At 36.4% G+C, this 72,089-nt stretch overlaps 2 pseudogenes; both read left to right on the forward strand.

The window, feature by feature from the left end:
• The first annotated feature begins 3,225 nt into the window (after positions 1–3,225).
• LOC100348503 (large ribosomal subunit protein uL4-like) lies at positions 3,226–34,741 on the forward strand (annotated as a pseudogene).
• Positions 34,742–35,005: 264 nt separating this feature from the next.
• LOC138843308 (large ribosomal subunit protein uL4 pseudogene) lies at positions 35,006–35,616 on the forward strand (annotated as a pseudogene).
• Positions 35,617–72,089: the final 36,473 nt, after the last annotated feature.

The raw sequence follows: 72,089 nt of genomic DNA on the forward strand, positions 1-72,089 counted from the left end.
TTGGTACCTTTCCAATTTCTTGATATAGGCACCTATTGCTATAAACTTGCCTCTCAATACTGCTTTTGTCATATCCCATAAGTTTTGATAGGTTGTGTTGTTATCCTCATTTACTTCCAGAAAGTTTTTGATTTCTTCTATGACCCAGTGTTCATTCAGGAGCATGTTCTTCAGTCTCCGTGTGTTTGCATATGCTCTAGGGATTACTGAGTTGCTAATTTCCAGGTTCATCCCGCTGTGGTCTGAGAAGCTGCATGGCATGATTCTAATTCTTTTAAATTTGCTGAGACTTGCTTTATGGCTTAGTATGTGAATAATCCTAGAGAAGGTTCCACGTACTGCTGCTAAGAATGTAAAGTCTTTAGATGTAGGATTGAAAGTTCTGTAAATATCTGTTAGATCCATTTGGGCAATAGTGTCAATTAAATCTGCTGTTTCCTTGTTGATCTTCTGTCTGGATGATCTGTCTATTTTTGAGAGTGGAGTATTGAAGTCCCCCAGTACTATTGTATTGGAATCTAAGTCTCCTTTTAAGTCCCTTAACATATCTTTTAAATAGACCAGTGCCCTGTAATTAGGTGCATACACATTTATAATAGTTACATCTTCCTGTTGAATTGAACCCTTAATCATTATATAGTGCCCCTCTTTTTCTCTCTTAACAGTTTTTGTGTCAAAGTTTATTTTCATGATATTAATATGGCTACACCTGCTTTTTTTGGTTTCTGTTGGCATGGAATATCTTTTTCCAACCTTTCACTTTCAGTCTGCATGGATTTTTGTTAGAGAGATGTGTTTCTTGTAAGCAGCAAATAGTTGGGTTTTGTTCCTTAAGCCAATCAGCCAATCAGTGTCTTTTAACCAAAGAGTTAAGTCCATTAACGTTTAATATGACTATTGATATGTAGTGACTTTGCCCTGCCATTTTCCCGGGGATAGTTTCTAGTATATGCTTTGAGATTCCTATGCTCTTTTACTAGTAGGTTTCCTTCCTTTACCTTCTTTCATATTGATGGCGGTGTTTCTGAGTGTAGCACATCTTTAAGTATCTTTTGCAGGGCCGGACGAGTGGCCACAAAGTCTTTCAATTTCTGTTTGCAAGAAGGGTCTTTATTTCACCTTAATTCACAAATGAGAGCTTAGCAGGATATAATATTCTGGGCTGGCAATTTTTCTCTCTTAGCACCTGTGCTATGTATTGCCATTCCCTCTTAGCCTGTAGTGTTTCTGATGAGAAGTCTGCTGTGAGTCTAATTGGAGATCCTCTGAGAGTAATCTGACGTTTCTCTCTTGCACATTTTAGGATCTTTTCTTTATGTTTCCCTGTGGTGAGTTTAATTACAATGTGTCGTGGTGAGGATCTCTTTTGGTCATGTTTACTAGGGGTTCTATGAGCTTCCTGTACTAGGATGTCTCTGTCCTTCTCCAAACCCAGAAAGTTCTCTGCTAGTATCTCACTAAAAAGGCCTTCTAATCCTTTTTCTCTCTCCATGCCTTCAGTAACTCCTAGAACTCGAATGTTGGTTTTTTTAATAGTATCCTGTAGATTCCCAACAATAATTTTTAGATTTCTAATTTCCTCTTCTTTTCTTTGGTTTGACTGTATGTTTTCCTGTGCTCTGTATTCTAAGTCCGATATTCTCTCTTCTGTTTCATTGACTCTGTTTTTTAGACTTTCTAATGTGTTTGTCATTTGATCTATTGAGCTCTTCATTTCATTTTTATTTCTCTTCACTATCACACTTTCCTGTTCTACTAGTTTCTGCATTTCATTTTGATTCTTCCTTAAAATTTCATTTTCAGAAGAGAGATTTTCAATCCTGTCCAATAAGGATTTCTGTAGTTCAAGGATTTGCTTTTGAAAACTTCTAAATGTTCTTATCATAAATTTTTTGAAATCTGCATTTTACATTTCTTCTATCTCATCATCTTCATAATCTTGGCTTGGGGTGTTTTTATTTGGAGGCATCATAGTGTCATCGTTTATCTTGTTCCCTTGATTTTTGTGTTTGTTGCTTGGCTTAATTAATTCTTCTTCCCTCACTGTGAGTTTTTTTTTTTTTTTTTTTTTTTTTTTTATACTATGTCTGTGTTAAGTGGACTGCCTGCTGTTGGAGGAGCCTTGGATGCTTGAGATGGGTGTGGCCTCTGAGCTCTGCTTGGTTCTTCTGTGTTACGGGTGTGCAAAGGTGACACACTCAGATTATGCATGGTAAATTGTCGCTCCCCCATTCGCGGAGGAACAACACTAGACCCTGCGCTGTTCTTTTGTCTGCTCGGCCCTTCCCGGGTTTGCTGCTGGTTCTTCCCGGGTTGCCTGCCGACCCCTCCACCTCCGTGGAAGGGCGGCTCCCCCTGCCACTTTCCCCGCTTCCGCGGGGGAGTGGCACACCGCCAGCCGGCTCTCTCAGGGGCTGCTCAGGTGTTCCTTCAGATGTTCCCGGTGCATGTTGTCTCTCTCCTCCTTTATAGTCCTCTTCAACCAATCCCAACTCTGCTACCCACACGCCGAGCACGCTGCTCTCCTCCAATCAGGAGCAGGATCAGCTCCTGCAGCTTATCAGTCAAATTGGTGAGAGGCAGCTGCGTAGAAGTTTTACTCCTCCCCAGCACCATATTGTGGGAGAGCAGATGCATAGAATAAGTCTTAATTCCAGTAACTTAGTCTAGTCTCAGTTGCTCCCCACAGTAAATCTCTCTCTTTTTATTTATTTATTTATTTATTTTATTTTTTTATTCAGGAGGTAAGTAATACCACATGGCTGAGCAGAATTGATGGTATTTAGCTTCCGATCTCTGGCTTCTACCCAAAGAGTCTGTGCCAGTTCAGTTTCTCCTGCAGACTCCCACTGGGTTGCCTGGGCTACTGAATTGTAGCACCTCAGTTCCTTAGCTCTCCCCTTTTGTTATGCATATCCAGAGTGGGGCCTGCTCTTTGTCTCTTGCTAGCCTTTGCAAGGTTGGTGGAGAGAGAAACTCCTCTGTACCAGTACCTCCCCACCTTTTTTTTTTTTTCTTCTCTCCTGTAGTCAGCCTTGTAAACTTTCCCGCCTCAAGCCCGCTCCCCTCTAGATTCTGACCGCCGTTTCCCCACCAACATCCAGGTTACTGAGCTCACCTCCCCTTCCAGCGCCAATGTTTGGACTTGGAGCCCTGGGCATCCCTGCTCTCCCCGCTGGTCCTCTGTGACACATCTACTCCCCTTCCCGCACTGGCGTGCAGACCATGCGGCTCCTGCTGCTCAGCTTCTGCGTGGTGGGCAACCTTGCTCTCCCCGTAGGTCCTCTGAGTCACAGCCACTAGATCCGGAAGAGTTTCCTCTGGAATTTTTTCCTGATCCTTTTTCTGAGGCTACCGTAACTCCACTTTTATTAAACTAAATTTTCCCAGACTATCGGTGCACGCCCTCACTATTCTGCCATCTTGGCTCCGCCTGTTGTCTCAATAAAAATATTACTTAATGAATGAAAATTGATTTCAGCTTATGCACATGTTTTTACAGAATTTTTTTCTTTATGCCAGAACATGCCTATACATTATTTTCCCTCAATTTTTATTATGGTATTTAGAATTGCATTTGATGGGCTTTGATTTATGGAAAATTACCAATTGTAATTTATCAGAGGTGATAACTTCACTTTTGTTATTGGAATATATTTTGATAGATATCAAATTCTGTAATTTTAACAGATTATACCTATTCCATTTTACAGCACTTTATTTTTTCTGTTGTTAAATATTTGTCAACCTAATTGTAGCTTTAGAGATAGTATGTCTTAAATGTTGCTTTTAAGATTTTTTCTCTTGTGGATGATGAATAATCCACAAGGTTAAACCAATGTTTAGGATACCCTATCTTACAGCTGAGTGCTGGTCCAGGTCCTGGTTACAGTGATCCTGATTCAGATCCCTACTAATATGCCAGGGAAGCATTCGATGATATCTCGAACCCTTGAGTGTCTGCCACCCACATGGGAGACCCAAAAGCAGTTTCTTGCTTATGGCTTCAGCCTTACCCAAGCTGGCTAATGTCATTAGGGGAGTGAATCACTGTATGGAAGATCTCTGTCTTTAGCATCTCTATCTCTATCATCTCTATCTCTATCTCTATCTCTGTCTCTGTCTCTGTCTCTATCTCCATCTCTATCTATCTCTATCATCTCTATCTCTATCTCTGTCTCTGTCTCTGTCTCTATCTATCTCTATCATCTCTATCTCTATCTCCATCTCTATATCTCTCCATCACCTTCATTTCAATGTCCATTTCTGTCTTGTCTATTTCCATCTTTATCACCTCTATCTATCCATCAGTCTCTTTTTTTCCCCGGAAACCTTTTATTTCATACATTTTGCAATTACAACTTTAGGAGCATGGTGATTCTTCTTACTATACCTACTCTCCCACCCAATCTTCCACTCTATCATTATCATTTCTATCTCTATATCTACTCTCCATCTCTTTATTTTCTATATCCTTGTCACTCTGTCTTTCAAATAAATAAACGTATTTATTTTTATTTTTATTTTTATTTTTTTATTTTTTGACAGGCAGAGTGGAGAGTGAGAGAGAGAGACAGAGAGGAAGGTCTTCCTTTTGCCATTGGTTCACCCTCCAATGGCCCCCGTGGCTGGCATGCTGCGGACGGCACCACACTGATCCGATGGCAGGAGCCAGGTACTTATCCTGTCTCCCATGGGGCGCAGGGCCCAAGTACTTGGGCCATCCTCCACTGCACTCCCTGGCCACAGCAGAGAGCTAGCCTGGAAGAAGGGCAACCAGGACAGAATCTGATGCCCCAACCGGGACTAGAACCCGGTGTGCTGGTGCCACAAGGCGGAGGATTAGCCTAGCGAGCTGCGGCACCGGCCCTAAATAAACATATTTTAAAAGTATTTTTCTTTGTCTTTTTTTCTTTATTCCACTTTTCATACTCTTCTTGCATTTATGAATCTACTTGAATTTGCATGTATTTGTCTTTCATCAGTACTGAAAAAGAACTATCCACTAGCTTTCTCATTTCTGCCTGTGTCCTTTTAGCTCTCTCTTCTCATGGGAATGTTAGGCATACATTAGAGAGATCAACTCTGCTTTTTATCTTTTAACTTTTATTCAATATTTTATTTTTCCTTATTGACTTCTTCTATTGTTTCCTTTTTATTTTTAAAATATATTTGAAAGGCAGAAAGGGAGAGAGAGAGAGAGATCCACTTCTCAAGTGCCAGAGCCTGGAGACAGAAGTCAAGTCAGCACAGGGCAGTGACCCCACTACAGAAGCCATTAACTGTTCCCTCCCAGGTTGAACATTAGCAGGAAGCTAGAGTCGGAAGCCAGACACACGAGGTACTCTCATGTGGATGTAGGCATCTTGTCTCCTATGCTGAATACCCATACTTATCGAGGAGGTGCTTCATTTTACAAATCTGTCATTTGCATATTTGTGCTTCCCTACTTGCATCCTTAGGCTCGCATTTTGCTCCATAAAACACTATAAGCATAATTATTCTTTAAAGTTTTGAACATTCTATGGTTTCATATCAGTGGGCAAATATGCTTATGTGTTTTTTCATGATTATTTAATGCTTCACTGAACTGTCTTAGCTTTATTATTTTAGCTTAGTATCGGGTCAGTCTCTGGCCAGAGTCCCTATAGTTTTTCAGCCATAGACTTTAATTTTTCTTTCATCTGAGTACTCTATCAGAAAAAAAATAGCATGTCTTAGAAGGAAAAATGCTCCCAGTTATGTGATAGTCATCTTTCTTGAGATCATATCTACTCTAGCTCTTATCATGTGTTTCCTGTGACTTTATCCTTCTTCCTTTGACTTCCAATGAAATTGCTTAAATATGTCCATTTTCTGTCTTTTCTACTACATTTATTGTTTAAAGCGGATCAATATCAATGTATTCAGCATAACACACAGATACCTTATACAGCATAAATATTGATTGACCTGTCCTAAATATTCATTTTACTTTATTTTTGTTTCAATATTGCAAATGTTTCTTTAAACTTACCCACGTGTACATATATATTAACATTTGTCCTCCATTAATCATATATTCTATTTACTATTTTGTGTTAAATTTGGCAAAGTGATTCTCTAAAAAGCACTTTGCTCTTCAGCTCATCAGCTTCCTTCTCCTCTTAGTGCTTCTATCTACTGCTTCCACAGTTCTCTGATACTGTAAAAAAAAAAAAAGTAAGATTAAAAAAGTTAACGAACATGTCTTTTTCATCTGAATGTGTGTCTATGGGTCTTATGCAACTATTCATTCATCCCAGAGTAGTTACAAACCATTTCTTGTTTCCCTCCTCTCTTCCTGGAACTCCTCTTAAATGTCGCTTGAGCCCTTCGCCTCTGCCGTCCATGGCTTTCATCTGCTCATGTGTTCTATCTTCCCGTTCATATTCTGTCTTCTGAATAATTTCATGTCTACCCTTTCTGTTTTGTGGATTGTCCTTTTAGCTTGATATGGCTGCTCTTTACAATGACAAACAAGATCTGAAAGGGTTTTTATCTAATTCTTCATGGAAAAGGTATTTCAGATCATGCTCTAGAATGGTTGTTTCTTTTCTTTTCTTTTTCTTTTTTTCTTTTTTTTTTTTTTTTTTTTTGACAGGCAGAGTGGACAGTGAGAGAGAGAGAGAGAGAGACAGAGAGAAAGGTCTTCCTTTTGCCATTGGTTCACCCTCCAATGGCCGCCGTGGCCAGCGCGCTGCAGCTGGCGTACCACGCTGATCCGATGGCAGGAGCCAGGTACTTTTCCTGGTCTCCCATGGGGTGCAGGGCCCAAGTACTTGGGCCATCCTCCACTGCACTCCCTGGCCACAGCAGAGAGCTGGCCTGGAAGAGGGGCAACCGGGACAGAATCCAGCGCCCCAACCGGGACTAGAACCTGGTGTGCCGGCGCCGCAAAGCTAAGGATTAGCCTAGTGAGCAGTGGCACTGGCTTCTAGAATGGTTTTGTATGTTCTCTACACCAACCCTCACAGTATCAATGGTCAAAAAATATTTATAGGTTAATTTGTATATTTGATGGTTCATGGTTTAAGGTTATGTGATATATAAATTTGAAGCTAATAAAACACATGATGCAGAGTCCTGATGTTTATAACTTCTCAGGGAAAATACACTTTTTCCCATCCCAATTTCTCCAGTACTCCCAGACAAATTTCTGCATTATATTCTGTTGATTTCATGAGTATTTTCCTGGTCTGAATTTTTACTATGGACGCAACTATTCAACATCTTTTCATTGATGAGATTTGATAAAACTCAAATATTTAAGTCACTGTCCCTATCTCCATTTTCATGTAGAAAACTCAGCTCATGCTTGTTTTAAGTGTGGATGTAGCATAGGCCATTTTCTTTGACTTTCTATACTTTTAGGAGTACATATATAATTAAATTTCTAAAATTTTAAGGCAAATTTGTTAGTATAGTAAGATTTTCCAGGTTAACCTGCTTAACAAAAATGATTATAAAGTCCAAGTTGCATTTTATTTTTTAAAAAACTACTTTTCCACAAGAGTATTACATAATTAAGAACAGTGTTTTGGTAAATACAGTTATACAATATTCACTTATTCACCATCAACTTGAGTTTCTTTTGAATATATGTCATGAGAAGAAGGACAAGAATGCTCATTTACAATAAGATATAACAGAAATAGTATATCGCACAAATAACCTAATGCAAGAACAAGTCACTCCAATTAGTAACATTCAACAATAGGAAATAGGATTTTGCTTTACAGGTGGTCAAATAATTTTAGAAAATATTCGTTAGGGCCAGTGGTGTGGCACAGTGAGTTAGGTTACCACATGTAACACTGGCATCCTATATGGCCAGCACTTCATGTCCTGGTTGCTCCACTTCTTATCTAGCTTCCCTCCAATGCACCTGTAAAAACAGCAGAAGATGACTCAAATTCCTGGGCCCTGCACTCACCTGAGAGACTTGGAAGAAGTTCCTGATGCCTGGCTTTGTGCTGTCCAACCTTAGCTGTTGAAGTCATCTGGGGAGTGAACTGGCACATGGGAGATCTTTCTCCTTCTGTCTATTTTTCTCTTGCTTTTTGTAACTTTGCCTTTCAGATAAATAAATAAACATTTTTAAAGAAAATTCCTTGTGCCTTTTGATTTTTAGTGATTTCTTTTAAAACCGTGAAAAAAGGAAACAATATTTTTTGAAAAAGTTAGAAAATATATGGTGTGTGTATATATATATATATATATATATATATAGTGATATACAGATATATGAAGTCCAGTGTACAAGGACTTAATTTGATTGGTTTTTGAAATAGTAATTACCCAACACAGTCTCTCAGCATGTTTCATTTACACAAGAGAAAACTCTTTAATTATAAGATTCTTAATTTACCCTGGTAATTTCATAAAAAATGATTAATTACTTTGAGCAATCAGTTTTACAGATAATCACAGTTCTTTATTTAAATCATTTTTAAAGAGAATGAAGGAAACCAGATAAGCTTATGCATAAAACATAAAGGAAAACTCAGTCACTTAGTAAAAATAAATCAGTGTTAAAATATTTCTTTCGACACAGTTGGTTAAAATCCTTCTGTTTTTGCTGAATAACTAATAATTATATTTTTTAAGTTCAATTGACTCTTGACAGAGCAATAGGATTTTAAGCAAACATTATTTTTAAAAATAAATGGTATTTTAGAGTGTTGACATTTAGAAAATGCAAGTTTTGTGAAATCTGTAATGCGTCTTAGAATCCTAAATGCTGAAGAAAATGAATAAAAAATTATATTTAATGGAATAAAAACAGAAGAACATTTTAAGTACATGAAGGCCCAAAGCAGGGTTCTATTATAAGCAGTCCCCTTTCGATCAAGATTACTGCTATCCAATTTTAAAACCACTTCAACTAATAATGTGTATTTATCTTAAAGATCTAACCCATGGCTCTAAACGTTGGCGTTATAGTAGAATTACATGGTGAGATTTTAAATAATACTCATTTCTTGGTCTCACTTTGGTCCAATTAAATCAGAACAGTTTGAGGAAGGGAGTAAGTAGTTTGAAACGTTCCACATTATTTTAAGATGTGGGTGAGATTAAGAGATAATGAACCTGTGTGTAATAAAAGCCAATGTACATACTTAACTATTGTAAAATGCCTGAAATAGAAAAAAGGAAAATCATGCAGGAGAATGAAGTATCTGCAAAAATTCAGACAGAGTGGATTTTTTTTTTTAATTTTGTCATTTGTTTAGAAATAAATTTAGAATATGAATTGATTTATAGGATCAAAGGAAATAAAAGCTATCAGATTAAGTTTATATAAATTATTAATTTTGTTAATTTACACTTTTATATTTAACTTTAGTAAAAAGCAAAAACTTTTGGTATCTGTTTTAGTATCTATATTTATAATGCTTGAAAAATGGCCAAAATATGGATTGTTTAATTTTATACTTACATGAAAGGAAATAGTTTTTGAATAAAAGGTAAGAAACATTAGAATTTCATTGATGCATCACTGCACAACCCCCACTTTTTGGTTTCATTTGCAAACAGTGGTTGAATAGCCTTAATTCTTTACCAATAGTGTCTTACCTTAAGTGAAATGATTTGCCTTTCATTATCCTTTTTACCTGTTTTAATTTTAAAAGATTTATTTATTTATTCGTAAAGGAGAGAGAGATTGATTCACCATCCACCAGTTACCTCACCAAATATCTACAACAGCTTAGGGTGGAGCCAGAAACCCCATCAGTATCTTCTGAATGCCTAGTAGAAATTCCAGTAATTTCAGCCAACTTCAGCTGTGTTTCCAGGTATATTAGGAAGGAGTTGCATCATAGGTGGAGGAGCTAAACCTCGCACAAGGTACTCTAAACCCTCTACACAACAACCTCTCACAAAGTACATTCTAAGCCCTCTGCACAACACCTGCCTTAACCTCTTTAATGTATTATTTGTCTAGATATTCAAAACACCATTCTCTACCCTTCACTTTTATTTTTATATTTCCATGTGAAACAGACTAATGATGATATACCTGATTTTTAAGTGTGTCTTATTATTGCAGTGCTATTTTGGAAATATAAACAAGAAGTAATATTGTGTTAAAAGCAAAGTTCAAAAAAAAAAAAAAAAGCAAAGTTCCACTCTAATAATTCATCTGAAAATAGCAGTAAGGATAAACAAAATGGACTGTGTCAACTCTTGAAAATAATGAAGGAGGACATCAGCAGACCAGAAAATTGATGAATTTTGGAATAGATGAAGCATATTGTATCCAGTTGCCAGAGAAACCAATCATTTTCTGTTACCAAACTTAGGTTGTGAGGTCTACTGCTGGCTAATCGACAAGAGAACATGTTTCTCTAAGAGCAACCAGAAGCTTTGCAGTATCAGAGGAGGAACAGTTGGCAGTAAGAGCTTTTCTGGTTAGCAAGAAAAAATAAAAGTAAAAAATACCAGTCTAGGAGTTTCAACATTATTCTCTTTAAGAGGCAACAATCTTGGTGGTGGAAATTCAGGTTTAACAGACAGATTTTATTGTGATGAGTAAATTGAAAAAGATGCTACTATAGAATTAAATGGGAGGTCAATAAAATGTACATCTAAAGATAAAAAAAAGGATACCTGTAGAAAATAAATTCCCTAACAATTTTTTAAGGTTGTTAACTACCACTTTTTAAATATTCCTTATTCATTTTTTATATAATTGCCTTAGGCAGCTTTGCTAGAGTTAAAATACCAGGCCTGAAACAACAGAAGGCTGCTTCTGATGCCAGCTTCTTCCTAATGTCCACCTTGGAAGGCAGCTGACGATGGCTTAAGTGCTTGGGTCCTGGCCACCCATGTGAGATATCATGTGATATACCTGGATTGAATAAATAAATAAATAAATAAAATGAATAAAATAAATGAATACAAATTTAAAGTTTTAACAAGTAACTACTGAAGGAACAATATGTGATATGTAAGGGTATAATGACATATGCCGGCATTAAAACACTTCATTTAGAAGAATTCTATAAATTTCTTCAAGAATGTTAGCTTTAGAATCCTCTAGAGTCCCCTTCTTGCTCCATTAAACATAGCAAGATATAAAGTAAGTTACCTATTATACCACATATTAAGTAGTTGAGAAGTTGTCAAAACTTCAACTTTACAGTCAGATCATAGTGATGTTAGTTTCATGGAAGGCTCCTTAATGCTTAGATTCCAGTATACGAATCTTTTTGAAAATAAGTCTTTATCATTCATCTTAAAAGAGCTGATGAATGTCATTTGGTAAATTTTCTCATCAAACATAATACAGGAATATATTGAAAGAAAAATATATATCAGAAACTTCTGTACAAAGTGAGTTACAAAAGAACAGATACAACAGATTATATTTTACTTTTTATCAGTTGATTAGGGTGCTATTTATGAAGTCAGTGCCCTGGATATTTACATCAAGACATACTTGGAAACTGGATTATTCATTTCCTAAATATTTTGGAACAGCAACCTGCAGCCATACTGAGAGATGTAGTGATAATCCATTTACCTATGCATTGAACAGAAATAAGATGTTTTTAAAAATTCTCATTGCTATCCCGGTACTGTTTAAGATGATAATTAGTGGTGGGCGGCTCCAAGATGGCTAAATAGAGAGGGCAAGCACTGATAGTCCGAGAAAAGATATTTTAATAAAAGTGGAGATACTGTAGTTTCAGGGAAGAGTTAGGGGAAAAATGCAGAGAAAACCTTTCAGAACTAGTGGGACATGGTGGAACTACGTGGAGGGCACAGGTGCCCATGGCTCGGGACCCCAGCTGCTGAGTCTACACAACATCGTTGGAAAGGGAGGTGAGGTGAAACTGTAGTAGCCAGAGACACTGGCGGAAAAGCAGCAGGAAGAGCCTAGAGGGAACGAGGCTTGAAGCCCCGTGGAGGAAAGTTCACTAGGATAATTAGAAGAAAGAAAATAAATAAATAAATAAAAGGGACCAGTACGGACACGATTCTCTCTCTCCACTCATCTAACAAAGGCAAACAAGACAAAGAGCAGGTGCCATTTTGGACATACCTAACAGCTGCGCCAGCTCAGGGCTGCGCCCACCCTCAGCCAAGCAGAAAAACCTGACTCCGGTGGGGAGAAATAACAGGAGGTTAAGACATAGTGAATGTGTGGAGCTTATGAACTGGAACTGTGAAAAAAAATGGAGGGTGTGTGGGAGAACTCATGGAGTGCCTGAGACGCACTCTCTCAGTTGAAGACACCACAAACTCAGTAACCTTGGCAATCCAGTGGGAGACATTGCAGGGGAATCTGATCTTACACTGAGGACTGCACATATCCTTTGTGTGGTCCTTGGGACAGAGCAGACAAATATTATTCCCACTGGGGCTAGTGTTTGGGCACTGATTGCCATCAAGGAGAAGAGCTCAGCTGAGCAGAATTACTCCCCATCTGGATTAAGAAAAAAGAGGGAGAGATTTACCATGCCAAAAATGTGTGTTTCACCTTTGGCACACCCTTAACACTGAAGAACTGAATAGAGCTCTCTGGCCACACCCATCACAAGCCTCTAGAGATTCACCAAAGCAGACAGTCCTCTTAATCTAGAGTCATAGTATATAACAAGAAAAGCCACCACAGTTAGAAAAAAAGAAACCAAAGAATATCTCCACAATGCCAAACAACAAATGCAAAAACCGAGGAAACAAGAACAAGGAAGACATCATGATGCTCCCAAATTAACATAACACTCAAATTTACAAGATATGGAGATGATGAGATAGAAGAAATGAAAGATATGGAATTCAAAAAATTTATGATAAAAACATTTAGAAGTTATCAAAAACAAATGCGGCCGTTGCCACGGCTCAATAGGCTAATCCTCCACCTAGCAGCACCAGCAACTGGGTTCTAGTCCCGGTTGAGGCGCCGGATTCTTTCTCGGTTGCCCCTCTTCCAGGCCAGCTCTCTGCTGTGCCCCGGGAAGGCAGTGGAGGATGGCCCAAGTGCTTGGGCCCTGCACCCCATGGGAGACCAGGAGAAGCACCTGGCTCCTGCCATCGGATCAGCACGGTGCACCGGCTGCATCATGCCGGCTGCGGCAGCCATTGGAGGGTGAACCAACAGCAAAAGGAAGACCTTTGTCTCTCTCACTATCCACTCTGCCTGTCAAAAAAAAGTGCACAAACTACAGAAATCCATACAGGACAAGACAGAAAATCTCTCTTGTGAAAACGAAATCTTAAGAAGGAATCAAAATGAAATGAGGAATTTATTAGAACTTGAAATTAAGATATTGAGGAGAAACCAAAATGAAATGAAGAATTCAATAGAACAAATGAAAAACACATTTGAGAGTCTTAAAAACAGAATCAGTGAGGTAGAAGAGAGAACATCAGACTTAGAAGACAGAGCACAGAAAATTATACAGTCAAACCAAAGAAAAGAAGAGGAAATTAGAAATATAAAAAAATATTGATGGGCATCTATAGGATACTATTAAAAAAACCAACATTTGGGTTCTAGGAGTTCCTGAAGGTATGGAGAGAGAGAAAGGATTACAAGGCCTTTTTAGTGAGAAACTGGCAGAAAACTTCCTGGGTTTAGAGGACAGAGACATCCAAGTACAGGAAGCTCATAAAAGCCCAGTAAACATGACCAAAAGAAATCCTCACCATGACAAGTTGTAATCAAACTCAGCACAGTAAAATATAAAGAAAAGATTCTAAAATGTGTAAGAGAGAAACATCAGATTACTCTCAGAAGATCTCCAATCAGACTCACAGCAGACTTCTCATCAGAAACCCTACAGGCTAGGAGGGAATGGCAAGATATAGACCAAGTATTGAGAGAAAAAAAACTGCCAGCCCAGAATATTATACCCTTCACAGCTCTTATTTGTAAATGAAGGTGAAATAAAGACCGTTCATAGCAAACAGAAATAGAAAGAATTTGTCACCACTCATCCACCCCTGCAAAAGATGCTTAAAGATGTGTTATACACAGAACACAGACACATGGCCATTAATATAAAAGAAGGTAAAGGAAGAAAACCTCCCAGTAAAAGATCACAGGAAGTTCAAAGCATATATTAGAAAATATCTTGGGGAAAATGGCAGGGCAAAGTTGCTACTTAGCAATAGTCACATTGAATGTAAATGGCCTCAACTCCCCAGTTAAAAGATACAGACTGGCTGAATGGATTAAGGAACAAAACCCATCTATTTGCTGCTTACAAAAATTACATATTTATAACAAAGATGCATGCAGATTGAAAGTGAAAGGTTGGAAAAAGATATTCCATGCCAACAGAAACCAAAAAAAGCAGGTGTAGCCATATTAATATCATAAAAATAAACTTTGACACAAAAACTGTTAAGAGAGAAAGAGGGGCACTATATAATGATTAAGGGATCATTTTAACAGGAAGATATAATTATTATAAATGTATATGCACCTAGTTACAGTGCTCAAGTTTATTTAAAAGATATGTTAAGGGACTTAATGGGAGACTTAGACTACAATACAATAGTACTGGGGGAATTCAATACGTCACTTTCAGATATAGACAGATCAACTGGAGAGAAGATCAACAAGGAAACAGCAGATTTAATTGAAACTATAGCCCAAATGGATCTAACAGATATATACAGAACTTTTCAGCCTACACTTAAAGAATTTACATTCTTCTCAGCAGTACGTGGAACCTACTCTAGGACTGACCACATACTAGGCCATAAAGCAAGTCTCAGCAAATTCAAAAGAATTAGAATCATACCATGCAGCTTCTCAGACCACAGTGGAATGAAGCTGGAAATTAACAACTCAGGAATCCCTAGAGCATATGCAAACCCACAGAGACTTAACAACATGATCCTGAATGAACACTGGGTCATAGAAGAAATCAAAAGAGAAATCAAAAACTTTCTGGAAGTAAATATGGATAACAGCACAACATATCAAAACTTATGGGATCCAGCAAAAGTAGTGTTAAGAGGAAAGTTTATAGCAATCGGTGCCTACATCAAAAAATTGGAAAGGCACCAAATAGATGAGCTATCAATACATCTCAAGCATCTAGAAAAACTGAAGCAAACCCGACCCAAATCTAGTAGGAAAAGAGAAATAATTAAAATCAAAGAAGAAATCAACAGGATTGAATCCAAAAAAACATTACAAAAGATCAGACAAAGAGCTGGTTTTTTTGAAAAAAATAAACAAAATTGACACCCCATTGGTCCAACTAACTAAAAAAAGAAGAGAAAAGACTCAAATCAATAAAATCAGAGAAGAAAGAGGGAATGTAACAGACACCACAGAAATAAAAAGAATCATCAGAGATTACTACAACAAGTTGTATGTCAGCAAACAGGGAAATCTATCAGAAATGGATAGACTGCTGGACACATGCAACCAACCTAAATTGAACCAGGAACATAGAAAACCCAAACAGACCAATAACTGAGACAGAAATTGAAACAGTAATAAAGGCCCTCCCAACAAAAAAATGCCCAGGACCAGATGGATTCACTGTTGAATTCCACCAGACATTTAAAGAAGAACTAACTCCAATTCTTCTCAAACTGTTCAGAACAATCAAAAAAGAGGGAATCCTCCCAAATTCACAATTGATCATAATGATAGGTCTAAGAGTCAAAGGGATCACATAAACAAGATGAGTATCTGCTATTACTAACTGATAGAATTTAGAAGGAGTGAACAATCCAACATGGGAAGCAGGATACATAGCAGACTCATAGAATGGCAGAAGTCCTAAACAGCACTCTGGCCTCAGAATCATCCCATAAGACATTTGGATCTGGCTGACGCCATAAACAAGAGTGTCAATTGTTAAGTCACCAACAGGAGTCACTGCACACATACTCCCCATGTAGGATCTCTGTCCTTAATGTGTTTTCCAATGTGAATTAAAGCTATAGCTAGAATTCAAACTGTGCTTTGCACTTTGTGTTTCTGTGTGGGTGCAAACTGTTGAAATCTTTACTTAAGATATACTAAATTGATCTCTGTATATGAAGATAAGTGAAAATGAATCTTGATGTGACTGGAATGGGAGAAGGAGTGGGAGATGGGAGGGTTGCAGGTGGGAGGGAAGTTATGGGGGGAAAAATCCATGTATTCCAAAAGCTGTACTTTGGAAATTTGTATTTATTAAATAAAATTTAAAAGAAATAGATGATACTTAGCAAAATGTGATATCTTATTTCCACAAAGATCCTAAAATTTCTGGTATTCTAAGCATTAATATGCATAATTCAAGTTTAAATATGTATAGATAAGTTAATTGAAAAATCACTCTGGATGTTTATTATACAATTTAAAAATGCATTTATATGTACTACATTTCTAAAAGTTCAAAAGTGAAAATACAAAATGACTACTATGTTATTTTCCAATGTACATAGGTTTTTATGAAAAAATAAAATAGCACCATGCATTTTGAATGTAGCTAAACTCATTATATCTAACAAAATTGAATTTAATACCACTATTTTAGCTAAATGTTTTGAAAATTAGTAAACCTATTATCCATTTTAGTGCTACATAAATAATTAATTTTTTTCTTGATTTCTAACTTTATGATTACTAGTTTTATGATATCTTTTATGACTATAAAGTTAATGAGATTTTATTATTCAAAAAGCTATAAGTGGGCAGTTTGGTACATTATATTGAGGTGTCACTTGAGATGCCTGCATTCCATAGCGTACATGCTGGATTGAGTCCTGTGCTTCTGATCCGGGTCCTGCTAATATGTCTGGCAAGACCATAAGTAGATGATGGCTCAAGTTCTTAGGACCCTGCAACTCACATGAATGCCCTCAATAGAGTTCCTGTCTCCTGGTTTTCACCTTGCTTGACTCTGATTACTGCTGGCATTTAGAATGTGAATGATTGGATAGAAGATTTCTCTCTCCTTCATCTCTCTTTCCATTTCTCTCCATTATTCTTTCATTCTGCCTTCAGATAAATTAAAATAGAGAAACACTTTTTTTCGTTTTTCAAAATGAGTTATATCGGCCAGCGCCACGGCTCACTAGGCTAATCCTCTGCCTGCGGCACCCACACCCCAGGTTCTAGTCCCAGTTGGGGTGCTGGATTCTGTCCTAGTTGCTCCTCTTCCAGTCCAGCTCTCTGCTGTGGCCTGGGAAGGCAGTGGAGGATGGCCCAAGTGCTTGGGCCCTGCACCTGCATGGGAGAACAGGAGGAAGCATCTGGCTCCTGGCTTCGTCAGATCGGCAAAACACACTGGCTGGGGTGGCCATTTGGGGAGTGAACCAATGGAAGGAAGACCTTTCTCTCTGTCTCACTCTCTCTCAATGTCTAACTCTGACTGTCAAAAAATAAAAAAAGTACTACATCAATAGGATCACAAGTGGCTATATTGCCTAACCTCAACAACTCTTATGGTATTGATATAATTTCTTATCATTATTTTTAAATCTGGATGAAGATTAAAAAGTATGATATTCTCTTTATAACTATTAATCTATTTTTAAAAGGCATACAATTACTAGAGGAAAATATAGGTGAAATGCTGCAAGATATTGGCATGGGCAAAGACTTCTTAGATAAGACCCTAGATGCACAGAAAATAAAGGCAAAAATATACCAATGGGATTACATCAAGCTAAGAAAATTCTGCACAGCAAAGGAAAAGACTCAATAAATTAAAGGGACAACAGCTAAAATGGGAGAAAATATTTGGAAACTGCACATCTGATAAAGTATTAACATACAGAATATATAAAGAGTTCAACAAACTCTAAAACTACAAAATAAGCACTCAAGTTTAAAAATGTGCTAACAATTAAAACAGGTATTTCTCAAAGGATGAAATTTCCAATAGACTCATGAGAAAATGCTCAGGATCACTAGCCCACAAGGCAATACAAATGACACAAAAATTTAAAAAATAGCAAATACTGGTGAGGATGTGGGGGAAAATGCACCCTAACCTACTATTTGTGGGAATGTAAACTAGTACAACCATTATGGAAGACAATATGGAGGTTCCTAAAAAAACTGAACATCACAATACCATATAAATCAGCAATCTCACTTTTGGGAAATTAAATCAGCATATGAGTTATTTGAACCCCAATGTTTATAGAATCTCAAGTCACTATAGCTAAGTTACAGAATCAACAAAGATGTCCATCAACTGATGACTGGACAAAGAAATCGTCAGGTATCTATCTATCTATCTATTGATAGATATAGATATACAGATATACACATATTGATATCTGTATATCTATATCTATGATGGAATACTACCCAGCTATAGAAAGAATGAAATCCTCTCTTTCATATCAAAGTAGATGTAACTGAAGACCATTATTCCTCAAGAAATAACCCAGTCACAAGAAGAAAAATTCATATATTTTCTCTGAATTGTGGTTAATAATATAAAGAGTACAAAAATATAAGGTATATGAGCTAAATTGACACTTTGAGATTTTATTATTGTTAATAGCCCTTGACTATATTTTTCAGGAGCAATGGTTTTTATACTCACTACTTGCTAAATTCTTTAGTGGAAGGTTAGACTTGTGACTAAAAAGTAAATTAAAGTATGTCATGGTGAAATTGAAGGAAAAATAAGAAAAGGAGGAGGAAGGAGGATAGGAATGAAGTAGGGAAGGAAGTATCATTTTTTTCTTAAAACTACATATATGAAATATGTGCAATTTATTTCCCTTATATAGATAAAATATTTTAAAAAAATGTACAATTAAATACTGATTTTGAACTAAGCATGCTAGGAGTAAAATATTGGTATTATCTACCCTCTAATCTCCAAAATTCTCCAAATCCATACCCAGTAAGTCATTCCGACTCTCTGTTTCCAATTGTTCAAGAAAAACATTGGCAATTCCAAGGAATTTCATATCTGTTGAAGAGAGTTAAAATGCATCTACCTTGCATAGAACAGCTCCAGTTTACATTTTATAGGTAGAGCAGCTCTAGGAAGAGTTTGCACAATAGTTTCCTCACTAATCTCCCTGCTTTCTTTTTTGCTTCCTTGTAATCTATTTTCACAAAGCTATCATAAGTGACATGGCAAATTGTTAAAGATGTTACTGTTTTTCAATTTCCAACCATTCGTCAGCTGCCTGTCAAAGAAAAAAGCAAAATCCTTACCACTTACTTTAAGCCCCCTGCAATCATATCCCCTATTAGGTCTCTATTCTCCATCACACTGGCATCCTTACTGGAAAATTACAGGTACGTAGCTATCCCATGGCCTAATCTGGAGCTTCTACTTCCTGAAAATGTTATTCTCTGTAATGCTTTCAGCTCACTGTCTCATAACCATTCATACAGAAACATTCAATGAAACCTTCAGCAACTACCCCGTTCAGAATCTAATAACTATTACTAGCCAGTCTCTCAGTTGCTACATTTTTCTTGCTTGCTTTCATTTTTAGCCATAGAACTTAACAACAGCCAGCAAACTGCCAATTATAATGTGTAATATAATTCATTGGCTTAATTGTAATACTAGAATTGTGTCTCCATCAAGCCGAGACATTCCTGTTATCTATTATTGGCTTTTACCAAAGCCCCTAGACATTTGAACAGCATAGAGTAAGTTGCTCTATAAAACTAGCTACAAAGAATGAAAAACCATTCTTAACAATATTTTACAATGAGTATATGTTCATCTTATGGGCAAACTATAATTTATTTAAAAAATCCCCAAATTTTCAATTTTAAAGACCATCATTTCTACAAAAACACCTGTATGTGTATAAATGTATATGAGGGGACTTTAGAAAATTTATAGAAAAATTGTATTAAAAGATGAGGAGTTTAGGATTGGGTGTTTGACTTAGCTATTAAGATGTTAATTAAGATATCTACATCTCATGTTATAGTGTGTGGGTTCAATATCCACCCAGAGTTCCTGATTTTGGCTTCCTTCCAAAACAATCTAGGAGGAAGCAGTGATGCTCAAAGTAATTGGGCTACCGCCATCTACATGGGAGACCTCAACTGATTTCCAGTTTTGGATATGGGCTCAGCCAAGCCTAGAATCTCTGTATTTATATATATATATATATATATATATATATATAAAATATATGCATATATATCAAATTATATGCATTTAGATTAAACATTTCATGAATCTTCTGAGGACCTATCACATGTAAAGGTATATATGACCATGCCATTCATGTATACATACAAGCTCTTATCTAAAATTTATAAGTGATGTTGTTTCTTTATGTACCAAGTATGATTTTATTTTTATTTTTTTAAATTTTTTTTTGATGGGCAGAGTGGACAGTGAGAGAGAGAGACAGAGAGAAAGGTCTTCCTTTTGCCGTTGGTTCACCATCCAATGGCTACCGCAGGAGCCAGGTGCTTATCCTGGTCTCCCATGGGGTACTGGGCCCATTTACCTGGGCCACCCTCCACTGCACTCCCAGGCCACAGCAGAGATCTGGCCTGGAAGAGGGGCAACCGGGACAGAATCCGGCGCCCCGACCGGGACTAGAACCTGGTGTGCCAGCGCCGCAGGCGGAGGATTAGCCTATTGAGCCGCATTGCCGGCCTCCGAGTATGATTTTAAAGCTGGTATTCTGGGTGTTCACAAAATTTCAATACAAAGAATTGGTAATCCTATTATTAAATTGAATAGCTCAGTATAATTATAGCAAAATACCTCTTTCCCATTTCACATTTTAATGAACTGTCCAAATCTGTAGGGTAGTAGTGGTAGCGGTTGTAATACTGATTTTTATTTTCGCTTAAATGTTTTCAGATGATTTCTAATCCTCAAAATTTAAGGCTAACATATATGTATTGATCCACTGTAACATGTATATGTCAACCTGGAACTAGTATATACAGAACATCACTGCACTTCTATTTATGTGTCATTGTTTTTACTTTGCATTAGTAGCCTAGAACTAGAAATGATTTTGTCACATGTCTTGCTATAATAAACCTTTTCCATTTCAGACTTAAGCATGCCATCCTTCTTTTTTCTTTTTTCTTTCTTTTTTTTTTTTTTTTTAATTTGACAGGTAGAGCTAGACTGTGAGAGAGAGGGAGAGAGAGAGAGAGAGAGAGAGAGAGAGAGAGAGAGAGAGGTCTTCCTTCTGTTGGTTCACCCCCAGTGGCCACTCTAGCCGACACACTGTGCAGATCCGAAGCCAGGAGCCAGGTGCTTCCTCCTGGTCTCCCATGCAGGTGCAGGGCCCAAGCACTTGGGCCATCCTCCACTGCCTTCCCCAGGCCACAGCAGAGAGCTGGACTGGAAGAGGAACAACCGGGACTAGAACCCGACGCCCACATGGGATGCCGGCACCACAGGCTGAGGATTAATCAAGTGAGCAACGGCGCTGGCCCCTGCCATTCTTCTTATGAATCACCAAAGTTAGGGAGGCCTGGAGAACTATGCATTTATATCAGAAGTGGGGTTTAGCAATGATGCATTTTATTGCAAGATTAGTAAAATTAAATGTAAAAAATTGCTGTTTATATCACTAATATATTTTAATACTATTTATAAGTAAATTTGGATGGTTAAAATATTGTTATGAATCAATGCTTTTTTATTTTTACTTACAAAGGCTAATCAACTTTATTATGGAGTTGTAGCAGAATTCCATGTGACAAGAATATATTTTTCCAAATTTACATATCCATTATTAAACTTTGAAACAATCTGAGAAGTTTATGATTTTTCCTTCCCACTGTAAATTATCCTTGCCACTAATAAAATGTGTATTAATAAAATATTTGGAAGACAAATTAAAATTGTGAAATATTGAATTAAATTAAACCTTCCCCAAAAACTCATACTGTAAAATTATATTTAAATATTTAATAGATACTTATAAATATATTCACAAATAAATAAATTTTAATAATATATGCATCTTATCATACAGATATTCTATGTGGTTTTTAAAGTTGTTTGACCCTTATAAGATTGTCAAACCTTTTTCCACATGCATAAATGAAATAATAGGAATATTTAATCTCTAAGGGTCCTTTTTATTCTAAAATTATATGTTCCTATTTAACTGTGTTTCATACCTTGAGTATAGAAATTAAACTGAAACTACAGCTGAAGTTACTTTGCTATTGATTTATTATTTAAGGACAATGTAAAGTGGAAATAAGGCAGTCAAAACAGTCTTTTTGTTACAGATTATAAGTTCTCTAGTTTAAGATCATTAGAAGTTTTATTTTTTTAAAGTCCTTTTCACTTTAACTTATAAATGGTTACAGATAAATTTTTACATTGCTTTACTCAGGCATGATATATTAAATCATTTCTCTACTCCAGATAGAATTTCAACTATTATAAACATTTATGTTTTAGGAAAATATGGTACCTATTGTCTAGCTCTGATTGAGAAAGAAATAATTTTCAAAAGATTGACCAAAATAAGTGAAAATTTATTGATCTTTGGTAAACCTGAATTATTTTATCTTTGAAAAGTCTTCAGCAGCTTATAAAATTTTAAGTCAATGTAACTGATAGCAATCAAATGTGACTTTTCTCTAAGTCATTTATTTTCTAAGAGCATTATAGTAACATAATGATTAGATTTTAACTATAGTTACAATTTATGTCTCTTTTGTAGTATATCTCATTATTACCATTATTGATACTCTTACTCTTATTGAACTGCATATACCTTTCCAATTTGATAGAACAATTGCAAATAACCTTTTTTTATAATGAAAGTTGAAAATGACCTAGTAACTTCTTTGTAATAGAGAATACTAATTGCCCTTATTATGCATTCTCCTTTATTCTCTTCAGTAATTGAATCCTAAGGACATATGACCAGAGGTAGAAAATTGCATCTTACAGCTTCCCATCCAGGGAGTCATTTCAATTCAGTGTAGTATGAATATCATGGGCATCAATTTCGGTTTCTCTCCATCATGACAAACATGATTTTTTTCTTAAACTTCTGCCCAAACTGTAGGGCAGATGTATTGCTGAGGTCCCTTCAACTTAGGATGAAACCTTATGATGGGGTTTTGAGAGAAAGAAGTTGAAAGTCACATGGGATCTAGAATGAACTCATGAAAAAGTCCATCAACATCATCTCTCTTGATTGTTGCAATGATACACAACATAATAATCATTCTTGAGTAAGAATTATTGACAATTATATCAAACATGGGCAGATATTTTGTTACTCCAAGGGAGACAGCAAAAATTGCTGGAATATCTAGTTTCCTGTCTGAGAAAGCTAGCAAAATGTTGTTTCTAAAGATGTAAATTCATGCCTCTTTTCCCTTAATTTGTTGTGATATTTTAAATTTATTTTATGTACTAAGACCACCAGAACTTTTAATGACTCAGTTAGTGAAGAGTATCTATTGTTTATAAACATGTATGTCCCCAAAGAGAGAAAGAAATGTCACACAACCAAATTCCAAGAACAATTATGCAAGATTATTCTAAAATCTGTGGCTGTCCACCCCTCTAATTTATAATACATTAGAAAAATTCATTTTGGTCATGCTAATTGCTTAAGCATGGTTTTCATTCAAGGTATCATTGATGATAAAGACATCCACGAAACAATACAATTATTTTGAAAAGTAAATGTAAGTTTAAAATTATGCTTGGTTTATTTTATGTTATTTTCTTTTCTATATCAAAAATGGGTAGATAGTTTTAAGGGACTTTACATATATCTTGTTTACCCAAAAGTTACAGACATCTGGGAAGAAATGTAAAGGTATTCTTTCAATTAATTGGGATATTAATCAACCTTAGAATAATACGTAACTTTTCCAAAGAGTGTGTGGCCAAAGATGCAGTTTTAAAACAGTTTACTTTATTTCATTTAGATTTATTTACTTGAAATTCAGAGTAACAGAGACACAGGGAAACAAGAAAGAGAGAGAGAGAGAGAGAGAGAGAGAGAGAGAGAGAGAATGTTTTCCATCCATTGGTTCACTCACTTCCCAAGTAGCTGAAAGGGCCAGGTATGAGCCAGGCCAAAGCCAGGAGCCAGGAGTTTCACCTAGATCTCTCACATGGGTAGCAGCAGAACAAGCACTTGGGTCATCCTCTCCCAGACTCTTAGCAGGAAGCTGTATATGAAGTAGAGCAGCTGGGACATGAGCTATTGTCCATGTGGGATGCTGGTATTGCAGACAGCACCCTTACTGTCTAAACCACAATTCTGGCCCCAGATGCAGTTTTTTTTTTAACTTTTATTTAATGAATATAAATTTCCAAAGTACAGCTTATGGATTACAATGAATCCCTCCCCATAACTTCCCTCCCACCCGCAACCCTCCCCTTTCACGCTCCCTCTCCCCTTCCATTCACATCAAGATTTATTTTCAATTCTCTTTATATACAGAAGATCAGTTTAGCATTTTTTTTGACAGGCAGAGTGGATAGTGAAAGAGAGAGACAGAGAGAAAGGTCTTCCTTTGCTGTTGGTTCACCCTCCAATGGCCGCCACAGCCGGTGCGCTGCAGCTGGCGCACAGCGCTGATCCGAAGGCAGGAGCCAGGTGCTTCTCCTGGTCTCCCATGGGGTGCAGGGCCCAAGGACTTGGGCCATCCTCCACTGCACTCCCTGGCCACAGCAGAGAGCTGGCCTGGAAGAGGGGCAACCGGGACAGAATCCGGCACCATGACCGGTACTAGAACCCGGTGTGCTGGCGCCTCTAGGTGGAGGATTAGCCTATTGAGCCACAGTGCTGGCCCTTAGCATATATTAAGTAAAGATTTCAACAGTTTGCACCCACATAGAAACACAAAGTGAAAAATACTGTTTGAATACTAGTTATTGCATTACATCACAATGTACAGCACATTAAGGACAGAGATCCTACATGAGGAGTAAGTGGACAGTGACTCATGTTGTTGACTTAACAATTGACACTCTTGTTTATGGCATCAGTAATCACCCTAGGCTCTTGTCATGAGTTGCCAAGGCTGTGGAAGCCTTTTGAGTTCACCGACTATGATCATATTTAGACAAGGTTGTAGTCAGAGTGGAAGTTCTCTCCTCCCTTTGAAAGTTACCTCCTTCTTTGATGGCCTGTTCTTTCCTTTGGGATCTCACTCATGGAGATATTTCATTTATTTATTTATTTTTTTTTTCTTGCCAGAGTGTCTTGGCTTTCCATGCCTGAAATACTGTCATGGGCTTTTCAGCCAGATCCACATGCCTTAAGGGCTGATTCTGAGGCCAGAGTGCTGTTTAGTACATCTGCCATTCTATGAGTCTGCTGTGTATCTTGCTTCCAATGTTGGATCGCTCTCTCCCTTTTTTATTCTATCAGCTAGTATTTGCAGACACTATTCTTGTTTATGTGATCCCTTTGGTTCTTAGTCCTATCATTATGATCAATTGTGAACAGAAATCGATCACTGGGACTAGTGAGATGGCATTGGTACATGCCACCTTGTTGGGATTGAATTGGAATCCCCTGGTATGTTTCTAACTCTACCGTTTGAGGTAAAGTCAGCTTGAGCATGTCCCGAATTGCACATCTCTTCCCTCTCTTATTCCCACTCTTAGATTTAACAACAATCACTTTTCAGTTAAGTTTCAGCACTTAAGAAGAATTGTGTATTGATTACAGCATTCAACCAAAAGTATTAAGTAGAACAAACCAAAAAAAAAAAAAAAAAAAAAAAAAAAAAAACTACTAAGAGGGATAACTATTAAGTTGTTCATCAACAGTCAGGGCAAAGGCTGATCAAGTCACCATTTCTCATAGTGTTCATTTCACTTTAATAGGTTTCCTTTTTGGTGTTCAGTTAGTTGTCACCTATCAGGGATAACATATGATAGTTATAGTCCCTTTGGGACTAACTTATTTCACTCAGCATAATGTTTTCCAAATTCCTAACAGGGATCACTTTTCAGTTAAAATTGAAACACTTAAGAATAATTGTGTGTTAATTACAGAGTTCAACCAATAGTACTAGAACAAAAAAAAATACTAAAATGGATAAAGTATTACATTGTACATCAACAGTCAGGACAAGAGCTGATCAGGTCACTGTTTCTCATAGTGTCCATTTCACTTCAACAAGTTTCCCTTTTGGTGCTGAGTTAGTTGTCGACGATAAGGGAGAACATACGATATTTTTCCCTTTGGGACTGGCTTAATTCACTCAGCATAATGTTTTCCAGATTCCTCTATCTTGTTACAAATGACTGGGTTTCATTGTTTTTGACTACTGTATAGTATTCTATAGAGTACATGTCCCGTAATTTCTTTATTCAGTCTACTGTTGATGGGCCTTTGGGTTGGTTCCAGGTCTTGGCTATTGTGAATTGAGCTGCAATAAACATTAATGTGCAGACAGCATGTTTGTTTGCCAATTTCATTTCCTTTGGGTAAATTCGAAGGAGTGGGATGGCTGGGTTGAATGGTAGGGTTATATCCAGGTTTCTGAGGAATCTCCAGACTGACTTCCATAGTGGCTTAACCAATTTGCATTCCCACCAACAGTGGGTTAGTGTCCCTTTTTCCCCACATCCTCTCCAGCATCTATTGTTGGTAGATTTCTGAATGTGAGCCATTCTAACGGGGGTGAGGTGAAAGCTCATTGTGGTTTTGATTTACACTTCCCTGATTGCTAGTGATCTTGAACCACAATTCTGGCCCCAGATGCAGTTTTAAGATAATATCTCTAACAAATATGTAGGATCTGAGTTCATGAGTTATCTTACCTCAGTTTCATAGATTCCGGCTCCTTGTTCTGAGATGAAGGATCTTTATTACTTTAATCATAGTACATAATTTTATGAGCTTCATGTTTGTATGAGTCCAATAGAGATGACACCAAGAATCACTAATAGGTGCTATCCACACAGTTTTAGTTACAGCTGGAAAATTCTAAATAAACATGAGCAACTCAAATCTTTAAATAATGGGTACTAAGCAAATCAGTTTCATGTTCTCTATGGAGGAAGACAGCAATTTAATGATACTGGAACATAAGTAAATCTGTTATTGGATCGGTAAATAAATACTAATTCAATCTTTCAAGGCTGTCCACTACACAATAGAAAAACAATACAGAACAAGAGTGAGGCTAATACCTCACTACTTGCAAGATGTACACAAATATGAAAGATCAACTGAGGATTATTGTTCAACAAATATATTTTTAGGTTCTCAGTTTGCTCTTTCAAAATTAGAGGAATGAGCAAGCACTTTAACCCACCTTCATGCCATTCCTTCTTCTTAGGATACTTTTTCATAATCATCGCTGCCTGCATTACAAAATAAAACACCGTTATCACCTATACAAAGTGTATTGTGGTCTTAAAATCCCTATGAACTAAAGCAAGACTCTCACAGGAGACACATATTTATAAGTTGTTAACAAAATTTTACTGGGGACAGTAAATCATGTGCTCAATTCTCCTTTTTCCTGTCACTATCAACCTATTTTTTATGTTTGCTAATTAATTTCTATTCCAATTTGATAAATTAATACATTTTAATGTATACATTTTATAACATTTAATCTATAAAATAAATTTGATAGCCACATTTATTTATTTTTTTTATTTTTAACTTTTATTTAATGAATATAAATTTCCAAAGTACAGCTTATGGATTACAACGGCTTCCCCCCCATAACGTCCCTCCCACCCACAACCCTCCCCTTTCCCATTTCCTCTCCCCTTCCATTCACATCATTCGATTCTCTTTATATACAGAAGATCAGTTTAGCATACATTAAGTAAAGATTTCAACAGTTTGCTCCCACACAGAAACATAAAGTGAAAAATACTGTTCGAGTACTAGTTATAGCATTAAATCACAATGTACAGCACACTAAGGACAGAGATCCTACATGAGGAGTAAGTGCACAGTGACTCCTGTTGTTGGCTTAACAAATTGACACTCTTGTTTATGGCATAGCCAAATTTAATAAAAACATACAGCATTTATACATATAGATTACTTAATCTTCATAAGAACATTGAAAGATGCTTGCTACTATTCAGCACATTTAAGATGAGGAAGCTGAAGGACAGAAACTCAGTGATTTCCTTAAGACTTCGGAGCTAGTACGTGGAAGAGAAGGGAAGTCAATTAGCTATCCTCCTCTTCCTGAAATGTAAGCTTCTGAGTATGTCACTTACCAGTGTATGTGAATAAGAATATGCATGCCATCTAATTATATTATTCAGAGTATATTGGAAGCACTAAAATGATTTAGTATTTTATATCAAAATGAAAGGATAAAAGGATAAAGGGATATACACAGGCATATCCTAAAGAAAACCTTTCCAATAATTGTTTTTCTACTCTCCTTTTTGTTCAAAGCTTATATATGTGTTAATACAATAATGTCACCAAGATTTATATAAGAAATGCTCGTATACTTTTCACGACAGTAGGAATGAAATCACAGTGCACATAAAGTAAGAGGAATTCTTCTTCATTCATTCTGTTTTTCTTTTTCTTTTTGTATTCTATATTACCTACCATGTATCAGAGAAAAAATATGATATTGTTCTTTTGGGGGCTGGCTTATTTCACTAAGGATAATGGTTTCCAGATGCATCCATTTTGTTACAAAAGATATCTCATTTTATTTTATGGTGTAATAGTATGAAATTGTGTATACATATCACATTTTTTTAGCCAGTCATCAGTTGATGGACATATAGGTTTATCTATATCTTAAGTAATGTGAATTGAGTTGCCATAAACATGAGAGTACAAATGTCCTTTGTATATGCTGATTTTGCATCCTTTGGGTAAATTCCCAAGAGTGTGGTGGCTGGGTCATATGGTAGATATATTTTCAGATTTCTCAGAAATCTCCAAACTTTCTTCCATAATGGTTGCATTAGCTTACCTTCCCACCAAAAGTATTAGGACCTTTCCTTCTACATTCGCACCAGCATTTATTAATATTTTTAATCATTCGTGATCTTTCTTTTCATTGTTGAACATTATGGTTAGTGGTACACTATGCCTGTGACTATAAATTATATTGAAAGTATGTCACTGCAAAAATTAAAGGAAAGATAAAGAAATGAAAGAGAGGGATTGAGAGAGGAAGGGAGGTGTGATTATCTTCTTAGAATTGTTATCTATGAAATACATGAAATTTGTCCTCTGTGTATTAATATTTTTTAAAAAAAGATGAAAAGAGAATTTCTTCCAGGAGAATTAGATCTTAAATAATTTCTGTCACTCCCAAGGTACCATACTTCACAGATGATAGAGGAGTAATTACTGCTGTCATCTTGTTCTTATTCCACTATTGTAAATTGTACATCTGGCAAATAATAAGTTTTCTGAGTTTAGATTTCACTGAAAAATGAGGAACTTATCTGCATATGATTATGAAGGCTATGCATGACCAGATATAGTGCATTATGTGTTGGATGCAAGACCTTGGGAAAATTATGCTATTTTCTTTTTGAAAAGAGAACTAGAAGTGTTCTATAATGGGATGTATGTTAAAACATCTAGTCAGCAACAGATGACTGACTTTGATAGCTATTGTTGAGATTTTGGCCACATTATTTTTCTTTTTTGGAAAATTTGGAAATGCTATGTCTGTAGCATTAAGTACAGGTAAGTTGGGACCATTACCTAGTAAATAAAACATAAGTGAAAATTTTGTTTGTCAATTTTAGGCTGGACTGTAAGCGTCCTATACAATCCTCTTGCATTTGTCTCTTCTGTTATTCATTAATATGGAAGATCTAACTGAATCTCTAAGGAATTCCAGAATGTACAGTCCTCCATCGGACTTCAGTGTGAATGAAAAGTAAAAAAAAAAAAAAGTGTTGTCATTGAAACATGCAATTTGTTTAAGTGAGGAACGAATATTAATTGCCCTAATATAGTAAGACTCTAGTGATGATTCTGCAGTAACTACTTTTGAAATGTAAGAGACAATGCATATATACAATGCATATATAAAATGATAAAATTTGAGTTTGCTTAAATTTCATTTTGCTGGTGGACTCATATGTTGGGAAATACCTTTATATACTGTTCAACTACTCGTAGTCTTTGGTTTTCCTGGATCATAAAAATATAAGTAGAATTGAAGTGACTATTTCTTTCTGTAAATAGAGTCACCGTTTTCCTTATGGCATTCTCCTTTTCTTTGACTGAATCAATGTTCAATGTTCTGACTATCTCGTGGATCTTGGTATAAGGAAGACAAATGGCCTATCAGTAGAACTTTTACAACATGATGGATTTGTGAAGTGTCAAAGATCCAAATGAGTTTAGTTTTCCATTAATATCTAAAAGTTGTGTGTTATCCTCCTGCTTATTTTTGTGATATAATCGAACTGCTATAAAGAAATAGTAATTGCTTGGATATGTTGTGTGTTTTTTATTGAGTCATGATAGACAAGTCCAAAACAATATCGTGAGGGTTGAGAGCCAGTGGTAGAAGAACTCATGCAAATGGTCTGCTTGGAGTTCTGTTGATGCTGCTACAGCAACATCAGAATCTAACCTCATTTTTTCCATAAACGCAGCCTTTTTATACACAGTGATATATCTCTGATAATGATTCTGATATGACAGAAATATGTGGAAGGGTCACCATGAAGGCCATAAATAGATTGCTTAAGTATGCATAACTTTCACTTGCCTGTCAAGTATTAACCTGGGAAAATAGGCTTTTATATTTGTTGCTGATTTCAACAAATTAAACACAATGGACGTTTTTCTATATAGATATGAATGAATATGTATGGCAAGAAATTACCCATCAGAAAAGTTCCTGGGAGACAGCTGTTTGATGACTCAACTGTTCACATTCCTGCCACCCTGTGAGAGACCTGGATTGAGTTCTAGGCTCTTGGCTTTAGCCCGTCCCAGTCCTTGCTGCTGCAAGTGTCTGGCAGATGAAACAGTAGGTAGAAGAACTTCTCTCCTTCTTTATTGTGCTCTCATTCTCACTATCTCTCTCTCCTCTTTCCCTTATTCTGCCTTTCACATTCTGCCTTTCAAATAATGAGTATCCTATTCACTTATTACTCAGAACTAAGTATATTTTATGAAGCCTAACTGCTATTTCGGTCATTGCATAAAGGTCTCTTCATTATTTTTTCATAATCTTTCCCCTAAATATTTGCACATATAACTGTAACCCCTTATCACATTTTGGAAACAAAAAATAATGACAAAGTAAGATGTTCCCATGCTGCTTTAATGTCAATGTACAACTTGTATTATGTGTCCTTGTAATTATTTGTCATCTGTGGCCTAAAAATTTTTAATGCAATAATTGATACTTCAAATTGGTGTAGTCATCTATGGAGTATAAAACATATGAAACTCCACAAATCAAGTGTCATGTATCATTAATAAACTCAATCGTTTTCATCTAGAAATGTTAGATTCATTATATATGTCTACCTGTGTGTTGATAAGGAAAAATATTTTTATTTTCTAAAGGACAACACAACTTATTAAATGAATATATGATGTTTCCTTTGATACCTTCTTAGGTACACTTATGTGATTCTACCCCAAATCACTACAAATTTTCTCCTATCCAACTATCATGCCTAAATGAATTACCAGAAAACATGAATAATGTGCTACACTAGAGCTTTGTCACATCAGCTGAAAATATGAGACATAATTAAAAATAAACAGACTCTATCTTTAAATTCTACAAAGCCACAAGCATTTAAATTATAACTTTGCTACAGAGCAGTAACCTATTTGCCTATTAATTATATCCCATAAAAGCAATATACCTTCACTAATTAATTATACTTGAAGTTACAACTATGACTTAATTAAATGAGCCATTTCTAATAATGAAACCTTAAAATAATTGGAATCTTCTGTCTAGAGGTACTAACAATTATTGTCATTAGGAAAGAAATCACACATATTCACTCTAAGCAAAATTCACTCTAAGCAAAAATGATTCATGAATGACCTTGAACTTGAGATTTCTGAGGGCAGTGGTTTTCAAACCTCTTCGCAAAGGGATGGGTACCAATTATTTTAGATTGTGTGAGCCATATAATCTCTGTTATAGCTACTAAAATCTGGTGGGTAGATCATACAAAATATGTAAGAAAAATGTTAGAACTGTATTCCAAAAACTTTATCTACCAAAAATCCTGGTCCTGATTTGTTGTATCGTCTGTAACATGGGATCAAATTATTGTACTCAGTTTTATTACATTTGTATATTACTGGTGCTGTCATCAAGTTCCTGTCTTTCTCATCCTGGCACCTTATTGATTAAGTTTTACAATGTTATGATAAATTATCTGTATTTAGCACACTTATCCCTTTCTTCTAATTTCCTTCTTTGAGCAATTGAAGTTTAATTTATGATAGAGATTTAGTCACTAAAGAAATGCATGGAAGTTTGTTGTGTATATATACAACATCAAAACTACATAATATGACCCAACAGAAGATAAAGAAGGGATTTAGTACAAAAGTAATAGGATGTAAGGGTTGCTTCCTTAATGTGCCAGTTTTAGTTTTTTTAGAACAGAAATTGTGAAAGTACATAACCCATTTTCATCTTCATGTTTGATATATTGATGGCTTTTTACTAAGCATCATATGCCTACTTTCTTTCAATGCCTTCTAATTATAGTATTCAACTTAAATCATTGAGAATTTCCTATATTGCCCTATCCATTTAAACTCATCTCAGTCCTTTCATATTCACTCACTGTCAATATTTCTTGGCAGAAAGATAATTAGGATCGATCCAGGAAGCATTGTGAAATAATTGTGTAATCCCATAATTTCTATTCAACACCCAATCCAAACTTTCTTCCTTACATGTTTATTATCATCAAAGCTCTCTCCTACATCATTTTAATTTGTATCTCTTTTATTTCTACTGTCATATGAATATGTTCTCATATACCACATTAAATAGACTTAAAATTCCCCTCATCTTACAAACCCCACAAATACAGAACACCAGTTTTCTTCTTCAGAGAAAACTTTCTTAAAATTGCTCAGAAAAGTGTTATGCTTAGTCGAATCAGAAAGAGGACAAGTATGGTAGGGTGAATGATGGCCCCGAAAGATATCTAGTCCCTAGTTCCTACAACCTGTAAATCTTACTTACATAGCAAAGAGAACCACAGATTTTATTAAGTTAAGAGGCTTGAGAGGCAAGATTACCATGGATTAACTTGGTGGGCTCTGAAGGTAATCTTAAGTGTATTTATGAGAGTGAAGTAAAGGAGATTTGAGACTAAATGCAAAAGATTATATAATAATGGAAGCAGAGAGAAATATGGAAATGGTATACTATTAGCTTTGAAGATGAAAAATGGTAACCCAAAAAAGTAGTTTCCGAAGCCATATTTCTAGAATATTTCTTCTCTGGAATCTTTGGAGCAAGGGTGTGCTTGTTCATACCTTAAGTGAGATTGATTATGAATTTGTGACCTCCAAATGGGTGAGAGAATGAATTTGTGTTACTTTAAGCTACCCAGTTTGTGGCAATGCCTTACCGCAGCCTTAGGGAATCAGCACAGCCTCTTTTCTTGTTCTCAGATTTAGAGGAAAATGTTTTAACATTCCCATAACGTCATAAAATGTATATCATGGAATTTCACAAGATATCACCCATCACATTAAGAAATGCTTTTTATTTATTTATTTATTTTTATTTATTTATTTATTTTGACAGGCAGAGTGGACAGTGAGAGAGAGAGACAGAGAGAAAGGTCTTCCTTTTGCCATTGGTTCACCCTCCAATGGCTGCCACGGCCGGCGCACTGCGGCCGGCGCATCACATTGACCCAATGGCAGGAGCCAGGTACTTATCCTGGTCTCCCATGGGGTGCAGGGCCCAAGTACTTGGGCCATCCTCCACTGCACTCCCTGGCCACAGCAGAGAGCTGGCCTGGAAGAGGGGCAACCGGGACAGAATCCGGCACCCCGACCGGGACTAGAACCTGGTGTGCCGGCGCCACAAGGCGGAGGATTAGCCTAGTGAGCCGCAGCGCCAGCCCAAGAAATGCTTTTTAAATCCTAGTTAGGCGCCAGGTTGAGAGTAGCCTGGCTCTCATCTCCCGCACCATGGTGTGTACTCATCCAATATACTGGTGTCTCAGAAGAGTCATCATCTGGCAAAAGTCGTTTTTCCTGCAGTTTTAAAGGCTCCCATTCAACCAGATATTGTTCATCCACACCAACCTGTGCAAAAACGACAGGCAGTCCTATACTGTCAGAATTAGCAGGCCACCAGACCAATGCAGAGTGCTGGGATTGCAGGCCGAGCTGTAACTCAAATTTCCACAGTGCGAGGTGTTGGGACTCATCGATCTAGCCAGGTTGCTTTTGGGAATATGTGCCGAAGAGGTCTCATGTTTGCACCAAAACAAACCTGGTGCCCTTGACACATAGAGAGAACATATCCCCAAAGCCATACACCATCCGCTCTGCCCTGGCTGTGGGAACATTGCCAATGCTGGTCATATCTATAGGTCATCGTATTGGTGGTTGAAGATAAAGTTGAAGGCTATAAGAAGACCAAGGAGGCTGTTTTGTCTCTTAAGAAACTTAAGGCCTGGAACGATATTGCACAGTTTAAGCCTCTCAGCAAATGAGGGCTGGCAAGCGCAAAATGAGAAACCATGGTAGGATCCTGTGCAGGGGACCCTGCATCATGTAGAATGAGGTCAATGGACCGGTGCCACGGCTCACTAGGCTAATCCTCCGCCTGTGGCGCTGGCACCCTGGGCTCTAGTCCCGGTCGGGGCACCGGATTCTGTCCCTGGTTGCTCCTCTTCCAGTTTAGATCTCTACTGTGGCCCGGGAGTGCAGTGGAGGATGGCCCAAGTGCTTGGGCTCTGCACCCGCATGGGAGACCAGGAGAAGCACCTGGCTCCTGGCTTCGGATCAGAAGACCTTTCTCTCTGTCTCCCTCTCTCACTGTCCACTCTGCCTGTCAAAATAAATAAATAATTAAATAAATAAAATAGAATAAAATGAAAAAAATCTAATGAAGCCAATGGCATCATCAAGAAACATAAAGAAACATCCGTGGAATCATTCTGTGAAATGCACAAACTACATCTTAAAGCTTGTTCCTGATGGACATGCAGGCAATTTCTGCATTTGGACTGGAGGTGCTTTCCGGAACTTAGGTGAATTGTCCGGCGCTTTTCATAAATGTGCTCTCTCAAGAGCAACTACAACCTTCCCATAAACAAGATGTTCAATACAGATCTTAGTAGAATCTTGAAAAACCCAGAGATCTAAAGATCCCTCTGAGCACCATGCAAGAAGATTCACTGCAGAGTCCTGAAAAAGAACCCGCTGAAGAATTTGAGAATCTCATGGACATGGAATCCGTAGGCAGAGACCATGCAGGGGAATGACACTCTTCGCCAGGCTGGAAATCACAAACTCTGAGTGGAGAGGGTGGCAGCAGCACCAACAGCAAAATCAGACCAGCAGGAGGCTGCAGACAGAAAGCCTATGATGGTGAAGTAGAGAAAGCAGCCTAGGGCTGTTGGTGTCAAGATGCAAAAGAAACCTGTGCTAGGGTTAAAGGCTGCCACTACCAAGAAGCCAGCCAAGAAGAAATCTGCCCCTAAAGAGAACAAGCCTATTGCATAAACTCAGATTTGTTTATTCCAGAAAAGTCAAATCATTTTGGACAAAATAAGGATAGAGTTCCGATCAAAGAGACGAGAAAAAAATCCTAGCTTCAGAAGAATATGTGATTATGTCATGAAAAATAAATGATTTTTATGAAAATTATCTTCTGTCTCTCTATCTGTAAAGAACAGATCTTGGGGCTTACTCTTTGTTACAACAGGTTAAGCTACAACCTGTGATGCTAGCATCTTACTTGACCACTGGTTCCAGTTCAGGCTACTCCACTTCCACCTCCCTTCTAAAGCTCCTGGGAAAACAGAGGAAGATGATTCATGTGTTGGATTCCTGCCACACATGGGAGACTCTGATGGACATTCAGGCTCCTGGCTTCTTCCTGACTAAGTAAGCACTGGCTCTTGAAGCAATTTGAGGAGTGAACCAGTGGATGGAAAATCTTTATCTCCCTCTGTCCATCTCTCTGTCACTCAGCCTTTCAAATAAATATATCTTTTAAAAATACACTGATCATTTAGATCGGCAAATGTTGAAACCATATGATTTTCCCATTTAATATAAAAAGGTGGTGAGTACTACACATTTTAATTGGATCTCAGTGATAGATTAGATACATCATTATCCTTCACTGTGATATACTTTCATTCCATAACTATTGATGATCAGCTTTGATAGGCAGTAAGTCAAGTAACAGCTTTTAAAGTGTACCTAGAATGTGTCCCCCACTTGAAAGCTAAACCCCCCCATCTTCTGTAACTGACAGTGTTTCAACAGAACCCTGTTTCTTCTATAAACCACCAGCTGCTGCCAAGGTCAGCTTTTCAACCTCCCATTTGCTGGTTTCTTTTTGGCTTCTTGAAGTCTTGCCTTGTATATGCATGTCTTTAATTTAAAGAGCATTTGTTTTCTATGTGATTATTTCTATTTATTTGAAAGGGAGAGATACAGTAATAGAGACAGAAACAGAGAGAGGGTTAGATTCCTTATATGCTGATTTTCTCCCCAAATATCTTTAACACCGAGATTGGGTCAGACTGAAGCCAGGAACTCCATCTGGGTCTTCCATGTGGGTGGCAGGGACTCAAATATCTGAGCCACCACTACTGCCTCCTAGGGTACACATAAGCAGGAAGATGGAATTGGAATAAGCATAGGATCCCCGCCCAGACACTCTAAAGAAGGTGTCCCAAACTTTGTCTTAACCAGTGCTCTGAACATTTGATCTCTTAAAGGGAATTTTAACGTGCAAATGTGATCTCCTTCTCTGTTGTCTCCTATGAGAAATCTGTTAGTGACCACCAATAACTTCTATAGGGACACTATTCATGTTCCTCAAAGTCTCAGCAGTATTTCAAATAGTTATCAACTATTTTTCTTCAAAATATTTTTAATTACAAATTTTTAAAAAATATATTGATTTTAATTTTTCTTGATACCTCAGCTGTTATTCTCAGTTCAATTTTGACATATTTTTTCTAGCTCATTTTCTAACATTTCCTATTCTCTGTCTAAACCCTCACTTGGGGTGGGAGTAATAGGCATGTGGTTAAGGTAGTAGGCCATCTGATAGTAGGCGGTGGTCAAGTTGCTTCTCTGGAAGTCTGTTCAATATCTAAGTGCCTAGCTTGAGTCCTGCCCACTCCACTTCTGGTCCAACTTTCTGCTAGTACATATGCTGTAGAGCAACAAATGATGGCTCCAGCAGTTCCTGACACCCATGTGAGAGACTGAGATTGAGTTCCAGGCTCCTCAATTCAGCTTGGCCCATATCTGGCTGTGGCTGGCTTTTAGGGAGTCAAGCAGCGAAGTGAGAGTCTCCACTTGTTTATCTCTGTCTCTATCTCTATCTCTGTCTCTATCTCTGTCTCTATCTCTATCTCTTTCTCTCTCCCTCTCTCTCTCTAACTCTCTCTCTATCACTATCTCTATCTCATCTCTATCTCTGTCTCTCCCTTTCACTTTTTCCCTTTTCCTCTCTTATTATCTGTCCCGCTTCTGTCTTTGGTTATTTTTTTCCAAGTGTTTTTCTTCTAGGTACATCTGTTGTGTGTAGGATATTTATGTGTGATATTTATTCCTTTTCCATTGATTATAGGACCTTTCAATATAACCCTTATGTTCATTTTGCCTTTTCCTTTAGCCCTGCTCAATACTAGTCCATGTGGCTAAATAATGAGTCCAGTACTCTTGTGTTGTCAGTTTTTACATTAGTGCAGTCATCTCATTTTGTTGATGATGCTATTCATGGTTTTCCCATTACATAGCTTGATTACTGTGATCCATGATTCCTTGAAAAGAAACAAACACAAATCAAAGAAAAGGAGATGAGAGATGATTGACAGACAGATACAGTTCAGCCTGCTGTTGAAAGTCTCAGTTTATTTTACATAATTATAAAAAGTTGTGTTCTGACACAATAAAATAATAGCACTCTCAAGTAATAGACTTGACACTATATTTTATATGAAAATAAATGAATAAGACATTTTGGTTGGTTTCTTCTTCAGTGTATTTTTATTTTTTATTCTGATTTTTAAAATTTATTTGAAAGGCTGAATGATAGAGAAAGACAGAGACAAACAAAGATTTCCCATTTGCCTGTTTGCTCCTGAAATGGCTGCAACAATTAGGCCTAGGCCAGGCTGAAGTCAGGAGTCTGGATCACCATGTGAGTTTCTAATACGTGTGGCTAGAACTCAGGGACTTGGAGCATCTGTGGTGCTTTCTGGGACCCCGGAGGGCAGTGCAGGATGGCCCAAGTGCTTGGGCCCTTGCACCCACGTGGGAGACCAGGAAGAGTCACCTGGCTCCTGGCTTCAGATTGGCGCAGCATCGGCCGTGGCGGCCATTTGGGGAATGAACCAAAGGAAAGAAGACCTCTCTCTCTCTTTCTCTCTCTCTCTCACTGTCTATAACTCTACCTGCCAAGTAAAAGAAAATATGATATTTATAAGAGAATTAGGTGTCTCTAATGAGGTAGCAAAATATCTACAGTTGAATGAAATTTTCTCCTTTTAGTTTTAAATATGAAATATGCTTAATTTCTTACTGGCTTATTCATATCCTGGGTCCTCTAACTCATATAAGAAGTCAATTTTATTTGATCACATATTATATCTTACTTTATTAGCTTAAAAGTGGAAACTTTTGCAGCCCCTAGATAGCATTTGCCTTGCTTTCTTGTTACAGTATTCTTGGCACAACTTCATGCTGATTCTCCCTCTCACGCTTCAAGACAAAACAAGCAGGGAAAACACTCTAGAATTGGCTTCATGACATCATTAAATGATATCAATATGACCCTTGTGTTCTTCACCTGTAAAATGGGAACAATAAAAACAGTAAGTCTCCAATCACTATTACATTCAAAAAGCTATGAGTTTCACAAGTGCTTCTAAGAATAGCTGGTACAGAAAACATACTTGTGAATTTTGTCTTTCATATCCTTTAATAGAGGATAAGTTTCACAACAAAAGAGTTTTCATGTATCAGCTATTATATACAGTATACAATCCATAGTTCCTACCAATGCCTTCATTCTTCATAGTTTGAAGTATTTGTTTAACAGTCTAATAATGCTGATTTGCAGAAAACCAGGTATATTTTTCCTTCAATTATTGAAAGTATATATTTCATCACCAAAGAATGTTAAAAATCAAGATCATAACAAACTTTTTACAGAATCCCAATTCTTTAAAATATTCTTCCTAAGGTTGATTCAACAAGAATTCTTTCTGTGTTCTGATATATTCAATTTAAAATGGTTTCAATAACAACGTGTGAGTAACCTGTGCAGTTGTCAAATATAACAGAAACACATATTTTTATGTCAAACAATAAAATATAAAAACAAAGGAGGTCATTATTTGAAAATGGAAGTTTTACAACATTTGGGACTGCTAATAGATTAGCTACTTACTTGAATACAATTTGAAGAAGATACTCACTGTCCTTACTTACGAAAATAATCTTATCTGTCCCACTCACTTTGTGTTAAAGAGTATAACTTCTGCATCAATGCCATACAATATCTTGCACAATATTTTTGCTGCTGTTACTATATATTAATAGAAAAATAGATTAAATTTCCCAATACTTTCATGCTCATTTTGATGTCTGTAAATGCAATAAGTCTAAAGTTAAGAATTGACTATCCACATGATACCAGAGAAACACTGAACACACAAAAATATTTTTTACTGCTTTTAAAATAGATTCCGAGAAGAGGATTAGAGAAAGACAACATATCAAAAAGTTAAGAGACAGAAACAGTTTTTTTTTGTTGCTGGTAAATTTAATGAAATCTTAGTTATTCAACTGGCAAGTCTCATTTCTCTGAGCATCTCAGTGAAGACTGTCAGAAATCATCAAAATTCAACACAACAGAGTAAAAGCTAATAGCCTTTTTGTTACACCAAAACTAAAAGGATTGGTAAGATTCAAAATGAAATGCTATTACTGAAAATCTTCTTTTATCTAATGCTTTGTGCAGTGAGTGAAAATTGAACAAATACATACCCTTTTCATGGTGTTAAAATGAATTCTGACACTATTAAACAAATATTCTTTGGTCTTAAGACAGCCTCAATACTTTTCTTCACAAGTAGTATTATCAGAATATCCTATGTGATTTCAGCCCATAATATTCTTACTACAATAATATAATTATTTTCTATGGAATAAAAATGTGACCCATTTAAAAAATCAGTATTTTAATGAAGAAGCAATTCTTTGAGTGATTATCATCTATGTTACATCATTCTTTGATAATTTCTTTCTTTCCAAGGTTTTTATTTAAATGAAAAATAAAACAAACACAAAATATATGACATCAAGATATCAAAAAGATTCTTATTTCCTAAAAAAAATTAAAGCATGTAAAGAGTTGTGAAATAATCCATACAATACAGAATTCCAAAAATAATGACTTAACTATGGATTTTGGAAAAATAATAAATCAGAAAGATTGAGTGTTATCACCAAAGAATTTCTCCTTTAGAACAATGTTTTATAAAAAGTGTATTTATTTTTCTCAATTTTTACTGCTTTATGCATATATTTAGTTAACATGTTCATTGACTACCCATATACATATTAAATATATTAAAATATATAAAGAAAATATGAATAAAGTAATATATATATAAATAGTCAATCTATCAAAAAAGTATAATATTGCTCGAGCTAATCAATGGCCAGTCTGCAAAAAATGGAAAGACTGAATAGAATATAAAATCAAACATATCTAGCTTCAAGTATTGCCATTCACTAGCATCCTTAATGATTGTGGGGTGAGTTTTTTTAACTCTTAAAATTATAGACATATACTTTCTCTTGTCCTAAATAAAAAGGAAGGCATATACCTAAGGGATGTAATCATTTTACAGTTTTGGCCATGGGTGGGGATGGGCGGGGTCTACAGTTTTTAAAAAAGAAAAAAATCACAAATATTTTTCTACTATTATATATGATCTTACTTTATACTAGTTTCTCTCAAGTAAGGCATGCCAGAAGCCCAACTTACCATATCGTGAGTTCTTATGTATTGTACCTTTTATTGGTGGTTAAATCGCATCAGATGCTTGGCACTGCTGCCATAATTATGAAATGCTTGTGAAGGATCAAATATCACTGAATAGTTTAAATTGTATTACTTAAAAGTCTAATCTGGGAAATTTGCAAATTATATTATTAATGTGTATTCTAAGCTTTCTCAGATGTATCCATGAATAATCTTGGAACAATATTGCTTGTATTCCTGTCATAGAACAGGTTTTGTAATCTTTAAAAGAAATGAAAATTTATATAATGAAGTTTGAAATTAAAAAAATCAAATGTATCAATGGATGGAATATACTGAATATTATATATACAGATATATGTATACATATAATACGTATACAGATATACAGTCCATATATCTGTAACTAAATCTATGTTGATCTGATTCAAAAATTGGTTCCTGACATGAATAGCTAACCACAGAAAATATGTAAATAGATGGAAATGACTATGATATAAAATAATAAATAGGCACAGATGTTAAATTTCCTATAAATTTTATGATGGAAAAGTAGTCTCCTGTCGATTTTTTCAACTATTCAAAGTTCTAAAAAGTGTTGTTAGTTTTACAGACTCTACAGACAGCAGTACAGATGGATTCAATGGGCTGCTATTTGCTGACAGCTGTGCTCCAAAAATAAATAACATTGCATACATATATTTCCTACATCAAGAGCAATGTGTTATATTTACAAAGTATCACATGTGGACATTATAGTAAATTCATTTTATTATGTACGTAATAGAAGTGGGCTTAAAATGATTCACGGAAAAGTGATTTTGTGGAGCTGGTGTTGTGGTGTAGCAGGTTATACCCGCTCTGTGACACCAGCATCCTGGCTACTACACTGCCAATCCAGCTCCCTGCTAATGCACCAGGGAAAACAGCAGAAAGTGGCCCAAGTGCTTGGGTCCTTGTACCCATGCAGGAGACCTCCTCTATAATTCTGCCTTTCAAATAAGTAAAAAATAAATATCTAAAAAAACAGAAATTATAAGAAAACTTTATTTTTCTGTAAAAAAATAAACTACACTCAGTTTTTACATCATCAGCATTTTTCATGACATTTTTGAATACCTAGTATGTAAGACTAGTGTAAAAATGGTGAGTATAATATAAACAGTATTAAAATCAAAGAATGCAAAGCTTCTGTGCATTATGTCATCTTCAATCATTTTTACCACTGTAGTTTATGTACTTTCACTCATCTTTAAAGCAACTACACAAATATATAGAAAAGTTGATCATCACATTTTACTATAAACCATGTAGATGAGTTACAGTTCTAGAACGAATTCACTTTCTTTAACGATGAACATGGTGGAAATAGATTTTTTTTTTTTTTTGACAGGCAGAGTGGACAGTGAGAGAGAGAGACAGAGAGAAAGGTCTTCCTCCAATGGCCGCCGCGGCCGGCGCGCTGTGGCAGGCGCACCGCGCTGGTCCGATGGCAGGAGCCAGGAGCCAGGTGCTTTTCCTGGTCTCCCATGGGGTGCAGGGCCCAAGCACCTGGGCCATCCTCCACTGCACTCCCTGGCCACAGCAGAGAGCTGGCCTGGAAGAGGGGCAACCGGGACAGAATCCAGTGCCCCAATCGGGACTAGAACCCGGTGTGCCGGCGCTGCTAGGCGGAGGATTAGCCTAGTGAGCCGCGGCGCCGGCCTAGATTTCTTTATATACATACCACTGATAGGATTCCTGGCAAACTAAGATTTTCCAAGAGGAATTTCCTGATTTATGGAGTGCTTTTATTGAATGTGTGTTTTTGAGTTTGCTAGCATTGTTAACAGCAAACTAACATAAAATTCTCCTAAATATAGTGGATAGTTACCCACAATATCTGAAGACAAAATGAAGTATTTCATGATTGTGTGAATTGATTGCACACTTTTTTTTCAAAATACAATCTGTATCTTTTTTATAATGGTTTATTTAGTTGTTTGCTTATTTGAAGGACAGTGACGAAGAGAGAGAGAGGGAGAGACAGAGACAGAACAGAGACTTGGAGAGAGAGAGAGATCTTTCCACTGGTTCACTTCTAAATGGCCACAGCATTCAGATCTGCGGTAGGATGACATCAAGAACCAGAAATTCCATCATGATCTCCCACATGGGTGGCAGGGGCTTAAGCACCTGGGCCGTTTTTGTTGCCTTCCCAAGTACATTAGCAGGGAGTCAGATATTATAATATATTTTTATTTTTCAATTTAATATGTATTATTGTTTCTGTACATGTTAATCTACATCATTCAGATATGCCATATTTTATTAAAATGTCTTAATGAATATGTAATTTGAGTGATTTGAGTGGTTTTTATAAGTTACAATGAACATTATTTTTCAACATTTTGTGGGTACATGATAGTATTTTTCTAGAATCTACAATGGGTTAAGGGAAATTTTACTTCAAAACTATACATTTACTTCAAAAGTATACATTTTTAAAATTTAATAGATGTCAAAAATTGTCATCTAAAGTGGTTTCAAATTGTAGTAGGCAATTTTATTTTATTAAAGTTTCATTTCTTTGTGAAGCTGATGAATAAAAGTATGACTTCATAACATCTTATATACCACAGAAAGAGGTGCAAATTGATACATCTTATTTGAAAAAAATAATTTTAGAATCTAATTTTGAAATATTCATATATCATTTCCTCAAAAACTCTTTAGTTAGTTCTTTGCCATAGATCAGTTTATGTGTAGATTGCTCCAAACATACATTTAAATATTTTCATATCAACTTTACTCTTAAGCACTCAAAATTTCAGACTACCCAATTGTGAAAGAATAAAATAGAAAGCAATTCATTCATATTAACTGTGGAGTACTACAAAGTGCCAAAGATAAATAAATTACATTTAATTGCAGCAAGAGGGATGTCTTTTATAAAAACATGTTGAACAAAAAAAAGTGTGTCAACAGAAAGTGGCCAAAAGAGATGACTTTCAACTCACTTTCTCCCATACAAAAGCAATACGTAGCTAGCTGCCCTTTGTGATTAACATCCTAGGGAGAACACTGGAACTCAGTGAGGGAAAAGAGTGGACCAGGGAAGAAACAGAAACCTGGGACAGCAATATAAAGAAAGTAACAATATACAATGGCAAAAGAAGTTGTTATTCCCTAGCCAAGAGGATTCCTGAGCGCAGGAAATATAGTGATGAGGGCATCCAAACAGACCCCATCACAGCAGATATTGGCAAACGTTGATATAAGAGTTCCACGGTTGTTATAGACTGTAAGTTCCATTTGGAGAGCTGCCTAGCACCTGAATAACAGATGCATCTTGGAGAAGAAACCATCACTGCACCTCCCCAATGCCAGGGTGTGCTAAATTGATACTTTCTTGAAACAGGAGGTACTATCTCTACACATGTGCAATAGAGGACAGGCATTTCTATATGTTTTTATCCCTTTGTCCCTGAAAATATTCTGTTACATTATGACTAGGACAGTGGCCTGTGTTACCAATTTGATCCCACAGACTCTGACCTAAGCAATCAAGCCAGGGAACTGCTGTGTTCTACAGGGGTTAGGGGGTTTGGTTGGAGAAGCTACCAACTTCAGACTCTGTGAATTCCAGGTAATTGTTCTCTAAGACTTGGATCCTGTTTCTCTTCTACTGATGCCACTGTCTCCAAAAGATGGCTACCTGTAAGATAGTATCACTTCTGGGAATGAAAATGGATATACCCTCACCCACCTCTCTCCAACACACCAGTTACTTTTGTTCAATCTCAAATTCGGGGACTGAAAGTGGATGTCAGGACTGAATGCTGTAATCTTTCCCATATCTTCCTCCTTGGCTTACTGTTTTTAGCCAGATCTGCACTGGACTGAGGATGGGTGTTGAGAGTTCTGTGATCTCACTCATCCCTTCCCCTTTAAGTGGTTGCTCATTGGTGGTTCAATCTAATCCCCAAAGCTAACAACTACTGCTGAAGGAATTATAGACTGACTGTGGTACAGTGTCCAGTTGTAACCAAAGCCAACATTGTCTACCAAATCAATACCACGGGTCACATCTCCAGCAGAAAGCAGATTATCATGAAAGCTATCCTATACAAGTGTGTCGAGACAGCTGATCTGCTAGATGGGCAATATTAATTTATTATCATAGTTAATGCGAAAAAGAAAGGCAATATGATGACTCCAGAGGAACAGAATAACTCTCTGGCAACAGATCTCAAAGAAAATGAGACCAATGAAATGACTGATGAATTTAAAAGAATGATTTTAAGGAAACATAAATATCTACAAGAGATTAGAGACTGACCTGTACTGTTTTCTTTGAATCATCAGGAAAACAATGCATGATATGAATGAGAAATTCAACAAGGTTACAGATATCTTGAAAAAAAGTGAAAAAAAGATCTTAGAAATGAAATTCCTAATAAGTCAAATGAAACAAATCCAGTTGAAACTCTCAAGAACAGACAAAATCAAGTAAAAAAGGAATATGTGAACTTGAATATATCCCATATAGATAATAAAAATGTATAAAGAATGAAGACAGACACAGAGATGTTTAGAACAACATTGAATAGATAAATATTCAAATCATGGGAATCCATGAAGGAGAAGAGAGGAATAAAGGAATAGAGAATCTATACAGTTGAAATAGTAACTGCACACTTTCCCAATCTGGAGAATGACAAGGGCAACCAACCCTAAGAGACCCATAGGGCACCAAATAGACATGACAAGAAAAGCAACTCACAGACAGACATTACAATCAAACTCTCAAAAGTATAATACAAAGAGAGAATTCTGATCTCTGCAAGAGAAAAGCAAAAAAAAAAAAAGTCACTACTAATGGAAATTCATTAGATTAAGTAGATTTTTAAATACATATAGCTACTATAGGGAATAGTATGAAAGTTCCTCATAAAATTGAAAATAGATCTACCATATTACCCAGCTCTCTCACTTCTGAGTATCCCCTGAAGAAGCAAAATTTTCAAGTAAGAGGAGTCCCAGCACTCCTGTGTTCATTGCAGCAATATCCACAATAGCCAAGATGCCCATATATCAATGAATAGGTTAAGAAAATATGAATATGGTATATATATATAAATATACATACACAATGGATATTATTCAACTATAAACGTGAATGAAATTCTGTCATTTCCAATAAAGTGGATGGAATTGTCATTATGTTAAGAGAAGTAAACCTGACAAGAATGATAAATACCACATATTCTTTCTCATATTTGAAAATAAAAAAATGTCTTTTTGAACTTAATATCATGTTTACCTTAGGATGCAAAGGGTGGAGAGTGTCAAAGATACAATAATAGAAAGGTCTTAACTACTGACCCATTCTTAATATGCCGCAAAAGACCATGATTGGGCCAGGCTGAAGGCAAGAGCTGGGAATTCAAACCAGGTTTACCCTGTGGGCAGCAGGAATCTAATTATTTGATTGATCACCCACAAACCCCCTGTATCTACTCCTGATTTTTCTGTAAATAATTCTTGACATACTTTTCATCTTTTCTACACAAGTATGCTCATTTTCATAAGTGGTTTTAGCTATCTATGTATGTTTTAAATATAATATCTTAGTCTGTAAAAGTTCTTAGTAGAAATACTAGTAGAAATGATTTTAAATTAAAAGTAGTTTAAACAAATTTTTCTCAAAATCATCATCATCATCTTTTGAGCATTACAAGAAAGAGTCACATATGGAATGAGTATAGAGAGTGCGAGAACGTAGGGTAGGAAGAAAGGGCGCTGTGCGCTGCAGCTATCTGGATGAACATTGGCTAGCGGCTATATCCGCCCTACCTGACAAAAAGGGCGCTACTTTACAAATGGAGCAGTGTAGTCATAGCAGCATAAAATTTCCATCTTCAAAAATGTTGCTCGGTGGCTGACGCTTTGTTCAGAAGAAACTCACCTTACATAAGTGAAAATTTAAAAAAATAATTAAAAAGCAACAATCAAATACAGAGGGAAAATTAAAACTAAAATAACAAAAAGGAGGTTCTATAGAATAACAATGACAAACAATAAAGGGCAAGAAGAAGAGGAGTTCTGAATGAGTATAATTAATATCCAAAAGGCTAGAATATTGCTAAACATAAACTAGCACACTAAAGTAAATGAGGTCAAATCAGTCACAAACATTTTTTTAAAAACTATTTGAGAGCACTCACTTTAGCCTATTCTTTCCAAAAATTCCTGCAATGGCTGGGATTGAAAAGGGAACTGAAGTTGGAATTGGAACGCAATCCAAGCCTTCTACATGTATGGCAACGCTGAAATACTTAGCTGTCACCGCTACCTTTCAGGGTCTGCACTGGCAAATGGGTGGCATAAGGAGCTGGAACCTGTAATTGAGTAGACCTAGAGCACTATGGGGCATGGGAGTCTTCAATGCCCACCCCAACAATGTACTTCACATTGTACAACACCTTCCTGCTGCTTGCAACTCCTCTTCTGTTGCTCTTTTCCCCATTCTATTTTCTGTTACTTGGTTTGAATTCCATCAACAAGGGGCTCCCTTTTCTTCCTGTTACTGGATGAATTTGGTGAGGGAGAGTTAATGATGTTTACTCTTAAGAAGGCAGGAACTAAGATGAACATATTTTGAATTCTGGCTCCTTTCAACCGATGACTGGCTTTGTCCCTACCCTGTGGTTTATTGTTCCTCTCATAGTGACAAGACTCTCTCTTTCTGATACTGGCTAAATTTGTCCTGTAAGTAGCACTTGAAATTTAGGGTTGATAAAATCTCCACTCTCACTAACCAGTGGTCACTGTAGTCTCTTGTTTTCTTTCTCACCCTTCCAACAGCTTTGTAAAGAGTCACCCACACTCTAGGCATTATCCTTATTTAATTGTACCATCAATTTCTTTTTATGACCTAAATACACAGACCTCCTACTTTGGAAAATTGATGGACTTATAGTATTTTCTTTCTCATGTTCAAAACTAGAATGTTAAGTATCTTCTATTAATAATGTGAAACAACAGAAATGACAGTTTGGTTTAGAGCAGCACTTAGAACTACAGCTTTTTGAAAATACAGTTTCATTTTTATGACAGTTTGTTCACTGCTGTCTGGGAGATTTACATTTTCCTTTCCTATGGAGAAGGTCAGAATGTGATTGATTAAACACCAAGAATAACTTTGAATTGTTAAAAACATTGATGCCCCATGTCATAATATTTATGGATACCTCTATTTTGAAATTCCTCACTGGAGGTTAGATATTTAGAAATCAAGTTAAAATTTTGTTACCAATTGAATAAACATATTGATATTAATCAAATATTAAGTATTCTAGATGCTCATCCACACTAGGTTTTGACAGGATGCCTAGGGTCTTGGAGTAACTGGCTTGTGGCACTTTCTGTCTCTCCATTTTTGCATTTTGAAAAAGAAAAAAAAAATAAAAGCAAATTCAAGAGCAAATGCACACTTGTCTATCTTCTAGAAGCAACCACAAAGAGCATAGAACACTAAATTTAAAACACCTCCCCACCCCAGAAACACACACACACACAAATCAGCAACAAGGAAAAGTGACAATTGTTCAAAAAGTAAGCTCTTTTAGAGATCTTTTGATATACCTAGAGAGTATCTAGAATTGTAAAAGTGATCAAGGACTTGAATAAAAACCAGATTTGTCTTTACAAAGAGAAGAAATTAGGTTCAAAAAGTACAAAAATGTAGACACATATCTTGTCTCATTTACTAGGCATCCCATGTGGAAACGGTTAAGCCTGGTATTTCTGGTCATCCTTTCAAGGTGAACAAGTTTTGGCTTTCTAAAGACATCTGTGGTCTCTATCAAATAAAACGTAATACTATTATGTCACTTTAACCCCATCATTCCTCATATACATTTTCATTTAAAAGGTTAAAATTGTGCCTATATGTCACCAAATATTAGATTACATTACAATTCAGATACATGTTGGGAAATAAAAGCTTGGGTTTCCCCTTGCATTTCTGCTCTGTATAATACCAGGTACATGTCCATGATGTAGGCATAAAAATGTAGAATTATTTCTTTAAAATTGTCAATATTATGAATTGAGCTTATGTTTAAATCAAAATTTTAAAAATATATACTAATTAAATTAATGTGGAACTAGCATCTTAATTATTTCATATGTATTCTGAAGTTAAATATCTGAAAAAGCATCAGTCACAATTTTAAATTATGCATACAATTTAAAAACATTCAAATTGTCATAAAATGGTTCTTGTCTAAAACATTGATATTCTGAAACAAGTTTTTTTAATGTAAAATAATTGCTTAAATGTGAAACATACACCAAAATGTAGAAAATAGCAATACAAGATTGACTTAATGGCAGAGTAGTCTAGGAGAAGATAGTTTTAAAAAAGTGGAGAGAGCAATCTCAGGGAAGTGTTAGGGAGAAAACAGCAGAGGAAACTCTTTACAAATTAGAGGGAAACAGCAGACATACATGGAGGGTGTGAACACTCACAAATCAGGACCCCAGCAGAGGAGAGCCTCCACACCAGATTTGGAGAGAGATGAGACCAGACTGCAGCAGCCCAAGTCACTAGAGATAGAGCTGCAGGAAAAGCCTGGGGGAATCTGGCTTCGAAGCCTGTGGGAGATAGTGTACCTGCCAAAGTAGAGGAGAAAATATCAAAGTGGGGGGCAAGTTTCTTGCTCCCCAGTCACCCTGCAGCAGTGTCCTATAACAAGCCAATGGAGAGCAGGCACCATTTTGGACATACATAACTGCTGTGCCAGCTCCTGTCTACGCCCAGCAACCAGCCTAGAGGAGACTTCTGAGTCTGGTGAGGAGAACTGATTGGGGTGCTGGATGCTCATGACTGAGAAGCTTGTGTGCCAGGACTGTGAAAACACTAAGTCTGCAGAGCTTTGAAAATCCTGAGGCTGAATGGGCAGGCTCAGGTTTTGGCTGGGACTTTGGGCAGTCATTGTTGGAGGAATTACTACAAAGAGCTGTATGCCAACAAACCGGGAAACCAAGAAGAATTGGATAGATTCCTGGACACATACAACCCACCTAAAATGAGCCTTGAAGACACAGAAAAGTAAACAGACCCGTTACCAAGAAGGAAATTGAATCAGTAATAAAGACCCTCCCAACAAAAAAAGCCCAGGCTTGTATGGCTTCACTGCTGAATCCTACCAGACATTTAAAGAAAAATTAACTCCAATTCTTCTTAAGCTATTCAAAACAATTGAAAGCTAGGGAATGCTCCAAAATTCTTTCTATGCAGCCAGCATCACCTTATACCCTTCAGCTCTACTTCTTGTCTTTTTATGTTGATCAAAGCCTAGAGAAATTTTTTGATGACAAATGATGAGTTCGATGTCATTGCTTTGTTCCTGATTTTAGGGAATTTTTTCCTATATTTGCACCTTTAATTAGTATCATGTCTGTAATTGTTACAGAACATGGAGAAAGATACCAGTCAAATGAGAATAAATTGAGGCTACTTGTACAGTTTTTGATATAACAAGGTGGTCAGCTACCATAACTAGAGCTCAGCATGACTCAAAGGCAAAGAAATATGAATGATTTATATTCAGAAAAGGAAGGCTTCATATACACTCTGATGGGAATTTGTTGATATGAGGAAGCTAAAGGAGGACTAAATGGAAGTGGGGTGTGTGCTTTTCTCTAGTTTGTCCTATATAGGCTATACATTAATTTAAAAAGAAGAGTTCAAAAGAGAAAAGTCAATGACAGAAACTCAGTTAAGGGGGAAAGAATACTTACATTTGACAGAGAAATAAATTATAAGAACATAAAATGTTGCAGTGATCCAAGATGGCCAAATAGTGGGATGTCTCATCAACCTCAGCCACAGAATGATACCAGAAAAACAAAGAAAAATTTCCAATGGAGAATGAACAGCAGCAGGAGAGAGGACAGGCATGTTGCTGCCACACACTCTGGCATCTACAGGTTTTCCTACCAGCTGGGAAGGGCCATCTTCCCTGGGTGAGGTGAGAAGAGACTGTCATAGCCCCCTCCACTGGTGGCTTTGACTGAGGGAGAATTCCACAGTCTCCGGTGGCTTTGATTGCCTCCTGGAGAACTGGCTGGGAGTTGTGTGGCCAATTTGCCCTGTGAAGGAAGGCCATGTTATTTCTTTCTCCTTCATTACCAAAGATTCAGACTCAATTTTCTGAGGTGAGGCCACAACCCCAGTGTTGTACTATGCGAATTAACGGTAAAACCACTACTCAAACAGCACTTTACACTTTGTGTTTCTGTGTGGGTGCAAACTGTTGAAATATTTACTTAGTATATACTAAGTTGATCTTCTGTATATAAAGACAATTGAAAATGAATCTTGATGAAGAATGAGATGGGAGAGGGAGTGGGGGATGGGATGGTTGTGGGTGGGAGGGAAGTTATGGGGGGAAAAGGCGCTATAATCCTAAAGTTGTACTTTGGAAATTTATATTTATTAAATAAAAGTTAAAAAAGCAAAAATAGACAAATTGGATTACATAAAGGTAAGAAGTTTTTAAAGCACAGCAAAGTACACAATCAACAAAGAGAAGGAAAGCAATAGAAAGGGAGAAAATATTTACAAGCTATATATCCAATAAAATATTAGCGGTCAAAATATATAAAGAACAGCTCTGCTGTGGCCAGGAAGTGCAGTGGAGGATGGCCCAAGTCCTTGGGCCCTGCACCCCATGGGAGACCAGGAGAAGCACCTGGCTCCTGCCTTAGGAGCAGCGTGGAGCGCCGGCCGCAGTGTGCCGACCGCGGCGGCCATTGGAGGGTGAACCAATGGCAAAGACCTTTCTTTCTGTCTCTCTCTCTCTCTGTCCACTCTGCCTGTTAAAAAAAAAAAAAAAAAAAACTAAGAATCTCAACAACTATAAAACAAATCCAGTTCAAAAATGGGCAGAGGATATGAACAAGCATTTTTTTTTTTTTTTTAAGGATGAAATACAAATGGTTATTTGACACATGAAAAGATGCTCAGGCTGACTAGCCATTAGGGAAATGCAATTAAAAACTACAGTAAGATTTCACTTCATCCCTGTTAGGAAGAAAAAGTCAAAAACTTAACCAATGCTAGTGAGCATGTAGAGAAAAAGGTACTGTAACATATGGTTGGTTGGTAAATAAACTGAAACAACAATTATGGAAGACAGTGTGGAGACTCTGCAGAAATGTAAAAATAGATTCAACATATGACCCAACTATCCCATTCCTGGGAATGGACCCAAATGAAATGAAATTGGAATATGAAAGGGCTACTGGTTCCCCAATTTTTAGGAGCAGATCAATTCACAATAGCTAAGATGTGGAATCAACCTAAATGTCCTAGATGCCCAGGGACTTGGGCCATCCTCTGCTGCCCTTCCAGGCATATTAATAGAGAACTAGATCAGAAGTGAAGCAGCCGGGACTCAAACAAACACCCATATGGGATAACAATATTATGATTCTTATTGGACAAAGTTTGATGAAGCATTGATTTGCACCAAAACAGATACACATAGATTTTTTTCATTCTCTGTTTTATTAAATTATTTATAATGATTTCATGATTATTTTAAAATTTACATGAGTGACACTAACATCTTTTATTAATTATTGTTTATACATTTTTCTATTGGACAATAATCTTTTTGCTTTTTTATTTGTTGAACTCACTGTTTAGGTCTTTGACTATAATTAAATTAAATATATGTGTTGTCACAAAAATCAATAAAATATTAAGTTGAAAAAAATAAGAGTGAAGATATCTTTGTGTATGTTGTTTAATTCTTTTACACTGTGAGACTGATTTTGGCATGGGGATATTCATGTTTTTAATGTACTTTTTTTCTCTCTGATATACTAAAGACAAACCCTTGTTTGCACATTAAAATATAATTTTACTACTTTCAAAGGTGGTATTTTTAATGTACTCTATTTACTAATACACTTATTCAAGATGAAGTGCCATATCGTTATCTTCTAAAAAGTAATTGGATTCTTTCTCTGCAATGATTGACCTTGAAAATACAAAAGCATATGGAGAGGACACATAATGTTAAAACTGAATCTAATTGTTTAACTTGTTTAGTTAATTTAGTCATTTTTTCTTTTGATTGAATAATTAGGCAAAAATTCATCTGTAGCAGTTATATTGATGATTTTTGCATGCAAAATGTTTTGTCAGTCTTAAAGAACTAGGTTAGCTAAAAGGGATAACTACTAATTCAAATTTATATAATTTTAATAATACAAATTCAAAACATATATTTTGCTAAAAAGGCTTTTAAAATTTGACAATATTGCTTTCTCATCCTTTTTTTTTTTGACAGGCAGAGTGGACAGTGAGAGAAAGAGACAGAGAGAAAGGTCTTCCTTTGCCATTGGTTCACCCTCCCATGGCCGCCATGGCTGGCGCGCTGTGGCCCGCGCACCGCGCTGATCCGAAGGCAGGAGCCAGGTGCTTCTCCTGGTCTCCCCTGGGGTGCAGGGCCCAAGCACTTGGGCCATCCTCCACTGCCTTCCCGGGGCACAGCAGACAGCTGGCCTGGAAGAGGGGCAACTGGGAAAGAATCCGGAGCCTCAACCTGGACTAGAACCCCGGGTGCCAGTGCCGCTAGTTGGAGGATTAGCCTATTGAGTCGCGGCACTGGCCTCTCATCTGTTTAATACAGAAGAAAAAAAGAAAGTACAATCTACTAGATCTGATGATTTTCTATAAATTATGCTAAAATCCTCTCTACGTTGATTGGTCACAAATAGCTTTCAAAGAAATATAGACATTAATATTTACTTAGTGTATCTATAACATTATTTCATTTATCTATGCGACTGTGTCTCTGTCTCTTATCTGTGTGACTCTGTCTTTATTTCTGTTTGAACAGAGCATCCACAAAAGGCAAGAGGTGGAAACTTGGTCCTGAAGGAAGCATTTTCCAGTCCTGAAACGCATATGGTTTCCGCACAAAGCACTTTGCACGTGACTTCTTCTCCACAGAATGCTTGTGGTTGCTTTTCAAAATTGCTCTACAGTCTGCCTTCAGAAACTTCATCAAGAAGAGTAATATATAACGAATGTTTCACAAAATGAAATTATTACTTTGCTCCCTTTGAATTGTTAGATGCTTCTATACTTGAAAGCATTTAATATTTAAATAAATTATAAATAGGTAACAATCATTTTTTAATTTGAAAATGTGGAATTACCTAAGCCACGTGGCTACATTTAAAAATGCAATGACAGAAAAAAATGTATTTCCATCATTTATATTTAAATATCAGTTTTGAATCTATGTGTTACTTTTGTTAAGCTGTTAGATTGTTGTTCTTCTCAGTTACATACTACTCAGTAATAGAAAACTGATGCTTTCCCAGATGTTATCACATAAAGGTAGTATTATATTCAAATTAAAAATAAAAGAAAAACTAAGAAATGCATTTCTTTACTTAAAGCAAATACTGACTTTATTATTATAAATGTAATGGAAGGAGGAAAGTTAAATATACTGGATATATAATGAATTATTTATAAACCCTAAAGACAAGCAGTAAGAACGAGCTGGCCGTACTAGTCCCAGAATTTTAGAAGAGCACATCTAAAAGCAATGAGAGAAAAGAAAAAGTAATCATCTATTAAAATATTTTCTTGGACAAATAATAGCTAAACATGATGTTAGATTTGCATGTGGACTTGTATCCTATTCAGAGTTTGCACATAAAAAATGAAAATGTTCTTATAATATTTCCCAAAACGATTGTATATCTCCTAAGTTGATCACAATATTTGGGTCACAGCCACCCATGTGGGAGACCTGGATGTGCTCCTAACACCTGGCTTCAGTCTGGACCAGATCTGGATATTGGAGCCTTTGAGGAGTACACCAGGAGACTGAAATTCTCTCTCTCTTCCCATCAAGTAAGTAAATAAATAAATATTAAAAAATCTAATTAGAAAGTTGGGTCTGTTTTCCCTCTTACACTAATTCTTCATGATTTCCTTTTTGAGCCATAAATTCCACATCATCTGTTTCTTGAGATGTATGTATCTATTTGATAATTTCAAAATCTCGTGTCCTAAATTCAAAGGGAGTTGGATCTATTCTAAACAATAATCAGAATTAGGTAATTCTGGTTATTGTTTTTATTTTTTATTGTCGTACCTGGTCTGTATCTAGACTCACATATTTTGCCAAGAACTTCTTCCTACAAATTTGATCCTTTAGCTCCTACACATGGGCAATAAACTTACAGTTATGTAAGCTAATATCCATATGATTCACCCTGGTTCTTCAAATCAAGCCTGTCTGTGCGCCCAGACTTGAGTCTGGAAACAAAAGACTTCATGGCTTAAGTTTGTTTGAAGTTCACATCTTCTCCCAGCTCCTGGCCTTGTTTGGCCCTGTACACTGAAGGGCTAGCCAACTAAAAAGTTAGAATACTTTTCTTCAGAGTCTTAAATTCATTTTGTATTTTTTTCCATTTTTTATGCCCTAATAGGTCAGCATAAAAAATACTTGAACAACCAAACACTTATTTTTCTACCTTAATTCTAGGGTTGCCGGAGTCTACCTTCTCCACTTTTGCATAAAAATGTAAGATGTTTGGGGAAAACACAAAAATAAACTAAATACACAACATGAAATTAAAACAGAAATAATGATAACAGTTTACAACCTATTAAAATATAGCAATAAGATGGTAATGAAGAGTCTAAAACTGATTTGGGGTATATATTAGCTGCAGAAGACTATATTTCATATTGTAACAAAAATTTTAGAGACTACGATTTTTATCTGAGCAACTCAATTTAGTTTATAAGAATACATAATACAAATTCTACAGAAAATCTTATTACTTTATTATGATTTATTTAGTGTTCTTATAAAACTTTTGTCTTCATTTTCCAAAACAATTCTCAAGAAGTATATGTATTTGATATAGTCATATACCAAATATTCTGTGCAAGATGGAGTTAGTCATGACTGTGAGATTGGATAAGTCAACTTGAGTATTGAGATCCACTGTAAATACATGCTGTTATAAATGCTACCAGCCTGAATGAAACAAAATTGTCTTCACTAAAAGCCTTTGCGAGTGATACTTACTTTAATAATATTTATTGTCTTGGTTATGGTATTTAACTCTAAATAAAGCAAAAATAAGGACACATATCACGACATAATTCTGGGCCTTGGAAATTTTACTAGATGTACCATATTTTCATGTGTTTTTATTTTAATATTAAACTCCATATAATTTCCTAAAATGGGATTTGCATTGGTGTAGTGGTTATATCATCACTTGAGATGCTCACTTCTCATATCAGAGTGTCTGGCTCTAGACCTGGCTCCTCTGCTTCTGACCCAGTTTCCTGCTAACAAGTACCCTGAAAGTTGGCAGAAGAGGCTCAAGTAGTTGAACCCCTGAGCAATCAATACCCCCTCCTGTGTGTTGTACAGGCTTCTGGCTTTGGACATTTAGGGAGTGAACCAATAGGTGGAAGATAGCTCTCTTTTCTCTCTGTCTCTCTTTCAAGTGAAATGAAAACAATAAAAAAATTTTAATTTATTCAAATTTCCTGTGACATATTTGAATAATAGTTGTTTCATTAAAATATGTGTATATATATTTTTCAACATATTTTAATCAGATTGCTACCATACATTCTCCTGTTTTAAATAAATATTAGACTGAAAAATCTTATGTTAAATATTTTCCTGGGATAGCTGGTTATTTTGATGAAAGGTGGATTAAAGAGTTATACACAAAAATATAATTTTAGTAAAGTAGATTCTTATAATATCACATATATATAGACTGAAATTTTTCTAAATGCATGTGACTACTCAAATTTTTTAGCATAATTACCAAAGTATCATTTTAAAACAACTTAACTTAAACTCATTTTCCCCATAAATTTGGTATGGATTAAAAATATGCAAAGAACAATTATGCAAAGTTTGAAATTATTTTAAAAACATAATATATTACACACACACACACACACACACACATACTCCTAATGGCATTCATAGGACCTTTTTAACGCCTATGAGTCCAATGCTGTAGCACAGCTAGTAAAACAGCAGTCTGCGATGCCACATATGAGCATAGGTTTCACTCCTATCAGCTTCCACTTTCAATCTAGCTCTTTGCTAATGCACCTGGGGAAAGCAGTGGAGGAGAGCCCAAAGCTTTGGGTCCCTGCTTCATGTGACAAGCCAGGAAGCAGCTCCTGGCTCCTGGTTTCAATCTGGCCCAGCCCCTGCTTATGATCATTTGGGGAGTGCACCAGTGGATGGAAGACCTCTCTCTTTCTCTCCATCTCTCTATAACTCTGCCTTTTAATTAAGTAAATTAATCTTTATGAAAGAAGTGTGAATGAGGCCCAGTGTTGAGGCACAACTGGTTTAGCTGCAGTTTGTGATGCCTGCATCCCATACTGGAGTGTTGCTTGGAGTCTTGCCTGTGTCTGGGAAGGCAGGGGATGACAGCTCTACTACCTGGACCCCTACCACTCACATGGGACAATGAAATATAATTCTGTACGACTGACTTCAGCATACCCAGACCTGGCATTTGGGGAGTGAACCAGAGGATGGAAAATCTCTCACTCCTTCTATCATTCTCCTTCACTGTCACTATGCCTTTTAAATAAATATATAAATCTCTAACGAATTGTGACTAAATTAAATATTAAGCCAGATTTAGACTATTCTCCTGGTGATTTGTACAACTATATGATAATTCTGGAAGCTTAAGTGGTAATTCATGTGAAGCATTCCAAATTGAAATAAATTATTTGTAATATTTTTACATTTGTTTCTGAAAGAACCGTACATGCTTACTTCATTTTTAATTATAAAAGCATATAGTATTAAATTTCACTATGATATTTTACTGAGTAATAATGATAATTTTAATGAGAAGAAAAATTATTATTTCAAACTCCTTTATTGCCATATTGTATTTCAGGTATTCAATGAGTTTTTGTTTTAAGAGATTTATTGAGCTATAATTGACATATATGTTCTGCAGTGCTTTGGAGTATATTTTAAGATGTGTCTTGAGATATTTACACATTCACAAAATCATCGGTACAGGTAAGCTAGAATATAAAAATCTGAACTTTAAGATATATCACACCAGCGCAGCGGCACAGTAGGCTAATCCTCCGCCTTGCGGCGCTGGCACACCGGGTTCTAGTTCCAGTCAGGGCACCAGATTCTGTCCTGGTTGCCCCTCTTCCAGAGCAGCTCTCTGCTGTGGCCCGGGAGTACAGTGGAGGATGGCCCAAGTCCTTGGGCCCTGCACCCCATGGGAGACCAGGAGAAGCACCTGGCTCCTGCCTTCGGATAGGCGCGGTATGCAGGGCCGCAGCACGCTGGCCACGGCGGCCATTGGAGGGTGAACCAACGGCAAAGGAAGACCTTTCTCTCTGTCTCTCTCTCTACTGTCCACTCTGCCTGTCAAAAAACAAACAAACAAAAAAGATATATCACTATAATTTTATGTCATTCACTCTTAAAACTCTACTTCCCTCTTACCATCATATCTATATAATTGCTGAATATCTGTCCAGTACTACAGATTAGTTGGCAGTCAAAAATTTGATGCAAATAGAATAGATAGCATGTACTGTTTTTACACATAGCCTATTTTATCTAACATAATTATTTAAAACCCATCTATGTTGTTGGATTTATACATAACTCAGGTTTTCATTGCTGAAAAGAACTCCATTTAATTTACACAGTAACATTTGCTTTTTAATTTACTAGTTAATGGATATTTAGGCTATGTCCAACTTTTAACTATCACAAAGAAAACAACTATGACCATTGGGGAGGCAGTAGTGACAGTAATACACAAAAGACAAATGACTAGATTTCATCATTTCATTCAGAAACTGCCAAGCTGTTTTACATAGTGGTTGTCCACCAAAATTAAATTAGAGTTCCAATTTCTCCACATTCTTGACAACATCTGGTTAGGTCAGGTTTTTTGTTTTTGTTGTTTTTCTCCTCCCTCCCTCCCTCCCTCCCTATCTTCCTTCCTCCCTCCTTTTCTCCCTCCCTCCATCCCTCCTTTTCTTCCTTCCTCCCTTCCTCCTTTCCTTCCTTCCTCTGCCCCATATTCCTCTTTCTTCTTCCTCTTCTTTCATTTTAAAGATTCTAACAAGTATTAACAGTTTTTCATTGTCATTTTTAATTTACAGTCCCTGATAACTAAGGATGTTGAGAAATTTTCATGCTCTTATTTGCCTTATCTTCTACCATGACATTCTACCTTCTATTTAGGTAGTTTGCCTTTTAAAAATTAGGTGATATAAATTTTCACTTTTGAAAGCCGTTTATATATTCTCTTTTTTAAATTATTTATTTAAAGAGAAGAGCTTTCATGCAGTTCATATATACATTGTAGGAATATAATCATACTTTCTTTCCTGCATCCCTTCCTCCATCCTCTTTCCTTTTTTAACATTTAATTTTTACTATAATCACAGGCTTAATGCTCCAGGAAATAAAGAGTTCAAAAAGTAACATGTAGAAAGACCAATTTTCAGCAAGAATATAAACAAGGACTATAAACCATCTAATCCCAAAATATCAATTTCAATTAAATATATTAATTTTGTATACTCCATATAATGACTACCACAAATAAGAAAAAAAAAAAAAACACATGATGTCAGTGTTTTAGGGTCTGGCTTATTTCACCCAGTACAATGAATAGCTTTAATTTTGATATAAAATATAGGATTTCTTTTTCATGTTTTAGTAATATTCCATCATATATACCTCATTTCTTTATTCAGTCAACAGTCAGTAGAAATCTTTTTTTTATTCTCCTATTTTCATTACTCTAATCCTACTGATTCTCTTCAATTGAAAGGGTTGAGTGTGTGTGTGTGTGTGTGTGTGTTACAAATAGAATTAGACAGTGAGAGAGACAGAGAGAAAGGTCTTCCTTTTTCTGTTGGTTCACCCCCCAAGCAGCCACTGCAGCTGGCTCGCTGCGCTGATCTGAAGCCAGGAGCCAGGTGTTTATCCTGGTCTCCCATGGGGTTCAGGGCCCAAGGACCTGGGCCATCCTCCACTGCCTTCCCGCGCCACAGCAGAGAGTTGGACTGGAAGAGGAGCAACCGGGACAGAATCCGGCACCCCAACTGGGACTAGAACCCAGGGTGCTGGCGCCACAGGCGGAGGATAAGCCTAGTGAGCCGCGGCACCGGCCACTAGAAATCTTTTGATTCTGTATCTTAGCTATTGAGAACTGAGCTACTATAAACATGCAGAAACAGGTAAATCTTTCAAAATTAATTTTGTTGGGGCCGGCGCCGCGGCTCACTAGGCTAATCCTCTGCCTTGCGGCGCTGGCACACCGGGTTCTAGTCCCGGTCGGGGTGCCGGATTCTGTCCCGGTTGCCCCTCTTCCAGGCCAGCTCTCTGCTGTGGCCCGGGAGTGCAGTGGAGGATGGCCCAAGTCCTTGGGCCCTGCACCCCATAGGAGACCAGGAGAAGCACCTGGCTCCTGCCATCGGATCGGCGCGGTGCGCCGGCTGTGGCGGCCATTGGAGAGTGAACCAACGGCAAAGGAGGACCTTTCTCTCTGTCTCTCTCACTGTCCACTCTGCCTGTCAAAAAAAAAATTAATTTTGTTGGGATATGTTCCTAGAAATGGATTGGTTGATTCGTATGGTAGATCTATTTTCAGATTTCTGAAAATCCTCAACAAAGCACTAGCTAAATGAATCCAACAACGTAACAAGATCATCCATCCTGACCAAGTGAGATATATCCCTTATATGCAGAGATGGTTTCATGTATGGAAATAAATAAACATGATACATAACATCAACAAAATGAAGAATAAAAACAACATGACTATCTCAAAACATGCATAGTATTTGAAAAAAAAAATACAACATGAATTCATTATAAAATACTTTGTAAAATTGAGTATGGAAGGAAAATACCTCTACACAATCAAGGCAATATATGATAAACCCACAGGCAGCATCATGTTGAATGTGGAAAAACTAGAATCATTTCCACTTAGATCAAGAACCATAGACCCATTCTATATGTATTCTTTATGCAAGTCATGTATAAAGAATGTATGTTAACTCTCCTGAAGACTACTTGCTGGCTTAAATGATTTCCTGGAATAAAAGAGAATTCTGAAAAGCTGTCATGCTGAGAGGTATATTTAACTACCTGAGGTAGAACCAAGAGGTTCATGGGGAGAAAGCCAGAAAAAACTAGGTATAAGCTTCCATGTATCTCCTCTGAATGGAATCTCACAAGGACACAATTTTCTGGCAGTAATATGACACAACAATGAAGTGCTGTCAATCAGGTAAATTAGTCCATGTTTTGGGATCAAGTTTTTATCGAGTAAAAGACAGAGAAGTATGTGGGACCAACAGGACTGATCTCAGCTACTCAGACATCAGCATTCCACAGAGCAAACAGCACTCACTGTAAGTAATATTGCTAGGGTAAACATACCTGTTCAAATGGGCACAGCATGGCTCTAGGCCTCAGGCATTCAGATAGCTGTTCATAAAAATTTCCATATGGTCTAGTGTCTAAAATATACAAAATCACTTTCTTCAGGTAGAATATTTCATAAACTCTGAGGTCATAATTATCCAGCCAAATTAATCTTATTGGTAGTCCTTTCTTTGGAATGTTCTGGCTTTTGAGGAAGTTAGGTTACTGAGTTAAATCCTTGCATGTCCAATCAGATACATGCTTTAAAATGTTTGCAAAATCTGTGGCTTCTCTTTTCAATTGTTCTACGTTTCTTTAGGAACTCTTCTATTTCTTTAAAGTTGATGCTTTCTCTACTGAATTGATGTGCATTGTTTTAAAAAATTAGCAACATGCGTGAATTGATTTAGAGATTTCCTACTTTCTTCTACTGATTTGTTGTCTCTCTTGAGAACAACACCATTCTATCTTTACTTCTAAACCATTACCATGCTATTTATTACACCGAATTTTGTGTTTGATTTAAGATATCTGAGACTGCATATGAAAACAGTTAATTTTGATATTTCTTGTTGCTAGAGAATTCAGGTATAAATGATAATAGGAATATTTTCTCTAAATACAATTATCTGATGACTGCATTTGTGAAACAATATGTTTTATCCTGATTTCTGATTTAGCTCCCATCCTCAGAGAAAAATTAGAAGATCTATTTGCATCTGAGAATTAGTGAAAAATATGATATCTAAATCAGGACACTATATGTTATGGAAGCTAAATATTATTTAGATTTGCTTTGGAGAAGTTACAGTAACAATTTTTAACTTACACCAATGTATTTAACATAATTTTCTCAATGGACACACATATTCTACAAAAAATCTCATTATAGCTAGAAGAATTAAGTATTCATATATTCTTGCATATCTTCATTTATATAAATTATGTAATATGTTTTTTACCTAGGTTTCCTTATTCTATTGAAAACATGCTGCATTTTAGCCATTTCTGGTGATTTACTTTGGAGATTCAAGGGTTTATGTTTGTCTAGCAATATTTGCTTTGTTTTACTTTCGTAATGGAAGAAAAATCTGGACTTTAGGGATAATATATCAGTTTAGTTTTAAGTTGCTCTTACTTAAATAAGATGCATCTCTGAAAACATACTTGGAATCAGAAATTATAATTTTAATTATATAAAAATTATAATTTTGTTTTAATTTTTTATTCATTCAAGAGTGAGAGAGTATTTGATCCACTGGTCCACTTTTCAAACCACAGCAATAGCAAAGATCTTAATCATTCTCAATTTGTATTAAAAATATCTTTACTTAATGTATGCTAAACTGATCTTCTGTATCTAAAGAGAATCGAAAATGAATCTTGATGTGAATGGAAGGGGAGAGGGAGTGGATAAGGGGAGGGTTGTGGGTTGGAGGGACGTTATGGGGGGGAAGCCACTGTAATCAATATTCTGTACTTTGGAAATTTATATTCATTAAATAAAAGTTAAAAAAATATCTTCCTGTTAGATAAGTAATGTAGAGACTTGAATGATGTCAACATGAAACCAGGGAATTACCTTTGAGTTAATAATAAGTAGAGTTGAATGCAGTTATACTCTTTTTATAATTTTAGATTTGAAATTGAGGAGAAAACACAATTTATTTACCTGATTTTATTGTGTCAATGTTACAAATAATAGAAATAAAGCTTTACCTGTGCTAAAGATTTTGTCCAGGTTCTTTGATTCTATTTTATATTGTACTTAAAATACATAATTTTTTTAACTAAAATGAAATAAAACATTCAGAAATCTCATATTTATAAAACAGTTCCCAGATGGTACTACAGGAAGGGTGTCACAGCCTGTGTATTCCCAAGATAGTAGCGGGCATACAAATGGTAAATTTTAAAGGATGGTGAAAGCTAAAATCCAAAAATAGGAAAAAGTCTTACTATATAATAAAGAGAAAATATAAAAACAAAGGGAAGGGATTGTCTCCACAGAGCCTCAAGAAAATACCAACACTGCCAACCCCTTGATTTTTACTTCAGTGAAGACAAATCAAAATTCTAAATTACAGAACTTTACTATAAGAAGTGTGTACTAACTTTGAGGTAGTTTTACTAAACCCTTAAAGAATTTATTATTTAGTTTTTCATTTTCCTAGGCCTGAGAAAAACTTCCATTATTTATCTGTAATAATGAGTAATAAGAACTTAAAATTCATTACATTAAATATATATTATTATAAGTAGGAATTGAATATGAACAGCAAAAGGTAAATGTATTCTTTTCCATGAGATTTAGAATTACTATAAAGGAACATATGTAAAAGCTCTATTCTTAGCAGAAAATAACACCATTGGACTTAAAGATCATTTTCAGAAATCATTCAATAATTTAATATCATCCTATTATTTTATTCTAACAATGTGCCAAAATGTTTTAAGCACCAGTCATGCTATGATAAACAAAAATTAATCAATTATCTATTCTTTCTGGGTTTATTGTGGAATGGATAAATAAATTTTAATCACATAGTGACAAAAATAACTGTAGAATTTCCATTGTGATAAATTTGGGGACCAAATCATGACACAAAGAGATTATACAACAGGATGTTTGAAATACAGACCACTTGAAAGGAAATAACTGTAGCTGGTGCTGTGGTTCAATAGGTTAAACAACCATATGCCTTGCCATCATCTCATAAGGTTATTGGTTCACTTCCCAGCCGCTCCATTTTTTGATCTAGTGCCCTATTAATGTGCCTGAGAAAGTGGCAGAGGCTGATTCAATTGCTTGGGGTCCTGCACTCATGTGGGAGTCCCAGATGAGGCTCCTGGCTCCTGGCATCTGCATGGTCATTGTCATCATCTGGGGAGTGAACCAGCAGATGGAAGATTCTCTCTCAGTAATTCGGCATTCAAATAAACAAATAATATAAAAACATAAAACTTAAAAAAAAAAAAAAAACAAACAGGGGCCGGCGCTGTGGTTCAGTGGGTTAATGCCTGGCCTGAAGTGCCGGTATCCCATGTGGGTGCTGGTTCTAGTCCCGGCTGCTCCTCTTCCAATCCAGCTCTATGCTATGGCCTGGGAAAGCAGTAGAAAATGGCCCAAGACCTCTCTCTCTCTCTCTCTCTCTCTCTCTCTCTCTCTCTCTGCCTCTCCTCTCTGTGTAACTCTGACTTTCAAGTAAATAAATAAATAAATCTTAAGAAAAAAAAAGGGGGAGTTACTATAATGATGGAACATGCATTTTTTTTTTCCTGGCCAATAGGGAAGAGAAGTATTGAGAAGGCTAATAATAGGGAAAGAGAAGATAGTAGAATTCATAGACTGGCAACCTCAAGATGTCAAAAACCTGTATGTGTTCAAGTCTTGAATAAATGATGATATACAGAATGGGAGTTATAGATAATCAAAAAGTAGTATACTTCTAAAAAATTGAGAGCAATTATCTAAAATAGAAAGAAAGTAATTTCAATTGTGGTGGTCAATAAACTTTTGGATAAAATTTTGAAGAGTTATCAGTCTGAGGTCTAAGAAATACATAATAATAATAGGGTTTTCTGTGGATAGAAAGTTTTTACAAGCCAAAAGCAAAAATTGTCCTGGGGCATAGAGAAACAACTGGTTAGAAAACCCATAGGAAGTAGAAAACTATACAGATGTGTTATGAACAATAAGTGGGAAAAGTTTACTGGTGATGTCTATTGACTTGTTTACTTGTTTACTTGTTTGTTTGCAGAGTGAAAAGACAGTAATAGCATAGCAGCTACAAATTTAAAAATAAAATCCCAAACAGCTGATCATTAGATATGTAAAGTGGGAGTGATCAAAAAAGTAGCAGCTCAGTGAAAAGCATATTGAGGAGTATTTGCCAGCTAACTCATGGGTTCCACTTTTCACTAAAACTACAGAAGAGTTTGCTCATCAGAGCTAGGGCCTCCAGGAAGACATAAAAACATGTGGGATGAAGCTTCTGAAATTGGTTCTGGTGCAGAAATAGAGCTGTGAGATGAAAGAATAATAGTAGAGGGTTTGAGATGACCGATAAATCAAGAACGTGAGACACAGAGTTTCAATTGATAGTTGCTTTGGTGAGGGAAAAAAATGCTTGCACTTGAGACCTTGAACACACTTCCTCAGTTTTAATGACTTCAGATATCATTCTGATGACTTCAATAGTTGCCACTCCCTGGGATGTCATTGAAGTTAATGTGCTTCTAATGATTTTTTTTTTTCAATGAAAATCTCTCAGAGCTTGGACATCTGTAAAATTATATTATAAACCAGTATTATAAAAGCAGTATTGTGAACTAAAATTGGTATAGCTGGCTGCAAGTTTTTCCTACATTTGTAATTTGTACTTAATGAAATATATCGCTTTTATAAAGTGATTTGTTTTTAGTTAACAAGCAGAGAGACAGAGAGATAGATGTAGTTCCCCTCTGCTGCCTCATTCCCTAAATTCCCACAATTATTGTGGCTATGCCAGGTCAAAGCCAGGGTTGGGGAATCAATCCAGGCCTTTCATGCGGATGGATGAAACCCAATACGTAAGCAATCACCTGTTGCCTCCTGCAGTCTTGCATTGGCAAAAGTTGGAATCCAGAGTTAAAACTGAGAATCAGCTTCAGGGAGTCCAATATGGGACACCTATATTCTAACGACCACCTTAAACTGATTACCAAGGTATGCCCTACAGCAATTTTTAAAGGGAAATCTTACTGCAATCAAAGGACTAGAGAACTAGAAAGCTAATTAGAGGTAATGAATTTATAATGCCCTTAACATGTTAATATTTGTTTCACATAAGTTACAGATTTGTTCTACTGCACTGAAATTTGTACACTGCATATGTACAACTTAATGAAATCATTTTAACTGTGTTCTGTGGAGCCAAATTAATTTCAACAACATTAGTTCTAATTTGCTTTCTCTTGTTTCTGCCTGTAGGTTAAACACATTTTGAAAAAAATGTGTTAGAAAATTTGGAAATGATAAAAATGACTGGAACGTCGAAAAATGTGCTCTATTTAAAAAGATGTGGAAACTATCTCCAACTTCCATAGAGAACTCTGATAAAGAGTTTTTCTTTTAAATCAAAACAGCTTCTGAAACACTTTTTAAAATTTAAAGAAACCCCCAAGTTAAATTATATTATCTAGATTTAATTTTTCTTCTGTCCTAACTTCTTTTTCCATCAATTTTTTTTTTTTTTTTATCATTGCTCGAACTTCAGTGGACTGACATATTCGTAGACTGGATTACTAAACTCAAGTTGTTTTCCTTGCAAGTCTTATCTTCATTTCTTTGAAAAACACAGTCAACCAAGAAATTTCTATGTAGACACTATATTGATTATGGTATTTAATATGTTTAATATTCAGTAAATTATAATGGTAAGAATTTTTTTCTTTGTTTCCTGTATTTTCAAATATGTATCTTGATCATTGTTAGTGATTTTGTTTTTACAGAACTTCACATATCATTAAAAATAGTTATGCTCTTAGAAAACTATTTTTTGTGGCCTGCGCTGTGGCTCACTAGGCTAATCCTTTGCCTGCAGCACTGGCACCCCGGATTCTAGTCCCAGTTGGGGCGCCAGATTCTGTCCCGGTTGCTCCTCTTCCAGTCCAGCTCTCTGCTGTGGCCTGGTAAAGCAGTGGAGGATGGCCCAAGTGCTTGGGTCCTGCACCTGCATGGGAGACCAGGAGGAAGCACCTGGCTCCTGGCTTCGGATCGGTGCAGTGCGCTGGCCGTAGTGGCCATTTGAGGAGTGAACCAACGGAAGGAAGACCTTTCTCTCTGTCTCTCTCTCTGTCGCTCACCAACTCTGCCTGTCAATATGTTCTCAGATTAAAGTCAAAACACTAAAACTTTAGAAAAATTTAAATTGTTTATAAATCCAAAAATATTTACTTATTCCATAAAGTTATGAAAAAATAACTTTTAATATCCATAAGCTAGTTAAAAATATTCATTTAAAATGAATAATTACCAAATAATCAAAGTACAGTAGCAAATTAAATGGACAGTGCTTCTCCATGCAAACATGAAACTGAAATGTCACATTTCTAAAGTTAGCAATATTAAGCAGTTCTAAGAATGGCTACATTATCATTCAATCTCATTATTACTATTTGAAAATAAAATGATCTGACCATTCTTCTCTTAGGCTTTAAACCATTAGTTTTGGCCGGCGCCTTGGCTCACTAGGCTAATCCTCCACCTTGCAGCGCCGGCATACCGGATTCTGTCCTGGTTGCCCCTCTTCCAGGCCAGCTCTCTGCTATGGCCCGGGAGTGCAGTGGAGGATGGCCCAAGTCCTTGGGCCCTGCACCGGCATGGGAGACCAGGAGAGGCACCTGGCTCCCGGCTTCGGATTGATGCGGCGCGCTGGCCGCAGCGCACTGGCCGCAGCGGCCATTGATGGGTGAACCAGTGGCAGAAGGAAGACCTTTCTCTCTATCTCTCTCTCTCTCTCTCACTGTCCACTCTGCCTGTCAAAAATTAAAAAACAAAAACAAAAACAAAAACAAAAACAAAAACAAAAACAAAAAACATTAGTTTTATACATCTTTAGTACATTACACTACCTGTTTGTATGAAAAATACTGGGCTCATACATGGCTAGCTACATGATTTGAGAGACTCAGTGCAAAATGAAAATAAGGAAATGCTTTGCTCAGAAATGTTACAAATTTCAAGATGCAGGCAGAAGAGAATTAAAGTAAGTATGAGGGCATCATATGTATGGGATCTGGTATGGTTGCAGAACTCTCAAAAACATGAAGCCATTCTTGAAGCTGTATCCAGAGACTAATCACACAGATTCTTAAATTTGCATAAGAGAGGAAATGCATTTCATGTCTGCATAAGCAAATTTTGAATTGAATTGATATTGGCATTAGCATTTATGCTCAAATAATAATTTATATCTGAATACAATTTCTATATAAATTGTTTAGAAATAAAACCTAAGATATTTCTAAGAAGGATTTTATAATGATTTGTAATTTAATTTGATATTTTAGTCTGATACAATTTAAAATACAATATTTGAGAAACCCATAAAACTTAAGTAGAAAGAACAAAATAAAATACATAATCAAGATTATGCATTTTTAAATTACCTGTATAGCATTTAACAAAAGATCTCAGAACAGATATTTTGAACATCTGTATACATGGAAAAAACATCTTTTCTTGCTTTTATCTGAACCTGTTTAGCCAGGTGGGAGCTCAGGACTGACCCACATCTACTCAGACAATCCAGTAATATGATTTGTAACCCAATTGTAACTTCACAAAAATCACATTGCAATAAGGAATGCAGTGACTCACACATGGTTGGACCAACATAAAAATGTGTAAAAGAGTAAAGCTTTATCTCTGGCTGTATTATTTGATTGCTCATCATGAAGTCTTATGCATGTGTTTACCTTAACAATCAGTGTTAATATTTATTTCAAGTTATCTGGTGAAATAATCTTGAAAAACAATTGATGGGTTGTTTGTGTATGATACAAATGTGAATGTGGTTGTATGTGTATTTTACATTTATGCAGCTTCCAGAACTAACTTATTCCTGACTGCTTTTTATTCACTTTTTAAAATCAGGCTACTGATGCATATTAGAATTTAATTATACCAATTAGTACTGCCACATCAGACATATGATGTGACTTCAATTAAGAAGTACCAAATGAGTATTAGTATGATTTAACTTTATAATTAAAGTTCTAAGAACAGCACAAATTAAACATTGTGATTTCAAAATTAAGAATCTACTGGTGAAATTGAATCTGGATATTTTAGCTTGTCTTTCTAGCTGATTTTTAAAAGAATAATCATAATTATGTAAAATACGATGGTAATATGATTGAATTGTTGAAATTAAAAAGAAAATGATGCATACATGTACATGTATGTATTGATTTAATATTTAAGAAAATATCAAACTTAATAAATGTATCTTAAGAGTTAAGGTGATTTCTAGGTTTTCATTTGTTGTTCAGTTCTTGCTTTGCTAATGGTCTTGAATCAGAACTGCATCAGCGAGCCCAGATGGCAGCATGTGGGCCACACTTTCTCAGGTTGCTCTTGGCCAGTGACTAATTGTTGGGGTTATTGGAGAAATGTGAATTTGAATTGAGAACTCCTATTTGGTCAACATTTACTAAAACTATGCAGCAGGCTCTGAATTTTCTGTCACAAAGGTCAGCTCTGTGTCCTGTCTGAAGATTCTGCACTACCACCTGATCTCTCCTAATCCTTCACAGAGTACCACCCATAACTATTTGTATAGCATAACTTCTTGGTGTCAACTTCTCAAATAACTTCACCTAATAAAATGAAATGCATACATCATACATTCTATAATTTCGGTGGCTTCAGCACTATGGCACAGCAGGTTAAGATGTCCGTTGTGACACTGAGATCCCATCAGAGTGTTAGTTATCACAGCTGCACCACTTCCAGTCCAGCACCATGGTAATGCACCTGAAGAAGCAGCAGAATGCACCCTAATTACAAAGGCCTCTGCCACCAAAATGGGCAACTCAGAAGGAGTTCTGGGCTTCTGGTTTTCATCTGGACCAAGCCTAGACATTACAGATTACAGACATTTGGAAGGTGAAACTGAAGCTGGAAGATTCTCTCTCTCCCTCCCTCTCTCTCCATCTTTCTGTCACTCTGCCTTTCCAATAAATCAATTTATCAAAAATAATTTTTGAATTATTTGAGTACTGGTAACTAATCTGAAGAGAGATATATAACTAAAAATAACTCTAAGAATATCCTCCTATTTGGAGTTCTTTGGAGCTTCTTCAAAAGAAATAGATGACTTTGAGAAAAGATGACAATATATCAGCTTCCATCATTCATAGTTTTATTTATAGGGTGACGTGCCTTCTCTGCCATCCTTCATGGTCACCTGTGATAGTGATTATTAAAGTTATTTCACTTAGGGCTCCAACACTTTATAGTCTCTTTCTAGTTTGCAGATATGACCTCTGAAATAGCTTATGGATAAGGCAAACATAAGACCCTCTTCACTTAGTTTTAGTTTTCTGACTATTTTGGTTATTTTTTTTATCAAAAAGTAGCATTTAGATATGATTTGTAGGGTTCCATTTTCATGTTTGTGGACTCCATTTGCAGAGAACCCATATATAACATCTTTTTAAGTATTTTTAAATACGTAGCATATTGAATAAGCTGCCATGCATAGGAAATTCTTTGGTTTTTACAGTCTTTTTTTAAAGCTTTATTTATTTATTTGAAAGTCAGAGTTACATGGAGAGGGGAGAGTCAGAGAGAGAGAGAGAGAGAGAGAGAGAGAGGTCTTCCATCCGATGGTTCACTCCCAAGTTGGCCGCAATAGCCAGAGCCACGCGGATCGGAAGCCAGGAGCCAGGAGCTTCTTCGAAGGTCTCCAATGCAGGGGCAGAGACCCAAGGACTTGCGCCACCCTCTACTGCTTTCCCAGGACATAGCAGAGAGCTGGATTGGAAGAGGAGCAGTCGGGACCAGAACCATTGCCCATATGGGATGCCGGCACTTCAGGCCAGGGCATTAACCCACTGAGCCACAGCGCTGGGACTATTTTGTTATTGTTGTTGTTGTTATGTTTTACATATGGTGCCATCCAGTTATTTTCTAATGTGTTCTCTACAACAAAATGCTCTCTATAACAAAAAAACTTTGTGTTTGGCTGGAAAGTTTGAACTTGAAGATGAGTGACTCCTTTCTAGTGTATGATTTGTCCATTTGGCATCTCAAGGTATTGTAGGTAGCACATTAACCTTTTAACATTATCATTATAAAGAGTCATGAACGCAAATTTTGTAATTACAATTCAAGAAGTGATAAAGCAATTTGATCTTCTGTATTTTGAGAATTAGAACTTGAGCCAGAAATGGAAAGTTTTAGCTTACACTCAAATTCTCAATTCTGTATCTGAAATATTAGTTTCATTGTTACATTTTATCTGTTTAAGGGAGAAAATCAAAATCAGAACAGACACCCCTTTAAATACTTGTTATCTATAAGGAAACATTATGGACAGTGGTTTAGCTGCTGCTTCGGATATGGGCATTTCATAAAATATGTGTAAACTCTATTTGTACATATATGTAAAATATATGTGTGTATATATATTTATATATATATATATTTGAAGAAGTGTACCGTTTCTTTTTTTTTTTTTTTTTTTTTGACAGGCAGAGTTAGACAGTGAGAGAGAGACAGAGAGAAAGGTCTTCCTTTCGTTGGTTCACCCCCCAAATGGCTGCCATGGCCGGCACTGCGCCAATCCAAAGCCAGGAGCCAGGTGCTTCTCCTGGTCTCCCATGCAGGTGCAGGGGCCCAAGCACTTGGGCCATCCTCCACTGCCTTCCAGGGCCACAGCAGAGAG

The sequence above is a fragment of the Oryctolagus cuniculus genome, chromosome 8, assembly GCF_964237555.1.
Source record: "Oryctolagus cuniculus chromosome 8, mOryCun1.1, whole genome shotgun sequence".
NCBI lineage: Eukaryota > Metazoa > Chordata > Mammalia > Lagomorpha > Leporidae > Oryctolagus > Oryctolagus cuniculus.